Below are 72089 nucleotides of genomic sequence, written 5' to 3'. Positions count from 1 at the left end.
AATGCAAACATGAGAAAACTTCACATCTTTATCCAAAATCAAGCTTTTGTCAGTATTGCATTCCCATTGCAAAACAGTTAACAATTGTAGGAGTTCTGAGATTTTACCATGCTGAGATTTTTAGCAACCTAGCATGTTCATTTCCTACAGATGCTGTCGGGGAGATGAGACCACGGTTCAGAGACAGTGAACTTTATCACTCACAGCAAGAGCAGCCAGTTTTAAATTTGTATCCATTCCCTAATCTCAGATGAATACACACAGGGAAATTTTGATGCCTATAGAAGCAGTGGGCTGTTTACATGAAGAAAGTTTAAGGCATGGTAAAACACTAATTTTATTTTTATCTTTATGTATAATTTATTAGAATCACTTATTTATTAGTATCTTTACCTAGGATAAGTATACCATGACTCAAGTTTACTTGCTACAAAAACAATCATGAGAAATGACATGGGAAAAAATGACCATTGAATTTTCATTTTTCCTTTTGCATTTATTGATGTTTAATTGGCATAAAACATTGTGTAAGTTTTGGTGCACAGGATAGTGATTTGATTTACACGTATCATGAAATAACTATCATGGCAACTTTAGGGAGAATTCATTATTTCTTTTAGATACAATTTTAAAGAAATACAATTTGTCTTTTTGTTGCGATGTGAAAACTTATGGTCTGCACTCTTATCAACATTCATATAGAACATAAAGCAGTATTAATTATAATTTTCATGTTACTATGGGGCATCCCTGGAACACGTTTATTTTACGGCTGGAGATTTGGAGCTTTCAAGTGTATTAATCAAATTCTCATTTACCAACCCCTGCCTCTGTTAACTACAAATCTATTTTTTCTATAAGTATGTTTCTTTGTTTTTGAAGTGTACTTTAATCTATAACACTGTCTTAGTTTCTCTTAAACAACATACTGTTTGCTATTTTTATTACATTTCCAACTGATCACCAGAATATATCTAGTATGGATATGTTGCTATTTAAAGATATTTCATTCTTATTGACTACTCCCCATACAGTAAATTTCTTGTCCCTGACTCATTTTATTTGCAACTGGAAATTTTTCTCTCTTCATTATCCTCAACTTTTTCTTTTCCTCACCCCATTTCCCTCTTTCTTGTGAAAAACCTGTTTCTTTCTATATCTATATTTGCTTCTCTGTGTTGTTATGTCCATTTGTTTTAAATTCTAATTATAAGTAAAATCATTCAAGAATTGTCATTCAATTTCTGAGATATTTCACTTAGCCTATTACCTTCTTGGTCTACCCATTTGCTGCAAATGACAAGAACTTATTCTTTTTAGAGCTGAGTAATAACCCATTGTATTTTATGTGTGTGTGTGCATATATATATATTTATAAAATGCCTATATATAGTGTGTGTATATATATACATAAATATAGATAAATCTGTAGTTAAGCTGTGTAGATATATATAGTATAAACACACATCTTCTTTATTCATCATCTATTGATGTGCAATTAATTTGCTTCTATATCCTGTCTATTGTGAATAATGCTGCAATGAATATATGGTTGAATATATCTTTTCTAATTAGTGTTTTTATTTTCTTGGAATAAGTATCCAGTTATGGAAATGTTGGATAATATTTCATTTTTAATTTTTAGATAAAGCTCCATGTTGTCTTCCACAGTGGCAGCACATATATACATTCACTCCAGCAGTGCATCAGGGTCGTTTTTCTTACATCCTCACCAATAGTTAAGTTTGTTTTCTTTTTGATAATAGTCGTTCTGACAGGAGTGACATAAAATCTCACTGTGTTATGGACTTGCATTTTTCTGATGTTTAGTGACGTTGATGGGGTTCATATGCTTGTTGGTTACATTTACCCCACTGTAAATTCATGTTTTGTAATGGGCTAAGTGACCATAACTGTCTGATTTCATTTTCAGGCTTTCTTTGTTTTTCATTATTCTGTTTGTTCTGTGCCACTACCATATTCTTTTCATTACTGTTTCTTGTATTATAGTCTAAAATCAGGGACAGTGATACATCCTCTTCGTTCTTTGTCAAAGTTGTTAGTGTTTTTAGTTTGTTTTCCTTTCTTTCTTATTTTTTTAGTGATTTCAACTCTTTTGTGTTTACATGTAAATCTTAGAATTATTTTTTGTAAGTGTCTGAAAATGCCCTTGCTAGTTTGATAGGCACTGATTTTAATTGATGTATTTTCTTGGCTTGTTCTGTCATTTAAACAATATTTTTTCCTAATCTATGAACACAGTATATCCTTTCATGTGTTTGCATTATCTTCAATTTCTTTTGTAAATACATTATAGTTTCCTGAGTACAGGTATTTTACCTCCTTGGTTGGATACATTTCTTGATTTTTTTTGTAATGCAACTGTAAATTAGACAGTTCCCCCAATTTCTCTATCTGTTAGCTTCTTGTTAGTGTGTAGAAATGCAAGATTTCTGTATGTTAATTTTACATTCTGAAATTTTACCAAATGCATTGATAAACCCCAGTAGTTTTGTGGTGTCTTCTTTAGGATTTCTGTTTAAAGTATTTCATCTACAAACAGATTCTTTTACTGCTTTTCTGAAATAGCTATATTGTATTTACTTTTATTTTGGAAAGCTATGTGTAGAATTTCCAATACTATACTGAATAACAGTGGTAAGAGTGAGCATTCTTGTCTTCTTCCTGCTCTTATTGGAGATGCTTTCAGTTTTTAATCAGTGAGTGTCATATTAACTGAGTTCTTGTCATGTATGACCTTGACTGTGTTGAGGTATGTTTCCTCATGCCCACTTTGAGGAGAAATATAAGCATAAATAGATGCTGAATTTGTCAATATATTTTATGACTCTTTTGAGGTGACCATACAGTATTTATTTTTCAATTTGTTAGTTGGGTGTATCATATTGATTAATTTGTGGGTAATGTATCACTTTTGCATCCCTGGAATAAAAGAGACTTAAACATACTGTATAATCCTCTTAATCTATTGTTTGCTTTGCTAACATTTTAGTGATGATTTTTGCATCTATGCTTATCAGTAGTATCTAACCTGTACTTTTATTAGGTATTTGTTCCAGTTTTAGTAGTAGTGTGATACAGTAATTTGGGGTAGGAAGCCTTCCTTCCTCTGCAAATTTTTGGAATTCTCTGAGAAGCATAGGTGATAGCTCTTCTCTAAATGTTTGGAAGAAGTCACCTGAGAAGCTGTCTAGTCTTGGAATTTTGTTTCTTTGGAGATTCTGTATAATTACTTATTCAATTTCATTAGTGAAAATCTGTTAAAATTTTCTGTTTCTCATTCCATCCTGGAATTTTGGTCTTTCTAATATATTGTCCATTTCTTCAAGGGATTCCAATTTTATGTCATATAATTTGTTGTATCATCTTATGATGCTTTGTGTTACTTTGATATAAGCTGTAACTTCTCATTTATTTTGGATCTTTTTTATCTGTACTCTCTTTTTTGCTCATGAGTCTTGTTAAATTTTATCAGTTATATTTATCTTTCAAAAGCCATTATGTAGTTTGTTTAGATGTTTCTATTTTTAACCTTTATTTTATTTATTTATGTTTCTACCTTTCTGCTGTCTTTCCTTCTACTAACAAGTTCATTTATTATTTTGCTACATCGTTGTTTGTAAGATTATGTTATAAGAGAGAGATGTTTCTTATTTGTATAAGTGGGATTATTTTGCTATAAGCATCCCTATTAATACTGCTTTTGCTATACTCCATGGACTTTGTTTTTGTTGTCATATTTCTTTATGTATTTTATCTTTGATTTATGCAGCAATCCATTTGTTGTTTTATATTGTATGATTTATCCTCCACATTTTACAATTTTTCTCAGGTTTTTCCTTTTAGTAAACTTCAGTTCTCATAGAAGCTGTATGTTTCTTCACAAAGCAAGGAGAAAAATAATAAAATTTATACAAAATTCTGAATGACCAAAATTTTCTAGTTATCTTTGAAAAATGAACAAAACTGTGTGTATTATCCTCCCTGACTTTAGAACTTACTACAAAGCTACAGTAATCAAAACATCAAAATATATCACTAAAGAGTCACATAGATCAATGGAACAAAATAAATAGTCCTAAAATAAACCCACACACATATGGTCAATTAGTCTACAATGAAGCATGCAAGAGTATACAATGGAAAAAGGCAGTCTCTTCAACAATTAGTTCTGGGAAAAATGGACAGTACATGTAAAATGAAGATGTAAGAGCACTTTCTTACATAGTATACAAAATAAGAGAGAAATTGATTAATTTCCTAAAGGTAAAACCTGAAAGTTTAAAATTTCTGACCAAGAACAGGAGCAGAACTGCCTTTGAGATAAATCATAGCAATATTTATTTTTGATCTATTTCCTAAGTAAAAAAAAAAGAGGAAAACTAACCATAACAGTTTTTAATTTTACTGAGGAAATAATAGGTGTATTATGTGATACAGGGATTCCACTTCTTGTATAAGTGTGAAGTGCAAAATCTTTTGCAGAGCAAAGGAAACATTCAGCAAGACTTATGACAATACACAGAATTGAAGGAAGAATTTCAGACAATGAAAACAACAAGGTGTTAATATCCATCTTGTATATATAGCACATTAGAGTAAATATTTAAAAACAAAGACCCCACTTAAAAACAGTTGAAGGATCTTCATGGAAACTTTTCAAAAACAGACATGTGTATGATTTTCATGCACATAAAAAGAAACATAACGTTGCTATTCATTAGGAAAACATAAATAAAAACCAGAATGAAATATAATCTCACAGCAACCAAAATTGCTATTAAAAAAAGTCTTCAAATGACAAACATTAATAAGAATGTTGATAAAAGGGAACTCAGGTACACTGTTGGTGGAAATATAAATTGATGCATCCACTATTATAAAAGAGTGGACTGTGTGAAGAAAACTAGAAATAGAAGCATTATATTTTACAGCAATTCCATTTTTTGATATAATTCCGAATAAAATGAAAACATAAACATTAAAGGATATATTACCCCAAATGTTCTTAACATTATCATTTATAATAGCCAAGGAGAGAAGCACAACTCAACTGCCCATCAACAGATGATTGGCTGAAGTAGATGTGAGATATAGATAACATAATAAATACTTAGCAATTGTCATATCAAAAAATAAAATTCTGCTATTTGAAACAATGTGACTGGACCCAGAATGTGTTGCACATAGGAAAATAAGTCATACAGAGAAAAACTCTCTACATTACCACTTACATGAGGAAACTAAAGATATAAGAGAAATAATCATAAAAAAACCAGAAACAGAATCACATATATATGTGTAGTGTACCAATTAGTGGTTTCCATTGGGGACAGGGAAGAAGGATCAGGAAGACAGAAATATGCAAGCTACTAGTTATATATTAGTGAAGCAACAGGGCTATATTTACCGCACAGAGAAATATTTTAATAATTTAAAAGATTTTAAAGAGACTATAGGCATATATTATACTAAAATGTGCATGCATGTGGGAAAAACATTGAAGAAAAGAACCCAGGAAAAACAAAATATTTTGTAGTACTCTGATATAAAGGGAAGTGATTTATTCACTTTCTTTACTGTTTTATAATGTCCTTATTAGAATTTAAGCTTTTAAATGAAAAATTACAGACTGAATAAAGTGACATAAGTTTAAACTATTTGTCTCTCTCTTTAAATCTACAGTCAGTGAAATGATCACATCTCAACAAAAATTACTACAACACAAAACAATACTCCAGAACATATATGTACATCTGAAGTTTGGTGGGCTAAAACACATAAATTAGGCTGAAATGAGGGAAGAGCAGAGTTGGTGACTGCCACCAAGGTCCACTTACTATGGTATCTGAGCCCACAGTTTCAGAGTAACATGTAGAAACAGGGTCTCAGTGGTTCACACAGATTCAGCCTCCAACTGCACCAGTATTCATGGTCAAAATTAACTTGGAGGGAGCCACAATGCAGACAGAATTTCCATCCTTTAGACACTCAGACATTCATGATACTCTCCTTAATCCCCATTCACAGTGGTAGAGACAATGTACCTTGCAACATTGGACATGGCAAAGGCAATTGCCTGATTCCAACTACCCACCTGTTTTACACCATTCCTCAATGTGTGCACTGAATCTTAAGGGATATAAGATAAAAGGAAGGGTTCACAGGCCCAGTGACAACAGTGGCATTAACTACCAGAGTTTTCTAAGAAGTGATAATGTAAGCAATCTTTTATCCAGACAATTGCGACTTGAATGTGCCATTTTGAAATATTATCAGAGGTAGCTCAGGTAAGTAAAACCAAAAATTGTGTAATATTACAAACTACCAAAAACAAAAGCAAGGACTCCAAATTCCAATCTGATTTTGCTGTCAGCAGAGCAATAATTCACCAGGATCATGACCAATCACAGTAACATTATAGGGCATGCACACACACAGATACAAACACACAGACACCGACACAGACACAGACACACTCTCACAGGCACATACACACACACACGCTCACGCACACACCGAATGTCAACCCTGCAGGGAACAAACTTAAAGTCATGGAATATTGACATATAACTAATACAGAATCCAAAGAGCTGTCATAAAGAAACTCAATATAAAAAACAAAACTCAGAAAGCAGTTTAGTGAGATCAGGAATAAAATAAATCTTGATAAGGTATACATTACCTAAGAGACTGAATCTATAAAACAAATAAACATTATTGGAAGACCAGATGAACTTAATAAATGAGATGAACAATGCAACAGAAAGCACTGTAAGAAGACTGTCTTTGTGGAAGAGAGATTAGCAAACTCACCAATACAATACCAGGAATGATAGGAGAGGGCAAAGATACAAGATAATAAAAAGTGAGGAAATTCTACAATAGCCATCAGACTTCTTCAGGAAGTGCACATTAGAGTGAAATTCTGGAGGGAGAAGAAAGTTAGAAGGCAGCTGATGGTTTATTTAAAGAAGTAATAGTTGATTACTTCCCGAACCTGGGTAAGGAACTGATATACAAGTCCGTGAGCCAACAAAACACCAACAACTTTAAGACAAAGACACCTCCTTCAAGATACGTCATATGACAATTGGCAAGTCAATGACAGAGTAAAATTTAAAATGCAGCCAAAGAAAGTTATGATAATCTACAAAGAAGCCCCCATTAGGCTATCAGCATATTGCTGAGAAGAAAACAGATGCCAAGGGTAATTAAAATGACATTTTCAAACTACTGAAATAAGAAATATCTCACCCAAGAATACTCTACTTTACACAGTTATCACTTAGATATAAAGTGAAAATAAAGACTTTACCAGAAAACTAACCTGAGTGAGATGTAAAAAACAAAACCGAGGCACCTTAAAAGAGGTGCAGAAAAGAGGTATTCTAAGAAAAATAAAATGGCAAATATATGCAAAACATTGAGCAAAATACTAAGCAGAGACTACCAGGAATTTGAAACTGTTTATTTGGGTATGTTTTTAAATGCTACACTTCTATATGAATTAAAGAGAGAAATATAGGAAATCAGTTGCAATAAATATAGATACATCTATCTGGTAACATGTTCACAAAAGAAACAGAAATAATTTGAGTCAGTAATAATAAAAGGAAAAGAGTAAAAAAAAAACAAAATTAAAGGAAGTTGCTATCAGCAGAGAAAGGTCTAAATTATACAAGCGATGTTTTATTTTTAATTAAAGTAGATTTGATGAACTATAATATGTAGATTCAGATGTACAACATAGTGATTCCAACCACTTTGTTGATTGTATTTCATTATAATTTATTACAATAATTGTAACATACAATGATTATAAGTTATTGTGTGTAATTCCCTGATCTATACAGATCATCTTTGTTGCTTATCTCCTTTACGTATACTAATTTTTGTCTGTCAGTGTCCTACCATTTAATTGTCTATCCCTTCCACTTTGGTAAACACAAATGTTTTCCCGTATTTTTCAGTCTGCTTCAGTCTTGCCTATCTAAACTCTATATCTCTCTACCATGTCTCTATCAATCAATCAATCTATCTATCTATCAATCAATCTATCTATTTATCTATCTATCATCTATCTATGTATCTATATATCTATCTATTTGTCTGTCTGTCTACCTATCTATCTATCATGTATCTATGTATCTTTCCTTCTATGTATCTATTTATCACTCATCTATCAATAGATAGCTATAGATAGATGTACACAGATATTTGTTATTCTTTAGATTCCACTTATAGATTATATTATATATTTTTGTATTTGTCTAAGTTACTTCACTAAGAACAATATTTACTAGGTCCATTTATGATGCTGAAATAGCAATGTGTTATACTTTTTCATGGCTGAGAAATATTCCATTGCATATTTATAGAAACATCATATCTTCGTAAGTCCATTGTCTACTGTGGACTCTTGGAATGCTTCCCTGTCTTGCATATTATAAACAGTGCTGTTGTGAACATTGGTTCTTCTCAATTTAGGGTTTTTTCCCCAGATTTTTCCTAGGAGAGTTATTACTGCTTCATTTGGTAATTCTGTTTTAGGATTTGAACAAATCTGAATACTCTTTTCCATAGAAGTTGTACAAATTTACATTCCTACCAAGAGTATACAAGAGATTTGTTTCCTCAACATCATCTCCAATACTTTCTATTTGTAGAACTTTTGATAATAGCCATGTGGCCAGTGTGAAGTGATACCTCATTGTGGTTTTGAACTGAAATTAACTAAAAATTAGTAATGATCATTTTTATCACTTGCATGTTACTCATCTGCATATTTCCATTGGAAAAATATTAACTCAGATACTCTGCTCATTTTTTGATTGGGTTTTTGTTTTTCATGTTGAGTTGTGTAACCTAAATCCATGTTACATCTATTAACCTACATCTATTAACCCCTGGTCACTTGCATTGTTTGCAAATATGTTTTTCAATTTCACAGGCAGTGTTTTCATTTCATTCAAAGTGTCGTTAGCTGTGCAGAAGTTTTCAAGTTTATTTAGGTCCCACTTGCTTATTTTTGCTTTTATTTCTTTTACCTTAGGAGACTGATATAATAAAATATTCCTATGATATATATCCAATAGGGTATCACTATATCCCTTTCTAGCAGTGTTATAGTATCAGGTCTTACATTAAGGTCCTTAATACACTTGGAGTTTATTTTTGTATATGATGTCAGGGAATGCTCTCATTTCACTGTTTTACATGTAGATATCCAGCTTTCTCAACAACATCCATTGACGAGACTGTCTTTTCTCCATTGTGTACTCTTGCCTTTTTTATCATTGATTCATTGCTCATAGGTGTGTGGAATTATTTCTAGGCTGTCTATCTGATTTTATTGATTATATCTCTGTGCAAATGCCATGCTGTATTTATCACTGTAGCTTTGTTGTATAGTAAGGAATCTGGGAAGTTTATACCTCCAGATTTGTTGTTTATTCTCAAGATCATTTGGAGAATTTTTAATGGTTTCATGTAAAACTTAGAGTTATTTATTTTCTGGTACTGTGGGAAATACTACATCTTTGTAACAGGAATTTCACTAAATATGTGGTTTTCTATGTGTAGTACGGCAATGTTAACAATGTTAACACCTTCAATCCAAGAGCACAAGACATCTTTCTAATTTTTTGAATCATTTTTAATTTCTTTGTCAATGTTTTTTAATTTTCAGTGTGTAGATCTTTCATATATATGGTTACATTTATTCCAAGGTATTTGGGGGGAAGGGATTTTAAATAATATTGTTTTCAACGTCCATTTTAGGGTATCTCATGATTAATGTGTAGAAATGCAAGAGACTACTTTACATTAATCTTGCACCCTGCTCCCTTGTTGAAATTATTTATTGTTCATATTAATCTGTGTGGAGCCCTTAGGACTCTATGTAGATTGTTATGTCATCAGTACTGGTGACAATTTTGCCTTTTTCTCTCCATTTTGCATTTCTTTTACTTCTTTTTCTTTCCTTTTCCTTTCTTCTTTTACTATGGAACAGAAGTTCTGAGAGTAGGAATCCTTGTCATGTTCCCAAATTTACCCAGAAGTCTTTCTGCTTTTCCCCAAAGTATTATAAATTTTTATAAATGTCCTTTAGTATGTTGAGAGATGTCCCCATTGTATTCTCTTTCATGAGAGTTCTGATCATTAATGTATGTTGAATTTTGTGTAATGCTTTTTCTGTGTGTATTGATATGGTCCTGTTAATTTAGTCCTTCCATTATTAAAAATGTGTCTTGCTGATTGACTTGTGTATGTTGAGCCATCCCTGTGACTCTGGAAGGAATCAAATTGATCATTGTGTATAATCCTTTCTATGAATTGCTGGATTAATTTGTTGATGTATTTTGGATTTTTAATGTATATTCGTCAAGGATATTGGCTTTACATTTTCTTTTGTTTTTTTTGGTAGTGTCTTTGACAGGTTATGTTATCATGGTATTGGTGGCCTCATAGAATAACTTTGGGAATGTTCCTTCTTCCTACATTTTTTGAAATAGATGAGAGGAAAGAGTTTTTAGTGAAGACATCCAGGCATTTTGTTCAAGTGGTGTTTTTAACATTATAGATTATATTTAACTTATACTGATTGCTCTTTTCAAGTTTTCAGTTTGCTCTTTATTCAGTGTTGACAGGCTGTACATTTCAAGAAATTTGTCCATTTATTTAAGGTCGTCCAGTTTTTGTCACATAACTGCTCAAAGTGCTTTCAAAATCTTTGTTTGCATTTCTGTGCTATCAGATATTATTTCTTCTGTTTCATTTCTTATTTTGCATGGTTCCACTCTGTATTTCTTGATAAGCCTGGCTAAATGATTATCAATTTGTTAATATTTTTAAGAAACAAAAGCTGTTGATTTTATGAATTTTAATTTATATGTTAATTTTTATTTTATTTATTCTCAACCTAATCATTAAAGATTTCTCATTCTACTCACTTTGGGTTTTGTTTGTTCATATGTCTAGCTATTTTTGGTGGCATGTTTGTCCTTTGTGTGAGGGTTTCCTTTTTCCTAGTAGAAGGCCAGAATTGTTCTAAACTTCCCTCTTAGATTTGCATTTGCTGCATCCCATACATTTTTTGAAGCTGTGTTTTCATTGTAATTTGTCTCCAGGTATGATTTTATTACTTCTTTGATTTAATCATTGACCTTATTTTATGTTATATTTTAAAGGATGTGGTTTAATCTCATGTTTGTGCTTTTCCTGTTCTTCTTTCTACAGTTGATGCATAGTTTCATAATATTGTGTATTGAAAAATACATGCTGTAATATATATTTGCTTAAAATTCCTAAGGCTCATTTCATGACATAATATGTGGTTAATTCCTAAGATAACATCCTGTGCACACTTGAGAAATTATGTGTTCCCCTTTTCTGATGCAGTGTACAATATCTCAGGTTCAAATGATATAATTTGCCAATAAGACCTCTGTTTCCTTACAGATACTCTTTCTGGATGATATGTCTATCAGAATAGTGAGGTGTTAAACTCATCTACTATTATTATTTTATAATGAATTAATTCCTTCATGTCTACTAATATATCTTTTTATACTTAGGATCTACATTGTTGGGTTCATATATAATTCAATGAGTGTAAAGCTCTATTTTTATATTGATCTCTTCTTCTGTATATAATCTCATATTTATATTTCATTGTGGCCCTTATTTTAAAATGTATTTTCTATGAGTTGAGCATTGCAATCTGCACTTTCTTGTCATTTCCATGGAATATCTTTTCCATCTTTTTACTGGTTGCTTTTATTTTCCACCATAAAGTGAGACTTTTTGTGGGGGAATGCAAGATGGTGGAGCCAAAGGATCCTCATAGCTAACCCTTTCCCACAAATGCACCAAGACTCATCCAGAGACCCACTCGGCTAACCAGAGAACCTGCAAGACTCTGATACAGCATTGTCCTCTTCAAAAGATAAAGATGCAAAAAATATGGTAGGAGAAAATGAAGAAAGAAAGAAGAAAAGGCAAAACAGATTGGGACAAGTCCCACAGTGAGGGAGCAGCAAAGAAGGACTGGCGCTCATTCACTGGGTCTCCCCTCTCCAACTGATAGGTCGGTATGATGGAGGGGGAGCCTCCAAGGATTAGACCTCTACAGACTATAAGTTGACTGACAGTACTAAGTTAAACAGGCACAGAGAATCCTTGTGACACCCACCCCAATATGAATCTAGGCAGCTGGTGGCAGGGCCATGCTGCCCAAGCTGGGTGGAAAATGGGGATGGCTGTTCTGGGGCACCCTGGGTGAATGGACAGGACTGTGTGCCATTCCTGTGGGTGCACAGGGCAGGACATCTTGGGCCCTCCATTTAGCAACAGGGCTGACGTTCCCTGGGAGGGGAAGGGTACATTCCCCATCTCTGAAAATCCATAAAAGTTTCTAGGACAAGAGAGCTTGGGCTCAGACACAGCCACCATGCTCTCTGGTGTTTTGTACCCAGGCAGCAGCGAGAGCAAAACCTGCATTCACTCCTAAGGACTTAGACTCAAGTGCCAGATGGGTACTTGTCTACAGCCTGAGGCAGATAAGATCATTCCGTCCTATTTCCTCAGAGAACTTGCTCCACCAGGACAAACAAGGAGATGGGTTTTGGCCCAGATCAGTGACAGGGCATAGTGCAGTATAGAGACCGGCACCCTCAGGGTGCTATTGGCCCCCCACCTTTTGGGATGGAACGCAGCCCCTGACCATGTGGCTGGGAGATGGTGTGATGCCCAATCCTGCCTTGTCATTCTGAAACATCTGACTGAGGCATTAGTCAGGTCAGTGACAAGCCAGTACTTAATAAAGAGAGCTTCACTGGAACAAGTGTTGGGAGAAGGAGTGATCTGCTTGCCGACAGGCCCTGGGAGCAGCACAGATAAGGGCTCCAATGGAGGGCCTCTGGAAAAAGCAAGCTGAGCTTCCAAAACAGGATGAATTCAGAAAGACTTCACTTTAAAATTACACAGTCTCCAGGAGGACACTGACCACCCCCTAGGTTTAATCTGATTTTTCCTTTTCCATTTTCTATTACTCTCTTAATTTTTACTTCTTAAGCAAATATTTATACCCCCATTTAAATCCCATTTCAATTTTTAAAAATATTTTTATTATTATTATTTTTCTAAATTCTGCTTCAACTTGCTCTTCTATTATGTATTATAGAATGTCTTCAAACATTTATTTCCCCTTCTTTAAAATTCTTTGTCTCCCTCACTCTTTTTTCTCTTTTTTAGTTGTATTAATAATTAGGCATTAGGTAGATAAACTCATTTAGTACCACAGTAGGTAACTGATACTCCATAAATCACAGTCCCAGAGAGGTAGGAACAAGATGAAAAAGCAGAGAAACCATTCCCAATAAAAAGAACAGGAGAAATCCCCTGAAAGAACGATCAGAAAAATAGATATCGATAGCCTTCTAGATCAAGATTTCAAAAGAGGATTGATCAAATTACTGAAGGAAATAAAAGATAGTGTTTAGAGATATAAAATGTGATAAAAATGAAATGGAAGCTATAAAGAAGATCCGAGTAGAATAGGTAAAACCGTTGAATGAGATGAGAAATGATCTAAAGGTGTCACAAACCTGGCTACATAACGCAGAGGAATGAATTAGTGACCTAGAAGACAGGACAATAGAAAGCACCCAATCAGAAGAGTTACAAGAGAAACAATGAGAGACAAAAGAAAAAAGCATAAGAGACATATGAGATAACAGAAAGCATTCCAAATTTTGCAGGATAGAATTCCCAGAAGGGGAGGAATGATCAAAGGCGATTGCAAAGGTTTTTGTAGAAATCATGACTGAGAACTTCCCAAACTTAAAGAAGGAATCAGATATCCAAGTACAGGAAGCTCAGAGTGTCCCAAACAGGAAGAATCCAAATAAACCCACACCTAGACATAATTAAGACGACCAGAGTCAAGGATAAAGAAATGATCCTAAAGGCAGCAAGAGATTAGCAAAGAGTGAGTTACAAGGGAATTACAATAGGCTCACAGCTGATTTCACAACACAAATACTAAAGTCCAGAAGGGAGTGGAAAGATATATTCAAAGTCCTGAATGAAAAAATGATATAAACTAGGATACTTTAACCAGCTAGGCTATCCTGTATGGTAGAAGGGTACATAAAGAATTTCACAGACAAAAAAATCTACAAGAGTCTAGCAACACTAGACCCATGCTAAAAGTAATATTGAAAGATCTACTCTAAAAAGTAAAGCAGCAGGATGCTACAAATATGTGAAATTCATAGCTGGAAAGGTGAAAACTCATGAACTACAATTAAAATAAACACAAAATTTTAAACAACACATACAAATCATTGAGAGTGAGAAAGGTAGGCAGGAAAATAGAGAAAAAATATTTTTGGTCTTTCCTTTTAAAATATTTTGTTCTCAGTAGGATGGTATTGAGATCATATTATTATCAGTTTAATAAAATCAGTTATAGTAATGGTCTAATAGACTTATATAAAAGGGTAAAAACAAGGCAAAAATTTATTCCTGGAGTCACTGAAACTAAATAAATTTCATGATAATAAAAAGGAAAATGACCAAACCAAAATAGGAAGATGAAACGAACAAAGTGGAAATACAAAATCAGCAGCAAAGATAAGGTCAAAATGGCAATAAACACAAACATATCATCGATTATTTTAAAAGTTAATGGACTAAATGCTCCTGTCAAATCATTGAGTGATAGGCTGGATAATAAAACAAGAATCTTCAATATGCTGAATACAAGAGACCCACTTCAGAGAGAAGGAAACACATAGATTGAGAGTGACAGGATGGAAATGGTTATTCCATACAAATGGAAAAGCCAGAAAAGCAGGTGTTGCAGTACTGACTTCAGAGAAAACAGTCTTTAAAGCAAAGGCCATAAAGAATGATAAAGAAGGACATTTTATAATGATTGAAGGAGTGATACAAGATGAGGATAGCACACTCATTAATACATATTCACCAAATAGAGGACTACCAAAGTACATAAAATAATTACTAACAGATATAAGGGGGATAGTGATGGGGAACTAATAATTGTTGGAGATTTCAACACTGCATTTAAATCACTGGACTTATCATCGATACAGAAAATAAATTAGGCAATAGAGAATTTAAATAATACAATAGAAATATTACACTTGGTGGATATATTCACAGCATTGCACCACCCACAAAATAATATATATATTCCTTTCAAGTGCACATGGGACATTTTCCAGGATTCATGATATACTTGGTACAAAAGAAACCTCAGCAATTTTAAGAAGACAGAAATTACCTCAAGCATATTTACTGACCACAATGCCATGAAGCTAGAAATCAACAACAGAGAAACAAAGGAGAACAAAAGGAAAACATGGAGATTAAACAAAATGTTATAAAAAAACAAATGGGTCAAAGAAGAAATCAAACCTGAAATGAAAAAGTACTTTGAGACAAAAGAATATTAAAGAAAAACCACACTAACCTTATGGGACACAGCAAAAGCAGTATTGAGAAGGGAGTTAATAGTGATACAGTCCTTCCTTAAATAAGAAGAAAAATCACAAATAAACAATTTAACCCATCAGGAGAATGAACTAGAAAAAGAAGGACAAAAAACCCCAAAAGGCGTCAGAAGGAAGGAAATCATAAATATTGGGGAGGAAATGGGTAAAATAGAGTTTAAAAAGACCATAGGAAAAATTCAACCAATCCAAAGGCTGGTTTTTCAAAAAAGCAAGTAAAATCGACAAACCTCTGGCCAAACTCAAAAAGAAGAATACAGAGACAGCACAAATTAGCAAAATAACGTAGGAGAATTGAGAAATTACAACTAATAAAATAGAAATACAGAATATCATATGAGAATATTATGAAATTTATGTGGAAACAAACTGGATAACCTAGAGTAGATGGACAAGTTTCTGGAAACATACTGTCCACCAAGACTGAATTAAGAAGAAACTGACCCCTTGAACAAACAGAGCATGAGAAATGAAATCAAAATAGCAATATAAAACCTCCCTACAAATAACAGTCTAGGACCGGAAGGCTTCACTGTGGATTTCTACCAAACATGCAGAGAAGAACTCATACCAGTCCTTCTCAAACTCTTCCAGAAGATTGAAAAGGGAGGAATACTCCCAAAGTCATTCTTTGGATCCACAATCACCCTGATACCACAACCAGGAAAAGACACTACCAAATAAGAGAATTAGAAGCCAATATCACTGATGAACACAGATGCCAAAATTCTCACCTAAATATTAGCAAATATAATCCAACAACACAGAAAAAAGATTATACATCATGACCAAGTGGGGATCATGCCAGGAGCAAAGGGGTAGTTCAACATATGCAAATCAATCAATGTAATGCAGCACATCAACAAGAGAAAGGAACAAAACCCCATGATCATCTCAAAAGATGCAGGAAAAGCATTTGATAAAATTCAACACACACTTACAATAGATAGTCTCACCAAAGTGGGAATAGAGGCAACATATCTCAGCATCATGAATGCTATAGATTACAAACCTACAGCCAGCATAGTACTCAATGGTGAGAAAGTTAAAATCTTCCCAATAAAATCTGGGACAAGACAAGGATGCACACTATCACCACTCCTACTCAACATAGACTTGGAAGTCCTAGCCACAGCAATCAAACAAGAGAAAGAAGTAAAAGGAATGCAAATTGGAAAGGAAGAGGTAAAAATCTCATGATATGCAGATAATGTTACTATATATAGAAAACCCTACAAGATCCAGACAAACACCCCCACAGCTGATCAAAGAATTCATCAATGCAGCTGGTTACAAGATTAAGGTTCAAAAATCAGTGGCATTTTTTACACTAAAGATTCAGATAATACTATAGAGCTTAAGTCAACATGACAGCACTGTATTGGTAGGAAAAGATACATATATTCCAATGGAACAGAATAGAGAGCCCAGAAATGAACCCACAAACTTTTGGTCAACTAATCTTCAACAAAGGAGGCAAGGAAATACAATGGAATAGAGACAGGCCCTTCAGGATCTGGTGTTGGGAAAACTGGACAGCATCATGTAAATCAAAGAAGCTAGAGCACTCCCAATGAAGCTAGAACACCATACACAAAAATAAACTCAGAATGGATCAAAGACTTATACATAAGAGAAGATACAATAAACCTCCTAGAGGAAAACATAGGCAAAACAATATCTGACATATGTCTCGTAAATTTTCTCGTAGAAAAAATAAAAGCAAGAATAAACAAATGAGACCTAATGAAACTTAAAGCTTCTGCACAGTAAAGAAACCAGAACTAAAACAAAAAGACAACCTACGGAATGGGAAAAAATTTGAATATCAAACCGACGAAGGCTTGATCTCCAGAGTATATAAGCAGCTCATCCAACTGAATAAGAAAAAATAAGCTACACAATGCAAAAATGGGCAGAAGACCTAAACAAGCAATTCTCCAAGGAAGACATACAAATGATCAAAAGGCACATCAGAAAGTACTCAATATCACTGATTATCAGAGAAATGCAAATCAAAACTGCAATGAGGTATCAACTCACACCAGACAGAAAGGCCATCATCCAAAAATCCACAAATGACAAATGCTGGAGAGGCTGTGGAGAAAAGGGAACCGTCCTTCACTGCTGGGGGCAATGCAGTTTGGTGCAGCCACTGTGGAAAACAGGATGGAGATTCCTCAAAAGTCTTGGAATAGACGTACCATATGACCAAGGAATCCCGCTCCTGACCATAAATCATGAAGGAACCCTACTTTAGGATGACACCTGCACCCCAATTTTCATAGCCAGCACTATTTACAATAGCCAAGACATGGAAACAGCCTAAATGGCCATCGAAAGTTAACTGGATAAAGAAGAGTTCATATATTTTTACAATGGAGTACTGGTCAGCCATATAAACCAACAACATAATGCCATTTTCAGCAACATGGATGCTCCTGGAGAAAATCAGTCTAAGTGAAGTAAGCCAGAAAGAGAAAGAAAATTACCATATGAGATTGCTCATATATTGAATCCAAAACAAAACAAAACAAAACAAGAAAACTCAAATACAAAACAGAAATAGACACACAGACATATAATAAAAAGTTTTGGTGGCCAAGGTGGCGGGGGGTGGGAATAGTTAGACTGGGAGTTCTATGTTGTAGAATAGATAAACAGGATTGAATTATATAGCACAGGGAAATATATAAAAGATCTTACGGCCACCCACAGAGGAAAAAAATGGGACAATAAATTTATATATGTTCATTGCAACTGGAAAATTGTGCTGTACGCTGGAATTGGAGACAACTTTGTAAAATGACTGTAAATCAATAAAAAAACTTAGAAACAGAAAAAAACATGATCCTAAATATTACAGGTGTAAATATAAAATAGAGAGAAAAATAAAACTATGCAAAAAAGCAGTAAAATCAAAGATTTTTTATTTTTTTTAAGATAAGCAAAATCAAAAAACCTCTAGCCAGGTGCATCATGAAGAAAAGAGAGATGCTCCAAAGAAATAAAGGAATAAATAAAAGAAAAGAAATAACAACTATTCCCACAGGTATACAAAAAAGGGATAATTTGTCAACACTTACATGCCAATAAACTGGACAACTTAGAAGAAATAGACAAGTGTCTAGAAAGAGACAGAGATAAGGAGAAACAAGTAGTTTGAACAAACTGTTTACTAGAAGAAAGATAGAATCTGCATTTTAAAAAATGGTTAAATAGAAGTGCAGATTTAAGAAACTCCCATGGAGAACTGTACAAAAATACAAAGCAGAACTTATACTCTTCAAACTATTAAAAAATACTGAAGATGTGGGAAACTACAAAATTCTATGTAACTTTCATCACCCTGATAGCAAAGTCAGCAAACAAAGTAGAGGCAAAGGGAACTTCAAGCCAGTAAATTTGATAGATTTAGAAGCAAAAATTCTACAAAATATTATTAGCAAACTATATTCAGCAATACCTAAAATGAATCATACACCATGGTCAACTTGGATTCATTGAAGGGTCACAAGAGATTTTCAAATACACAAATCAATCTGTTTGATACATCACATTAACAAAAGGAAAAGAGAAAATGACGTGGTCATCCCAATAAATCCATAAAAAGTATTTCACAAAATTCAACATTTGTTCATTAAAACAGTAATAACAGCAACAACAACAAAAACAGCAACAACAGAAACCTCTTACATGAGTAGAATTCAGGAAATATATCTCAACATAACTAAAGTCATTAATTACAATCCCACAGACAACATAATATGCCAGAATGAAAAACTGAAAGCGAAATTGAGGAATAAGACAAGGTTGCCCAATCTCACCAATTCTATTAAACACAGTATGGGAAGTCCTAGCAACAGCAGTCGGACAAGAAAAAAATTTATTCAAGTTGGAATGAATGAAGTAAAACTGTTATTATTTTAGATGACATGATAATATATATAGAGATCCCTAAAGATTCTCCAAACCAAAACAACTAAATCTAATAAAGAGATTTAGCAAAGTTGCATGATTCATGATTAATATACAAAAACTGTCACATTTCTTTACACTAACAATGAAATATTCCAATTTTAAAAAATCCATATGAAATCAGATCATAAAATGAAAACTCTATGGAAAATCCAAGATAATAAAATCTATAGGGCACTGATAAAAAATTTGAAGATGATGCAAAGAAATGGAAAGAAATCTCAAAGTCTTAGATTAGAGGTATTAATAATGTTAACATATACACACTACAGTATGTCTACAGATATAATGTGGTTCAGATCGAACTACAAGATATTTTCCACAGAAGTAAAAACAGTCCTATTATTTTTATGGAACTGCAAAAGAAACAGAACTGCCAAGGAAAGAATGAGGAAAAAGAACAAATTTGGAGGCATAACCCATAACCCTCCCAGATCTCAGACTATATTACAAAAATACAGTAATCAAAACAGCACAATACTGGATAACAAACAAACATCTATATCAATGGAACAGAACACAGAGGCAGAAATATAACATCACACCTATGGTCAACTAAACTATGAGAAAGGAAACAAAAATAAACAATGCCTTAAAGACAGTCTTCAGCAAGTGATGTTGAGAAAGCTAGACAGCTACATGTAAATCAAAGAAATAAGAACACTCCATCACACTGTATAAAGATAAACTCAAAATGTTTTAAATATATGAATCTAATACATAACAGAATAAAACTCCTGGAAACTAACATAGGCAAAACAAGACAAAAATCGTAGAAAAATTTTCTCATGTCACAATCCCAAGCTGAAAACAATAAAGGCAAACTAAACAAATAGGTCCTAATTAAACTTAAAAGCTTCTACACAGCAAAATAAATAGAATGAAAGTTGAAGTTCCAAATGGCAGAAAACATTAGGAAAGAATGCAATCAAAAATTGGCTAATTTCTAAAATACTCAAATCGTTCATTCAACTCCATTTCAAAAATCTACAAACATCTCAGCCAGAAAATGAGCAGAAGACAATTCCCTAAAAAAGACACACAGATGACAAATAGGAACATAAAAATGTGCACACATTGCTAATCATTATACAAAGGCAAGACAAAAATAAAGTAATGTTATACCTCACTCTAGTGAGAAGGGCTGTCATTCAAATATCTACAAATAATAAAGACTGGGGAGGTTGTGGAGAAAAGGGACTCTCCAATGCTGCTGGTGGGAATGAAAATTTGTGCAACCACTTTGGAAACAGTATGGAAGTTCCTTTAAATAATAAAAATAGACCTATCCTATGACCCAGCAATCCCACTCCTGGACATATAAAATATAAACCTGAAAACAAAGAATCCTAGGGTAAAACATAAGAAGTACACTTGACTTAATTTGATTCTTTATATGTCTCCTCTGGCAAGGGAAGCAGAAGCAAAACTAACAAAATATGATTAGATCACTCTAAACAGATTTACACTGAAGAAGAAATGATCAATGAAATGAAAAGTCAACCAACACAATGGGAGAATATATTTTCAAGTGATATTTTCCAATCAAGTGTTAATATCCAAAATATATGGCAAACTCTTACCCCAAACAAAAACGAACAGACCAAAGAATCCAAATAAAAGAAAATGTCCATAAGGAACTGAATAGATAGATCTGAATCAATTATCTGTAGAAAACATACAGTTGGCTAAATGACACATGAAAATATGTTCAGAGTTATAAATTATTAGGAAAGTCATAAACCAAAAATGAGACAAGACCTCACAATTGTCAGAAAGCTCTCAACAAAAAGAAAATATATATATGTTGGTGAGATTGTGGAGAAAAAGGAACACCGTGCACACTGTTGATAGGAATGCAAAATATTGATTCCATTGCATATATACATCAAATTTTCATCATCCATTTTTCTGTCAAGGGATGTCGAGTTTGTAGGCCCCTGTCTGAATACTCTAGGGAATAAGCCCATGGGCTGAACTGATAAATAAGCTGTGAGGAATTCACATATCCAGGCTGGATGAGAAATGGCCTACTCAATGTATCCAGTATGGATGACTGGATAGCCAATGCTGGGTAAGATCCTCAGAGGAGGACAACCTAAGTCAGGCAAAGCCGGCTGGATAAGAGGTGGCCTACTTAATGAAGTTCCATGATGAATTTTAAAACAATCCTTGATCATTTAACATCCTGCACTTACTGCAGGAGCATGGGGACATAAATAGCTTAAGATTATTATCATTGTTATAACTTAGATGATATGTGAGTCATTGTGCAAGTCCTATATAAACCCTTCTTCTAAGAATCAATAAACAGAGAACTGCTTCGCTTCTCTCCACACAGTGTTTGTGTGTAAATGATATCGTGCCAGTGACAGGATTAATTTAATTTGTTGGGAGTATCATAAAAGGATGTTGCATTGTATACAATACACTTTCTGCACCTTTTGAGACGATTGTGAGTTTTATTTCTCATTCTATTAGTGTGGCATGTCACCTTTATTGATTTGAATATTTTGAAGTATTGTTAAACCAAGGGATAATTCCCTTTACTTATGTATGTGTATGATACATTAAATGTGTTGTTGAATTCATTTTGCTTGTTTTTTGTTGAGAATTTTGGCACATATGTTCATCAGGGATAATATTGTATATATTACATCTAATGTCCTTTCTAGCATTTTAGTGCAAATAAAGCTCACATCATAAAACATGTTTGGAATCTTTCACACCCTTCAAATTCTGGGATGATTTGGGGAAGAATTGGTGATATTTGATTTCAAATATATGACAGAATTCACCAGTAAATTAGTCTTGTAAATTTTTTCTGGTTTGGGAAGTTGGGATTATTGATTTACTCAAACACTCTTTTGCTCTATTTTACTTTCTAATTTCTTCTTGATTCAGGATTGGAAGACATGTTTCTGGGAATTTGTCTTTTGTTCTAAGTCATTCAAATCGTTGACTAGTGGTAATTTCTTTTGATGCTTTGCATCTCTACAACATCAGTGGTAATATCTTCTCTTTAATTTCTAATTTTATTTGAGTCTTTATTTCCTTAGCCAACCTAAAATTTGTCCAGTTTATGTTGAAAAGAAACAGACTTAGGTATTTTCTTTTTTATCTTTTCAATTGTTTCTGTTGTTATTTGTCTTACTCCCATTCATTCAATTTTCTTCTTTATTCTTTCTGTTGTTTCCTAGATTCTTGAGTTGTAAAGTTAAGTATTGTGTATCTTTGTATATCATTTATTACTATATATTTTTATTTATTATTTATTTATTTATTTATTTATTTATTTATTTATTTACATATTTTTTCATTTATTTATCATTGAATTACTGCCATTTACAATGTGTCAATCTGTGGTGTATAACACAGTGTTCCGTACATGCATATAATTGAGTGCCTATTAAACATTACCTCACGATATTTAAATTATTGCCCTGTGTCTTACAGGAGAAATTTTGAAAAAAATCTATTTTTATATATAGTGGATAACATTTTTAAATCTACAGCTCCCAAATATATCCTCTCACAGCCCCTTTTCACAGTAATCATAAAATTGTTTAGTAGATCTGCAAGTGTGTTTCAGTTTTGTAGATGAAATCATAGTGTTCTCACCCAAATATTTTCTAAGGTTCCACATATGTCATGTCTTGTATTATTTTTCTTTCTCTTTCTGTCTAACTTCACTTAGGATGACACTTTTTGGGAACATCCATTTTGCTGGAAAAGTCATTGTTTTATCATTTTTCATTGCAGAATATTATTCCATTGTATAAATATGACATAATTTCTGAATACTGTCATCTGTTTTTGGGAATTATGTTGCTTCCATGTCGTGGCTGTTGTTTATAGCACTGTGAAGAACATTGCGGCGCAGGTATCTTTTTGAATTAGGGTTCCCTTTGATATATACCCAGAAGTGGATTTGCTGGATCGTATCTTAAGTCTATTTTCAGTCTTTTGAGGAATCCCCATCCTGGTTTCCACAATGACTGCACCAAACTACATTCCTTCCAAAAGTGTAGGAGGGTTCACTTTCTCCACAGCTACCCCAGCATTTAAAGTTTGTGGACTTTTGAATGATGGCCATTGTGACTATTGTGAGGTGATACTTCATTATAGTTTTGAATAACCCTTCTCTGATTATGATAGTGAGCAATTTTCTTTTTCATATTTGTATGTGGCATTTGTGTGTCTCTATTGGAGAATGGCTTGTTTAGGGCTTCTGCCCATTTTCAGATTGGGTTTCTTGTTTTTATTTTTTTATTACTATTAGGATGTATGAAGTCTTTATATTTTAGAAATTAAGACTTTGTCAGTTGCATCACTTCTAAATATTTTCTTTAATCCTGTTGTTTGTCATTTTGCATTTTTTATGGTTCCCTTTGCTGTGCAAAAGCTTATAAGTTTAATTAGGTCCCATTTATTAATTTTGCTCTTACATCAATTACATAGGTAGGTTCTTCTAGGAGATCATTGCTGAGATTTATCTCAGAGTGTATTGCCTATGTTTTCTTCTAGGAGTTTAACTGTGTCTTGCCTTTCATTTAAGTCTTCAAGCCATTTTGAGTTTATTCTTGTGTATGGAGTGGTGGAGTGTTCTAACTCCATTGCTCTGCATGCTGCTATCCAGTTTTCCCAATGCCAGTTGGTGAAGGGATCGTCATTCTTTGTCATTTTCCTTTCTACTCTGTCAAAGATTAATTGAACATAGGCCTGTAGATTTCTTCCTAGGCCCTCTATTCTGTTCCATTGGTCCATATGCCTATTTCTATATCAATGTCATGTCATTTTGATTATTATAACTCTGCAATACTCTATGGAGACCTGGTGGTTAATTCTTCCAGCCTCTTTCTTTTTCTTTAATATTGCTTTGGAAATTATGGATCTTTTATGACTCTATGTAAATCTTAGCATCATTTGTTTCAGTCCTTAAAAGAAATGTTTTGCATAATTTGATAGGAAATCACATTAAGTCTGTGGACTGCCTTGGGCATTGTGACCATTTTAACCATAATGTTTATTCCATTACAAGACCATTGGGTATCTTTTCAATACTTCAAATGTTTTTTGATTTCTTCAATCAATCTTTTCTAGTTCTCCATGTATAATTCATTCACCTCTCTGGTCATATTTATTCTTAAGCATTTTATTATTTTCAGTGCAGTTATTAAAGCGGTTGTTTCTACACTTTGTTTTCCTGTTGATTCAATGGTAGTGTAAAGAAATCAAATTGGTATTTGACCTTACTCTGGGTACATTGCCCTGTTCCTTTTTTAGCCTTAGTAAATTTTTGTGAAGCTTTTATATTTTTCTATATATAGTGTCATGTGTGCATATTGTGAAAATTTACCTCTTCTTTTCCAGTCTGAACATTTAATTTCTTTTTCTTGCCTGATCGTTGTGGCTAGGAATTCCAAGACTATATTGAATTGAAATTGTGAGAATGGGAAACCTTGTCTTGCCTCAGGATTTTGTGGGAAGGTTTCAGTTTTTCACAATTGAGTATTTTGCTGGCTATATATTTGTCATAATTAGCTTTTATTATGTTGAGATATGGTCCCTCTATTCCCACTGTGATAAGAACTTTTATTGCAAATAGGTGTTAAATTTTATCAAATGCTTTCTCTGCATCTACTGAGATGCTCATGTGGTTTTTTGTCCTCTCTGTTGTTGATATGGTGTATCACAATTGATTGATTGATTTACGTATGATAAACCATCATTTTTTTCCTGGGATGAACCTAAGTTGACTACGGTGTATAATCTTTTTTTACATGCTGTTGGATTCAGTATGTAATAATTTCTTAAGGACATTTACATTTATGTTTATCAATGATATTTGCCTATAGATTTCTCTTGGGGCAGTGTCTTTGTCTGGTTTTGGTATCAGATTGAAGTTGGCCTTACAGTGTGAGTTTGGGAATACTCTCTCTATATCAATCTTTTGGAAGAGTTTGAGGAGGACTGATATGTATTATTCTTTGTATGTTTGTTCCAATTCCGAAGTGAAGCTATCTGGGTCTGAATTTGTTTGCAGAGATTTTTTATTTTATTGATAATTTTTTTCGATTTCTGGTGATCGGACTGTTCAAATGGTTAATTTCTTCTTGATGCAATATAGGTGGGCTGAATATTTCCAAAAACTTCTCCATTATTTCCTGGTTATCCAGTTTGTTTCCATACATTTGCTCATGGTATTCACTTATGATATTATGCAAATTTGTTGTACACGTTTTAGTTTCTCCATTTTCATTTATTATGTTAATTGTGTTCTCTCTCTTTTTTTGTTGGTGGGTCTGTCCAGAGTTTTGTCAATTTTGTTTGCTATTTCAAAAAATAGTTTGATTGATTTTTTCTATTTTCTAATCTGTAATTCAATTTTTCTTCCTTGATCTTTCTTATTTCCCACTTTGTGCTGACCTTTGGCTTTTTTTAATCTTCTTTTCATGATTAGTTTACATAGAACGTAAGATTATTTATTTGTAATTGCTGTTCTACATTGAAGAGGGCCGTGTCACTTTCAACTTCCCTCTTAAGCCAGCTTTAACTGTTTTCCATAGACTTTGTGTAGTGTTTTGTCATAATTGTCAAGATATTTTTTAATTACTTCTTTTCCTTCATCACCTCCCAGCCTTGGAATAGAATCACATTTTTTAATGAACATGTTTTCATATTTTCTCACAATTTTTCAATGATAGAATACTAGTTTCATGGTATTATACTCAGAAAAGTTGCCTAAAATAATTTTTATCTTCTTAAATTTGTTGACGCTTTTTCTTTGCCTGAGTCAATCCTAGAAAATGTACCATCTGCACTGGAAAAGAATGTATATACTGTTTTGGGAAGTAGTACTTCTACATTCATAACCTGGGTTGGGATGGTTTGGTTTGAGGCACAGGATGCACAACAGCTCTGTGGTTGTCTTCATGCATCCGGGCCACAAGGATGAGAGGACAAGGAAGAGTGGTCAAAGTCCACAGCATGAGAAGATGAAGCATTCCTCTCAGCATTATCTCCCAAAAGCAGATGCTAAATTTTGGATGGCACAGAAATGGTACGGCACAAAGGACACCAAGGTCGGTCTGTGGGATCATTCCAGCAGGCACTGATATATGACATCCATAGGTATGTTTCCACTGGTGTTTCTGTAGACAGACAAGCTCTGGGAAGAACTAGTTTCATTGGGACATTCCCATGGAACTAGAGAGCACAAGCACACTCTCAGTTTGCTGTTTTGGTAACACTCCAAAATGAAATAGAGCCGAATGCAGAGCTGAGAAGCTTTAGAAGCTTTAATTCCACAAGAGGAAGTGTCCTGTGCACTTTCAGAATTGAGAGATCAGCATAATAAATGTGTGGTTATGCTAATCGAAATAGTATGGGGTGTTAATCACAAACAAAGGAAACAACAGCAATTGGAAATATGCCAGACAACACACACAGGAACAGGACATGGCATCAATGTCTAGGAGAAATTGTCCTCACAGAAATCCCATGGAATTGCGTAGTGCCAAGAGTCTAAAATTTTCACTTAACAAAACATAGAATTCTGCATTAGATACCTGATATTACCTGACCAGTAGAGATGAAGAAGTACAGTAAAAGAAACAGGAAGTACCATTTTCAGTTCCAAAGAGAATGAAGGCACAAAAGATAAGCTTTCAAACAACTAGACTGCAAAACGCTACCAGAGCAAGTATTGAAAACAGACGTGAGGGAAACACTGAAGAACAACAGGGTCTCAGAATCACAAAAGGCAGAATACCAGAAAAGGGGAAGAGAAAGTCTCAAGACGAGCCAAAAACTATCAGAAAACTCAGTGGATGAGATAATATCAGGGCTAAAATTCAGTCCTAAGCAGACTAGATAATGCAAAGGGATGCGTGAATGTCTGTGAAGACAGGGGAACAGAAATCCCTCTGTCACAAGCACACATAGAAAAGCAAGTGCAAACCAATGAACACATTGCTGTCGAATCCTGGGTAAGAAAAGGCATGAAAGACAAGAAGTCATAAGAGTCCCAGATGGAAAAGCAAGAGATAAAGAGAAAAAAATATCTGAAAAGATATCTGAAAAAAAAATTTGACTGAAACTTGCTTAAAGCCAAGAAAGAATCATCTATTCGGATTCAGGAAGTACACAGTGTCCAAAGGAGGTGGAATCCCAATAGAACTACCAGCAGCGGTATGATTCAAATCAACAGAGTTCACGAGCACCCCAGTGATTAAAATTGCACCTGGAGGAAAACAACATAGTCACCAGAGTACATCCAGAGGGGTTTCAGCTGATATATTGGCAGCAATATTGTAGGACATGGAGGAGTACCAGGACATAGACCATATCCTGAATGGCAAAATGCTGCCATCTCTGGTAGCCTATGACACATGACCCCCATTTCTAATAATGGCAGAGATAGAGAATTCCACAGACCGGCAAATCTTAAAAGAATTCAGCAGTTCGAAACTTTTGCTAAAAGAAAGGTTGAGAATATTCCCCTGAATAGAAAAGCAGCAAGATGAAATGGAAAAGAAGCAAACCATTATTGGAAATGCAAGAAGAGCTTGAGTGGCAAAGAAGAAACAATAAGGCAAGGAGGACATCAAAACCCTAATGATGGGAGAGGGAAGCAGGAAATCCTAGGTGATTGGAAGCACATTCTTAAGTGAATCAGCTTATATGACTCTCTCTTTGAAGCGAACGGAGAGATGAATGGCATGACATTTTGCTAAACAAACGAGAAGCAGGCCAACAAAGAATCAAACAGACAAACAAGTAACAAAAGGGTACGGTTGACTGACATATACCAAGGGAATCATGATTATTCAAAAGAAACTACTCAAGGTGATGTGAAGGATCATTTAGCACGCATCGACCTAGTATCGCGGCTTGCATATATTCAACAGACTTGTTTTTGTAAATCGAAGGCGTGCATTTCTATTCATAAATATTGATTCATAAGAGCATATTGTGACCTAAACCAAATGCCGATTTGGTATCAGATGGATTCCTAGTCAGTGATATATACTTGCAAGTCTTCCAACAGGATGAATGAATGCCATATTATACCCTACATAGAGAAGAAATGGCATAAGCCTATAACAAAGACAAGTAGCTCTGCAAAAGTGTACCAAGAGCAAAAGGGATAGACATTAAAGTGCACATTGTTGTTGGTTTCATCTCTTGGAGTTTCAGCCCCAATGAAACCAATGGATCCATGTCCTGAGATTGTGGGGGTTTCAGCAGAAATCAACCAACGTATATGTATCCCGGATGTACGGGTATTACAGGAACATAAGATTCTTTATTGGGTCTCTGTGTACTGTGAAGTGTAAGAAAGTTAAAAGACGTGTGGAACCATCAACTGAAAATGGACACACTTCCCTCCTTTGGTACTGTGCACACAAATCAGAACAAAAGGATACAGGGGAGAACAAAGGCCCATGGGACGCTAGTGGGTAGAATCACATTTGCCTTAGGAACCTCTTGTCGGATGCAGCCACTCCCCTAACACTGACAAGAGGCAGCAGGCTTTGGGGGTGGCAGTTAGCGGTTGGATTCCAGGTGGAATGTTGGTGTGTACCGTGAGGCTTGTTGTGGCTGGTGGATCCTAGGTAACCGGGCAGAGTTCTGTGGGTGGATCAGTGTGATGGAGGGGCTGCCGCCCTCTGTGGAGCATGGCTTAGTTCTTTCGTCTGGGAAGCTGTGTAAGTTCGAGATTCTGCTGCTCTTCCCCTAAGACCTGAGTTCACGGGTAAGTTTCCAGAACCTGAAAGGCAGACAGTGGAAGATCAGCCTATCATCAGCTTACTGGTAAGGCTCCAAAGTACTTTCAGAATTGCCCAGTCATGTTGAAGTTGACTTTATGGGAGAAACGAAGAGAAGCTGGCCAAAAAGCTGGCTGCACGGACTGAGGAGAGATGCGAACACACTGATTAGAAATATTCTGCTACAATGGAGAATACTGGCCTGGAGACAGCTGTAGACAATACCAGGATCGAAAGACATTCATGAGACATATTGAACCTTGCTGATATTGGCAGAAACATACAGAGTGCCAACGTGGACTTGAGGTAGTTCCTCAATTCTCTGCTCCAAGAACGGGTCCAAGATGCCTGACGTCTAAAAGAGAAGAGATGGCAGAGATGATCAAAACGCTCATGTTCTTGGAAGAGGTCGTGAGAATCCACACTTCCCAAGGGGCATTTCCAAGCCATTCAGACCAAAATGAACCAAGCCCAGGTAAGCCTTATTCCAGGTTTGGGCCTAGCTAGCAAGCACTTTCTCTTCCCTCCCCTCCACTCAGGCATCCATTTTGAAGGATCAGTACCTGACCTACAATGAGCCAGTAAGAGAAATGCAAGCCCCTCCTAGAATCAGAGTTCCTCCTGCTTCACACTCTGTGAACAACAGTGAACTCCTTAAAGGTCAAATAGTCTCGACTGAAATAGATAGGAATTGAATACTTCGCTCACACAAAGAAACGATGTCCTTCCTCTAGATTCAGCAAATGCTGGGTTTATGTCTACTCTGGGGTGAAGGGAATGTGGTAAGTGAGGGGAATCTTTGACTGAACTTGAATATGTATTAGGCCTCATATTTTCAAGACAGTATAGGTAAATATTATAAGTCTGAAAGTGAGCTGAAATGTAAAATTCGCCAAAGACATTAAAGATTCAGCTTATGTGGACCGTCCTTCACTTGATTCAAGCCCCCGGGGCACAATATCATGAGGGAGCAGACTTGGTTGCGTTAAATGACTTTAACCAACATGATCGGAAGATTAAGCATTCTCATCACGGATAGAAAAACACCTGGTTCTCAATAGCCTAACATAGCTGCAACAGGGTTCTCAAAACTATAATGCTTCTAGGTGGTTTTGGATTCAAACCTAAATGTATATATTTGGTTTGTTTCCTCTTGTATTTTCCTAGAGAGGGATGTTACCCCTTGAAAAGCCAACATTGGCCAGTAAGTGGCAAATAGGACTAAAGGGCACCACATGCACAAGTGAATCCAATGTTGGGGGTTATTGCTATTTTCCAATAGGTATTTCATGTTTCCTGTTGGTTTCGGTGGCTTCAACAGGAAAGAGTTGACATGACTGCTTCAACAGTTTGGACTGCTAGTTTAGATTCTATCTGTCTATGTTTTCCTTGGAGCTGACAAAATGTTACCAAAAATGACAAGTCTCACTTCTAGGTCAATTTAGAAAGTTTCAAAAACTAACTTCATTTCCGTATAACTTCCAAAACATGTAAATCAATTCTATTAAGATTTTTAAAGCCTGCAAATGAGATATCAACACAATGTCAAAACTGGAGTCTTTGGACAATCCCTCCCAACACGGCTATATGGAAACAAAGAACAAAACAAAACACATTTCTATGAACTGTATCTGGAAAATGTCGATTCATCGATGCCCAGTTGGCAGAGAAGCTGTTCAACCTGCGCTCACTCGTTCCCATGTACACAGAAATGGAAACATCCACTCACACAGCCCTTGGCACAGGACACTTGCAGAAGAGAGGTCTGTTAGTTCCAAAGACAGGATGAGACCACAGAACACCTGAAAGTTGTAGAAGGCAAAGCAGGGAATGGAAGCAAGTGCAGGGTCTGATCCCTGGTGATGGAGCAGCAAAGGTGAAACTCTGTTTATCTTGGAACCACAAATTCAAGCGGACAGGAGACTTGGGATTGAATGTGATGTGCTGAGTGTTAGAAGAGTGCAGAGCAGATGCTTGGATGACAGAATTCAAAGAAACCAGTGCAAAATATACCCACATTTGAATCTGAGACCAAGATCCGAGCTGCCAAATTGGAGGTAGCAGAGGAAACGGTCAGTGAGGGATAGGGCTACAGATGACGGCACACGCTGAGTCTCAGGGATCTGGAGTGCGTTGTGGGATGTGGTGGGACCTATCAAGAGAGCAAACCGACCTGTGACCCTATGAGAAAGCAACCTCAATATCACGTGCCTTTGATTTTTTGCATATGTCCCATGGCCACTCCCAGTGCATCTGCAGGACCAGGGACCAATTGGGCATTTTGCCAATAGAGCACGTGTGGGGCTGAATCAGAGCTATCGTGCATCTGGTCTGAGGGATACAGGGGGCCTTGGGTTTGAAATCAGAATAAAAAGCCTTAGGATCTGCTACATTCATAACCTGGGCTGGGATTATGGTTTGGTTTGAGGCACAGGGTTTGCAACAGCTCTGTGTATTCCTTCATGCACAGGTGCCACAAGGATGAGAGAACAAAGAAGAGTGGTCCAAGTGCACAGCGTGAGAAGAGGAAGCATTTCCTTCAGCATTATCTCCCAAAAGCCAATGCTACATTTTCGATGGCACCAGAACGGTACGGCACAGAGGACACCAAGGTAAGTCTGCGGGATCATTCCAGCAGGCCCTGATGTGTGACATCCATAGATCTGCTTCCAATGGTGTTTCTGTAAACAGAGAATCTGTGGGAAGAACTGGTTTAATTGGGACATTCCCGTGGCACTACAAAGCACAAACTCACTCTCAGTTGGCTGTTTTGGAAACACTCCAAAATGACACAGAACAGAATGCAGAGCTGAGAACCTTTAGAAGTTTCATTTCCACAAGAGGAAGTGTCCTGTGCACTTTCAGAAATTTAAGATAAGCATAAACAAAATGAGGGTATGCTAATCGAAACAGTATGGGGTGTTCATCACAACAAAGGAAACATCAGCAATTGGAGGTGTACCAGACAACACACACAGGAACAGGACATGGCATCAATGTCTAGGAGAAATAGTCCTCACAGGAATCCCATGGAATTGCGTAGAGGCAAGAGTCTAAAGTTTTCACATAACAAAGCCATAGAAGTCTACATTAGATACCTGATATTACCAGAGCAGTAGAGACGAAGAAGTACAGTAAAAGAAGAAGGAAGAACCATTTTCAGTTCCACAGAGATTGAAGGCCAAAAAGATAAACTTTCAAACAACTAGACTGCAAAATGCAATCCAGAGCAATTATTGAAAACGGAGGTGAGGGAAACCCTGAAGAACAACAGTGTCTCAGAATCACAAAAGGCAGAATACCAGAAAAGGGGAAGAGAAAGTCGAAAGACGAGCCAAATATTATCAGCAAACTCAATGGATGAGATAATATCAGTGGTAAAATTCAGTCCTAAGCAAAATAGATAATGCAGAGGGACGCGTGAATGACTGTGAAGACAGGGGAACAGAAATCTCTCGTTCACAAGCACACATAGGAAAGCAAGTGCAAACCAATGAACACAATGCTGTTGAATCCTGGGGTAAGATAAGGCATGAAAGACTAGAATTCGTAAGAGTCTCAGATGGAAAACAAGAGAGAAAGAAACACAAAATGTCTGAAAAGTGATCTGTAGAATAATCAGACTGAAACTTGTTGAAAGCCAAGATAGAATCATTTATGCGATTTCAGGAAGTACACAGCGTTCAAAGGAGGTGGAATCCCAATAGACCTACCAGCAGCTGTAGGAGTCAAATCAACAAAGTTCATGAGCATCCCAGTGATTTAAAATGCACCTGGAGGAAAACAACATAGTCACAAAAGAACCTCCAGAGGGGTTTCAGCTGATATCTCGGCAGAAATATTGCAGGACAGGGAGGAGTGCCAGGACACAGACCATATCCTGAATGGCCAAATGCTGACATCTAGGGTAGCCTAGGTCACATGACCGCCATTTCTAATAACGGCAGAGCTAGAGAATTCCACAGACCAGCCAATCTTAAAAGAATTCAGCAGTTCGAACCTTATCCTAAAAGAAAGGTTGAGAATTCTCCCCTGAATAGAAAAGCAGCAAGATGAAATGGAAAGAAGAAAACCATTATTGGAAATGCAAGAAGAGCATGAGTGGCAAAAAGAAACAAGAAGAAGGCAAGGAGGACATCAAAACCCTAAAGACGGGAGAGGGAAGCAGGAAATCCTAGGTGATTGGAAGCACTGTCTTAAGTGAATCTGCTTATATGACTCTCTGTTGGAAGCGAACGGAGAGATGCATGGCCTGACGTGATTGCAAAACAAACGAGAAGCAGACCAACAAAGAATCAAACCAACAAACAAGCACCCAAAGGGTACGGTTGGCTGACAGATACCAAGGGAACCATGATTATTCAAAAGAAAATACTCAAGGTGATGTCAAGGATCATTCAGCCCGCATCGACCCAGTATCGCGGCTTGAATGTACTCAGCGTACTTGTATTCGGAAATCAGAGGCGTGCATTCATATTCGTAAATATTGATTCATAAGAGCATATCGTGACCTACCCAAATGCCGATTTGGAGTCAAATGGATTCCTAGTCCGTGATATAGACTTGCAAGTCTTCCAACAGGACGAATGAACGCCATATTATACCCTACGTCGAGAAGAAATGGCATAAGCCTATAACAAGGAAAAGTAGCTCCGCAAAAGTGTACTAAGATCAAAAGAGACAGACAGTAAAGTGCACATTGGGGATTGTATCAGTCCTAGGAATTTCAGCCCCCATGAAACCAATGGATCCATGTCCTGAGAATGCGGGGGTTTCAGCAGAAATCAAACGACGGATATGTAATCCAGGTGTCCGGATATTACAGAAACAATAGTTTCCTGTAGTGGGTCTCTGTGTACTGTGAACTGTTAGACAGTTTAAAGACATGTGAAAACATCAACTGAAAATGGACACACTTCCCTCCGTTGGTACTGTGCATAGAGATCTGAACAAAAGAGAAGAGGGAAGAACAAAGGCCCATGGGACGCTAGTGGGTAGAATCACATTTACCTTAGGAACCTCTCGTCGGATGCAGCCCCTCCCCCAACACTGACAAGATGCAGCAGCCATTGGGGATGGCAGTTAGCGGTTGGATTCCAGGTGGAATGTTGGTGTGTACCGCGAGGCTTGTTGTGGCTGGTGGATCCTAGGTAACCGGGCAGAGTTCTGTGGGTGGATCAGTGTGATGGAGGGGCTGCCGCCCTCTGTGGAGCTTGGCTTAGGTCTTTGGTCCGGGAAGCTGTGTCAGTTCAAGATATTGCTGCTGCCCAAAGACCTGAGTTCACGGGTTAGTTTCCAGAACCTGAAAGGGCAGACAGTGGAAGATCTGCCTGTCATCAGCTTACTGGTGAGGCTCCGAGGTACTGTCAGAATTGCCCAGTCCTGTTGAAGTCGACTTTAGGGGAGACACGAAGAGAAGCTGGCCGAAAAGCTGGCTGCACGGATTGAGGAGAGATGCGAACATATTGATGAGAGATGTTGTGCTACAGTGGAGAATACTGGCCTGGAGACAGCTGTAGAGGATAGCAGGCTCGAAAGACATTCATGAGACATATTGAACCTCGCTGATCCTGGCAGAAACCTACGGAGTGCCAACGTGGACTTGAGGAAGTTCCTCGATTCCCTGCTCCAAGAACGGGTCCAAGATCCCTGACGTCTGCAAAAGAAGAGATGGCAGAGATGATCAAAACGCTCATGTTCTTGGAAGAGGTCGTGAGAATCCACACGTCCCAAGGGTCATTTCCAAGCCCTTGAGACCAAAATGCACCAAGCCCAGGTAAGCCTTTTCCCAGGTTGGGGCCTAGCTATCAAGCAATTGCCCTTCCCTCCCTTCTACTCTGGTATCCATTTGAAGGATCAGAACCTGAGCTGCAATGAAGCCAGTACGAGAATGGCAAGCCCCTCCTAGAACCAGAGTTCCTCCAGCTTCACACTCTGTGAAAAACAGTGATCTCCTTAAAGGTCAAATAGTCTCGGCTGAAATATATAGGGATTGAATACTTACCTCCCACAAAGAAACGATGGCCTTCCACTAGATTCCGCAAATGCTGGGTTTATGTCTTCTCTGGGGTGAAGGGAGTGTGGTAAGTGAGGGGAATCTTTGACTGAACTTGAATCTGTATTAGGCCTCAGTTTTTCAAGAATGTATAGGTAAATAGTACAAGTCAGAATGTGAACAGTACTGTATAAGCCGCCAATGAAATTAAACACACAGTTTATGTGGATCGTCTTTCACTTGAGTCAAGCCCCCGGGGGCACTATATCATGGGGGTGCAGACTTGGTTGCATTCAAGTGCTTTACCCAACATGATCGGATGATTAAGCGTTCTCATCACTGATTGAAGAACACCAGGTTCTCCATAGACTAGCATAGCTGCAGCAGGGTTCCCTGAGCAACAATGCCTCTAGGTGCTTTTGAATTCAAACCTAAATGTATTTATTTGGTTTGTTTTCCCTTGTATTTTCCTAGAGAGGGATGTTACCCCTTGAAATGCCAACATTGGCCAGTAGGTGTCATTGGGAGTAAAGTGCACCACATGCACAAGTGTATCCAAGGTTGGGGATATTTCATATTTCCAATAGTTATTTCATGGTTCCTGTTGGTTTCAGAGGCTTCAACCGTAAAGAGCTGACATGACCCCTTTAATAGTTTGGACTGTTAGTTTGCATTTTATCTGTCTAGGTTTTCCGTAGAGCTGACAAAATGTTAGAAAATTGACAAGTCTGGCTTCTAGGTCGATTGAGTGTGTTTCAAAAAGTAACTTCATTTTCGTATAACTCCTAAAACATGTAAATGAATTTTGCTAAACTTCTTAAAGACTGCAAATGAGATATGAACACAATGTCAAAACAGGTGTCTTAGGACAATCCCTCCCACCACGGATGTATAGAAACAAAGAGCTAAGCAAATATCACATTTCTGTGAAATGTATCTGGATAGTGTAGATTCATCGATGCCCAGTTGGCAGAGAAGAAGTGCAACCTGCACTCACTCGCTCCCATTTACAAAGGAATGGAAGCACCAACTCACCCAGCATTTGGCACAGGATACTGGCCGAAGAGAGGTCTGTTATTTCCAAAGACAGGATGAGGCCTCAGGACAACTGGAAGCAGGAGAAGGCAAAGCAGGGAATGGAAACCATTGCAGGGTCTGACCCCTGGTGATGGAGCAGCAAGGGTGAACTGTGTTTAATTTGGACGCACACTCTCAAGCGGACAGGAGACATGGGATTGAAGGTGATGTGCTGAGATTTACAAGAGTGCACAGCAGATGTTTGGCTGAGAGAACTCAAAGAAACCAGCGCAAAATATCCCCACAGTTGATTCTGAGACCAACATCCCAGCTGCAAAATTTGAGGTAGCAGAGGCAATGGTCAGTGAGGGATAGGGCTACGGATGATGGCACACGCTGAGTCTCAGGGATCTGGAGTGCGTTCTGGGATGTGGTGGGTCGAATCAAGAGAGCAAACCGAACTGTGTACCAATGATAAAGCAACCACACAGGTCGCGCGTTTGAGATTACCGATATGTCCCATGGCCACACCAGTGCATCTGCAGGACCAGGGACCAATTGGGCATTTTGCCAATAGAGCATGTGTGGGGCTGAATCAGAGCTATCGTGCATCTGGTCTGAGGGGTCCAGGGGGCCATGGGTTTGAAATCAGAATGAAAAGCCTTAGGATCTGCTTCATTCATAAACTGGGCTGGGATTATGGTTTGGTTTGAGGCACAGGATGCGCAAAAGCTCTGTGATTGCCTTCGTGCACCCGTGCCACAATGATGAGAGGACAAGGAAGAGTGGTCCAAGACCACAGCATGAGAAGAGGAAGCATTTCCTTCAGCACTATCTCCCAAAATCGGATGTTACATTTTGGATGGCACCGGCACGGTACGACACTGAGGACACCAAGGTAGGTCTGCGGGATCATTCCAGCAGGCCCTGATGTGTGACAACCATAGATATGCTTCCACTGTTGTTTCTGTAGACAGAGAAGCTCTGAGAAAAACTGCTTTCATTGGGACATTCCAGTGGCACTACAAAGCACAAGTGCACTCTCAGTTTGCTGTTTTGGAAACACTCCAAAATGACATAGAGCAGAATGCAGAGCTGAGAACCTTTAGAAGCTTCATTTCCACAAGAGGAAGTGTCCTGCACACTTTCAGAATTGTGAGATAAGCGTAATCAAAATGAAGTTATGCTAATCGAAATAGTATGGGTTGTTCATCAAAACTAATGGAACACCAGCAATTGGAGATATACCAGACAACACACACAGGAACAGAATATGGCATCAATGTCTAGGAGAAATTGTCCTCACAGAAATTCCATGGAATTCCATAGAGCCAAGAGCCTAAAATTTTCACTTAACAAAGCCCTACAAATCTACATTAGATTCCTGATATTACCTGACGAGTAGAGATGAAGAAGTACAGCAAAAGAAACAGGAAGTACCATTTTCAGTTCCAAAGATATTGAACGACCAAAAGATAAGCTTTCAAACAACTAGACTGCAAAACGCTATCCAGACCAATTGTTGAAAATGTAGGTCAGGAAAACACTAAAAACAACAGTGTCTCAGAATCACAAAAGGCAGAATACAAGAAAAGGGGAAGACAAAGTCTAAAGACGAGCCAAAAAATATCAGGAATCTCAATGGATGTGATAAAATCAGGGCTAAAATTCAGTCGTAAGCAGACTAGATAATGCAGAGGGACGCGTGAATGACTGTGAAGACAGGGGAACAGAAATCCCTCGGTCAGAAGCGGACAAAGGAAATCAAGTGCAAACCAATGAAAACATTGCTGTTGAATCCTGGGTTAAGACAGGGCATGAAAAACTAGAATTCATAAGAGTCCCAGATGGAAAAGCAAGAGATAAAGAAACAAAAATGTCTGAAAATATATCTGTAGAAAATTCAGACTGAAACTTGCTGAAAGCCAAGAAAGAATCATCTAAGCGAGTTCAGGAATTACACAGCATCCAAAAGAGGTGGAATCAAAATAGACCTACCAGCAGCTGTATGATTCAAATCAACAAAGTTCACGAATATCCCAGTGATTTAAAATGCACCTGGAGGAAACAACATAGTCACAAGGGATCCTCCAGAGGGGTTTCAGATGATATCTCGGCAGCAATATTGCAGGACAGGGAGGAGTGCCAGGACACAGACCATATCCTGAATGGCCAAATGCTGCCACTAAAGGTAGCCTATGCCAAATGAACAACATTTCTAATAACAGCTGAACTAGAGAATTCCACAAACCGGCAAATCTTAAAAGAATACAGCAGTTCAAAACTTATCCTACAAGAATGTTTGAGAAAACTACCCTGAATAGAAAACCAGCAAGATGAAATGGAAAGAAGAAACCATTATTGGAAATGCAAGAAGAGCATGAGTGGCAAAGAAGAAACAAGAAGAAGGTAAGGAGGACATCAAAATCATAAAAATGGTAGAGGGAAGCAGGAAATCATAGGTGATTGGAAGCACTCTCTTAAGTGAATCAGCTTATTTTACTCTCGGTTTGAAGTGAAAGGAGGGATGCATGGCCTGACGTGTTTGCAAAACAAGCAAGAAGCAGACCAACAGAAATCAAACCAACAAACAAGCACCAAAAGGGTACGGTTGGCTGACATATAACAAGGGAACCATGATTATTCAAAAGAAAATACTCAAGGTGATGTCAAGGATCATTCAGCACGCATCGACCCAGTATCGTGGCTTGCATGTACTCAGCACACTTGTATTCGGAAATCAGAGGCGTGCATTCATATTCGTAAATTTTGATTCATAAGAGCATATCGTGACTTAACCCAAATGCCGATATGGAATCTAATGGATTCCTAGTCCGTGATGTACAATTGCATGTCTTCCAACAGAATGAAGGAATCCCATATTCTACGCTACGTAGAGAAGAAATGTAAGAAGCATATAACAAAGGCAAGTAGCTCTGCCAAAGTGTACTAAGAGCAAAAGAGACCGACAGCAAAGTGCACATTGGTGTTGGTTACATTTCTTGGAATTTCAGTCCCCATGAAACCAATGGATCCATGTCCTGAGAGTGCGGGTGTTTCAGCAGAAATCAGGTGACGCATATGTATTCCGGGTGTACGGATATTATAGGAACATAAGTCTCCTTTAGTGGGTCTCTGTGTACTGTGAACTGTTAGAAAGTTTAAAGAAGTGTGAAACCATCAACAGAAAAGGGACACACTTTCTTCCATTGGTTCTGTGCATACAGATCTGAACAAAAGGAAAGAGAGAAGAAGAAAGGCGCATGGGACTCTAGTGGGTAGAATCACATTTAACTTAGTAACCATTCGTCAGATGCAGCCCCTCCCCCAACACTGACAAGATGCAGCAGCCATTGGGGATGGCAGTTAGCGGTTGGATTCCAGGTGGAATGTTGGTGTGTACCGCGAGGCTTGTTGTGGCTGGTGGATCCTAGGTAACCGGGCAGAGTTCTGTGGGTGGATCAGTGTGATGGAGGGGCTGCCGCCCTCTGTGGAGCTTGGCTTAGGTGTTTGATCAGGGAAGCTGTGTATGTTCGAGATACTGATGCTGCCCAAAGACCTGAGTTCACAGGTCAGTTTCCAGAACCTGAAAGGGCAGACAGTGGAAGATCTGCCTGTCATCAGCTTACTGGTGAGGCTCCGAGGTACTGTCAGACTTCCCCGGTCTTATTGAAGTCGACTTTAGGGGAGACACGAAGAGAAGCTGGCCGAAAAGCTGTCTGCACTGATTAAGGAGACATGCGAACACATGGATGAGAGATGTTCTGCTACAATGGAGAATACTGGCGTGGAGACAGCTGTAGAGGATACCAGGCTCAAAAGTCATTCATGAGACATATTGTACCTCGCTCATACTGGCAAAAACATATGGAGTGCCAACGTGGACTTGAGGAATTTCCTCAATTCTCTTCTCCAAGAACGGGTCCAAGGTCCCTGACGTCTGCAAGAGAAGAGATGGCAGAGATGATCAAAACGCTCCTGTTCTTGGAAGAGGTCGTGAGAATCTACACGTACCAAGGGGCCTTCCCGAGCCATTCAAACCAGAATTCACCAAACCCAGCTAAGCCTTTTCCTAGGTTTGGGCCTCGCTAGCAAGCACTTGACATTCCCTCCCCAACACTCAGGCATCCATTTTGAAAGATCAGTACCTGAGTTGCAATGAAGCCATTACTAGAAGAGCAAGCACTTCCTAGAATCAGAGTTCCTCCAGCTTCACACTCTGTGAACAACAGTGAACTCCTTAAAGTTCAAAAAGTCTCGGCTGAAATAGATAGGAATTGAATACTTAGCTCACACATAGAAACGATGGCCTTCCGCTAGATTCAGCAAATGTTGTGTATGTCTTCCCTGGGGTGAAGGGAGTGTGGTAAGTGAGGGGAATATTTGACTGAACTTGAATCTGTATTAGGCCTCAGTTTTTCAAGAATGTATAGGTAAATAGTACAAGCCAGAATGTGAACTGTACTGTATAAGCCGCCAATGAAATTAAACACACAGCTTATGTGGATCGTCTTTCACTTGAGTCAAGCCCCCGGGGGCACTATATCATGGGGGTGCAGACTTGGTTGCATTCAAGTGCTTTACCCAACATGATCGGATGATTAAGCGTTCTCATCACTGATTGAAGAACACCAGGTTCTCCATAGACTAGCATAATTGCAGCAGGGTTCTCCTAGCTAGAATGCCTCTAGGTCCTTTTGGATTCAAACCTAAATGTATATATTTGGTTTCTTTCCTCTTGTATTTTCCTAGAGATGGATGTGACCCCTTGAAATGCCAACATTGGCCAGTAGGTGTCATTGGGAGTAAAGGGCACCACATGCACAAGGGAATCCAAGCTTGGGGGTTATTTCATGTTTCCATTAGTTATTTCATGGTTCCTGTTGGTTTCGGAGGCTTCAACAGTAAAGAGCTGACATGACCCCTTTAACAGTTTGGACTGCTAGTTTGCAATCTATCTGTCTAGGTTTTCTGTATAGCTGAAAAATGTTACCAAAATTGACAAGTCTGGCTTCTAGGTCGATTGAGTGTGTTTCAAAAAATAACTCCATTTTCGTATAACCTCAAAACATGTAAATGTACTCTGTTAAACTACTTAAAGTCTGCAAATGAGATATCAAAACAATGTCAAAACAGGTGTCTTCGGACAATCCCTCCCACCACGGCTGTATAGAAACAAAGAGCTAAGCAAATATCAAATTTCTGTGAAATGTATCTGGATAGTGTTGATTCATCGATGCCCAGTTGGCAGAGAAGAAGTGCAACCTGCGCTCACATGCTCCCATGTACACAGCAATGGAAACATCCACTCACACAGCCCTTGGCACAGGACACATGCCGAAGAGAGGTCTGTTACTTCCAAAGACAGGATGAGGCTTCAGGACACCTGGAAGCAGGAGAAGGCAAAGCAGGGGATGGAAACCAGTGCAGGGTCTGACCCCTGGTGATGGAGCAACAAGGGTGAAACTCTGTTTAACTTGGACGCACACTCTCAAGCGGACAGGAGACATGGGATAGAAGGTGATGTGCTGAGATTTACAAGAGTGCACAGCAGATGCTTGGCTGACAGAACTCAAAGTAACCAGCGCAAAATATCCCCACAGTTGATTCTGAGACTAAGATCCCAGCTGCCAAATTTGAGGTTGCAGAGGCAATGGTCAGTGAGGGATAGGGCTACGGATGATGGCACACGCTGAGTCTCAGGGATCTGGAGTGCGTTGTGGGATGTGGTGGGTCGAATCAAGAGAGCAAACCGAACTGTGTACCAAGGATAAAGCAACCACACTGGTCACGCGGTTGAGATTACCGATATGTCCCATGGCCACACATAGTGCATCTGCAGGACCAGGGACAAATTGGGCATTTTGCCAATAGAGCACGTTTGGGGCTGTATCAGAGCTATCGTGCATCTGGTCTGAGGGTTCCAGGAGGCCTTGGGTTTGAAATCAGAATGAAAATCCTTAGGATCTTATACATTCATAACCTGGGCTGGGATTATGGTTTGGTTTGAGGCACAGGATGCGCAACAGCTCTGTTGTTGCCTTTGTGCACCCGTGCCACAAGGATGAGAGGACCAGGTAGAGTGATCCAAGTCCACAGAGTGAGAAGAGGAAGCATTACCTTCAGCACTATCTCCCAAAAGCGGATGCTACATTTTGGATGGCACCGGCACGGTATGGCACCGAGGACACCAAGGTAGGTCTGCGGGATCATTCCAGCATTCCCTTATATGTGACATCCATGGATGTGCTTCCACTGTTTTTTCAGTAGACAGAGAAACCCTGGGAAGAACTTCTTGCATTGGGACATTCCCGTGGCACTACAAAGCACATGAACACTCTCAGTTTGCTGTTTTGGAAACACTCCAAAATGACATAGAGCAGAAGGCAGAGCTGAGAACCTTTAGAAGCCTCATTTACACAAGAGGAAGTGTCCTGTGCACTTTCAGAATTGTGAGATAAGCGTAATTAAAATGAAGATATGCTAATCGAATTAGTATGTGTTGTTCATCAAAACAAATGCAACAACAGCAATTGGAGATATACCAAACAACACACACAGGAACTGAATATGGCATCAATATCTAGGAGAATTTGTCCTCACAGAAATCCCATGGAATTGCGTACAGCCAAGAGTCTTAAATTTTCACTTAACAAAGCCCTAGAATTGTACATTAGATACCTGATATTACCTGACCAGAAGAGATGAAGAAGTACAGAAAAAGAAAAAGGAAGTACCATTTTCAGTTGCAAAGATATTGACGGCCCAAAAGATAAGCTTTCAAACAACTAGACTGCAAAACGCTATCCAGACAAAATGTTGAAAATGGAGGTCAGGATAACACTGAAAAACAACAGTGTGTCAGAATCACAAAAGGCAGAATACCAGAAAAGGGGAAGAGAAAGTCTAAAAACGAGCCATAAAATATCAGAAAACTCAATGGATGTGATACTATCAGGGCTAAAATTCAGTCCTTAGCAGACAAGAAAATGCAGAGGGACGCATGAATGACTGTGAAGACAGGGGAACAGAAATCCCTCGGTCAGAAGCGGATACAGGAAATCAAGTGCAAACCAATGAAAACATTGCTGTTGAATCCTGGGTTAAGAGAGGGCATGAAAGACTAGAATTCATAAGAGTCACAAATGGAAACGCAAGAGATAAAGAAACAAAAAATGTCTGAAAATTTATCTGTAGAAAACTCAGACAGAAACATGCTGAAAGCCAAGAAAGAATCACCTATGCGAATTCAGGAATTACACAGCATCCAAAGGAGGTGGAATCCCAATAGACCTACCAGCAGCTGTATGATTCAAACCAACAAAGTTCACGAATATCCCAGTGATTTAAAATGCACCTGGAGGAAACAACATAGTCACAAGGGAACCTCCAGAGGGGATCCAGCTGATATCTCGGCAGCAATTTTGCAGGACAGGGAGGAGTGCCAGGACACAGACCATATCCTAAATGGCCAAATGTTAACACCTAGGGTAGCCTATGCCCCATGACCACCATTTATAATAACGGCAGGGCTAGAGAATTCCACAGACTGGCAAATCTTAAAAGAATTCAGCAGTTCAAAACTTATTCTAAAAGGAAGGCTGAGAATACTCCCCTGAATAGAAAAGCAGCAAGATGAAAAGGAAAGAAGGAAACCATTATTGGAAATGCCAGAAGAGCATGAGTGGCAAAGAGAAACAAGAAGAACTTAAGGAGGACATCAAAACCCTAAAGATGGGAGAGGGAAGCAGGAAATCATAGGGGATTGGAAGCACTATCTTAAATGAATCAGCTTATTTGACTCTCTGTTTGAAGCGAAAGGAGAGATGCATGGCCTGACGTCTTTGCAAAACAAGCGAGAAGAAGACCAACAAAAAATCAAGCCAACAAACAACCTTTAAAAAGAACGGTTGGCTGACATATAACAAGGGAAACATGATTATTCAAAAGAAAATACTTAAGGTGATGTCAAGGTTCATTCAGCATGCATCGACCCTGTATCGCGGCTTGCAAGTACTCAGCACACTTGTATTCTGAAATCAGAGGCGAGCATTCATATTCGTAAATATTGATTCATAAGAGCATATCGTGACCCCACCCAAATGCCGATTTCGAATCCAATGGATTCCTTGTCCGTGATGTAGACTTGTATGTCTTCCAACAGGATGAAGGAATGCCATATTCTACGCTACGTAGAGAAGAAATTTAAGAAGCCTATAACAAAGGCAAGTAGCTCTGCCAAAGTGTACTAAGAGCAATAGAGACAGACAGTAAAATGCACATTGGGGTTGGTTTCATTTCTTGGAATTTCAGCCTCCATGAAACAAATGGATCAGTGTCCTGAGAGTGCGGGTGTTTCAGCAGAAATCAGGCGACGCATATGTATTCCGGGTGTACGGACATTATAAGAACATAAGTCTCCTTTAGTGGGTCTCTGTGTACTGTGAACTGTTAGAAAGTTTAAAGACGTGTGAAACCATCAACTGAAAAGCGACACACTTCTATCCATTGGTACTGTACATACAGATCTGAACAAAAGAAAATAGGTAAGAAGAAAGGCCCATGGGACGCTAGTGGGTAGAATCACATTTACCTTAGGAACCTCTCGTCGGATGCAGCCCCTCCCCAAACACTGACAAGATGCAGCAGACATTGGGGATGGCAATTACCCGTTGGATTCCAGGTGGAATGTTGGTGTGTACCGCGAGGCTTGTTGTGGCTGTTGGATCCTAGGGAACCGGGCAGAGTTCTGTGGGTGGATCAGTGTGTAGGCGGGGCTGCCGCCCTCTGTGGAGCTTGGCTTATGTGTTTGGTCTGGGAAGCCGTGTAAGTTCGAGATACTGCTGCTGCCCAAAGACCTGAGTTCCCAGGTCAGTTTCCAGAACCTGAAAGGGCAGACAGTGGAAGATCTGCCTGTCATCAGCTTACTGGTGAGGCTCCGAGGTACTGTCAGACTTGCCCAGTCCTGGTGAAGTCGACTTTAGGGGAGACACGAAGAGAAGCTGGCCGAAAAGCTTGCTGCACGGATTGAGGAGAGATGCGAACACATGGATGAGAGATATTCTTCTACAATGGGGAATACTTGCGTGGAGACAGCTGTAGAGGATACCAGGATCAAAAGTCATTCATGAGACATATTGAACCTCGCTGATACTGGCAGAAACATACGGAGTGCCAACGTGGACTTGAGGAAGTCCCTCAATTGACTTCTCCAAGAACGGGTCCAAGGTCCCTGACATCTGCAAGAGAAGAGATGGCAGAGATGATCAATACGCTCCTGTTCTTGGAAGAGGTCGTGAGAATCCACACTTCCCAAGGGGCCTTCAGAAGCCATTCAGACAAAAATTCACCAAGGCCAGGTAAGCCTTTTCCCAGGTTAGGGCCTAGTTTGAAAGCACTTGCCATTACTTCCCCTCCACTCAGGCATCCATTTTGAAGAATCAGTACCTGAGCTGCAATGAAGCCATTAGGAGAAGAACAAGCCACTCCTAGAATCAGTGTTCCTCCAGCTTCACACTCTGTGAACAACAGTGAACTCCTTAAAAGTCAAATAGTCTCGGCTGAAATCGATAGGAATTGAATAGTTAGCTCACACTTAGAAACGACGGCCTTCTGCTAGATACAGCAAATATTGTGTTTATGTCTTACCTGGGGTGAAGGGAGTGTGGTAAGTGAGGGGAATCTTTGACTGAACTTGAATCTGTATAAGGCCTCAGTTTTTCAAGACAGTATAGGTAAATAGCACAAGTCAGAAATTGAACTGTACTGTAAAAGTCGCCAATGACATTAAAGACACAGCTTATGTGGATCGTCTTTCACTTGACTCAAGCCCCCAGGGGCACTATATCATGGGGGTGCAGACTTGGTTGCGTTAAATGGCTTTACCCAACATGATCGGATGATAAAGCGTTCTCATCACTGGTAGAAGTACACCTGGTTCTCCATAGACTAGCATAACTGCAGCAGGGTTCTACTAGCTATAATGCCCATAGGTGCTTTTGGATTCAAACCTAAATTATATATTTGGATTCTTTCTTCTTGTATTTTCCTAGAGAGGGATGTTACCCCTTGAAATGCCAACATTGGCCAGTAGGTGTCATTGGGAGTAAAGGGCAGCACATGCACAAGTGTATCCAAGGTTGGGGGTTATTTCATGTTTCCAAAAGTTATTTCATGGTTCATGTTGGGTTCGGAGGCTTCAACCGTAAAGAGCTGACATGAACCCTTTAACAGTTTGGACTGCTAGTTTGCATTCTATCTGTCTAGGTTTTCCGTAGAGCTGACACAATGTTACCAAAATTGACAAGTCTGGCTTCTAGGTCGATTGAGTGTGTTTCAAAAAATAACTTCATTTTCGTATAACTCCCAAAACATGTAAATGAATTCTGTTAAAATTCTTAAAGACTGCAAATGAGATATCAACACAATGTCAAAATAGTTCTCTTCGGACAATCCCTCCCACCACGGCTGTATAGAAACAAAGAGCTAAGCAAATATCACATTTCTGTGGAATGTATCTGGATAGTGATGATTCATAGATGCCCAGTTGGCAGAGAAGAAGTGCAACATGCACTCATTCACTACCATGTACGGAGGAATGGTAACAACAACTCACCCAGCATTTGGCACAGGATACTTGCCGAAGAGAGGTCTGTTATTTCCAAAGACAGGATGAGGCCTCAGGACACATGGAAGCAGGAGAAGGCAAAGCAGGGAATGGAAACCAGTGCAGTGTCTGACCCCTGGTGATGGAGCAACAAGGGTGAAATTCTGTTTAACTTGGACGCACACTCTCAAGAGGACAGGAGACATGGTATTGAAGGTGATGTGCTGAGATTTACAAGAGTGCACAGCAGATGCTTGGCTGACAGAACTCCAAGAAACCAGCACAAAATATCCCCACAATTGACTCTGAGACCAAGATCCGTGATGCCAAATTTGAGTTAGCAGGGGCAATGGTCAGTGAGGGTTAGGGCTACGGATGATGGCAAACGCTGAGTCTCAGCGATCTGGAGTGCGTTGTAGGATGTGGTGGGTCGAATCAAGAGAGCAAACCAAACAGTGTGCGAATGATAAATCAACCACACTGGTCGCGCGGTTGAGATTACCGATATGTCCCATGGCCACACCCAGTGCATCTGCAGGACCAGGGACCAATTGGGCATTTTTCCAATAGAGCACGTGTGGGGCTGAATCAGAGCGATTGTGCATCTGCTCTGAGGGATCCAGGGGGCCTTGGGTTTGAAATCAGAATGAAAAGCCTTTGGATCTGCTACATTCATAACCTGGGCTGGGATTATGGTTTGGTTTGAGGTAGAGAATGCGCAACATCTCTGTGGTTGCCTTCATGAACCCGTGTCACAAGGATGAGAGGACGAGGAAGAGTGGTCCAACTCCACAGCGTGAGAAGAGGAAGCATTTCTTTCAGCACTATCTCCCAATATCGGATGCTAGATTTTGTATGGCACCGGCACGGTACGGCACCGAGGACACCAAGGTCTGTCTGCGGGATCATTCCAGCAGGCCCTGATGTGTGACATCCATGGATGTGCTTCCACTGCTGTTTCAGTAGACAGAGAAGCTCTGGGAAGAACTGCTTTCATTGGGATATTCCAGTGGCACTACAAAGCACAAGCGCACACTCAGTTTGCTGTTTGGAAACACTCCAAAATGACATAGAGCAGAATGCAGAGCTCAGAACCTTTAGAAGCCTCATTTCCTCAAGAGGAAGTGTCCTGCGCACTTTCAGAATTGTGAGATAAGCGTAATCAAAATGAAGTTATGCTAATCGAAAAAGTATGGGTTGTTCATCAAAACTAATGGAACACCAGCAATTGGAGATATACCAGACAACACACACAGGAACAGAATATGGCATCAATGTCTAGGAGAATTTGTCCTCACAGAAATCCCATGGAATTGCATAGAGCCAAGATTCTAAAATTTTCACTTAACCAAGCCCTAGAAGTCTACATTAAATACCTGATATTACCTGACCATTAGAGATGAAAAAGTATAATAAAAGAAACAGGAAGTACCATTTTCAGTTCCAAAATATTGAAGGCCCAAAAGATAAGCTTTCAAACAACTAGACTGCAAAACGCTATGCAAAAAAAGTATTGAAAATGGAGGTCAGGAAACACTGAAGAAAAACAGGGTCTCAGAAGCACAAAAGGCAGAATACCAGAATAGGGGAAGAGAAAGTCTAAAGACGAGCCAAAAAATATCAGAAAACTCAATGGATGTGATAATATCAGGGCTAAAATTCAGTCCTTAGCAGAGTAGATAATGCAGAGGGAGGCGTGAATGACTGTGAAGACAGGGGAACAGAAATCCCACGGTCAGAAGCGGACATAGGAAAGCAAGTGCAAACCAATGAAAACATTGCTGTTGAATCCTGGGTTAAGACAGGGCATGAAAGACTAGAATTCATAAGAGTCCCAGATGGAAAAGCAAGAGATAAAGAAACAAAAAATGTCTGAAAATTTATCTGTAGGAAAATCAGACTGAAACTTGCTGAAAACCATGAAAGGATCATCTATGCGAATTCAGGAAGTACACACCATCCAAAGGAGGTGGAATCCCAATAGACCTACCAGTAGCTGTATGATTCAAATCAACAAAGTTCACGAATATCCGAGTGATTTAAAATGCACCTAGAGGAAAAAATATAGTCACAAGGGAACCTCCGGAGGGGTTTCAGCATATATCTCGGCAGCAATATTGCAGGACAGGGAGGAGTGCCAGGACGCAGACCATATCTGAATGGCCAAATGCTGCCACCTAGGGTAGCCTATGCCCCATGAACACCATTTCTAATAACGGCAGAACTAGAGAATTCCACAGACCAGTAAATCTTAAAAGTATTCAGCAGTTCAAAACTTCCTCTAAAAGGAAGGTTGAGAATACACCCCTGAATAGAAAAGCAGCAAGATGAAATGGAAAGAAGAAAACCATTATTGGAAATGCAAGAAGAGCATGAGTGGCAAAGAAGAAAAAAGAAGAAGGCAAGGAGGACATCAAAAAACTAAAGATGGGCGAGGGAAGCTGGAAATCATAGGTGATTGGAAGCACTCTCTTAAGTGAATCAGCTTATTTGACTCTCTGAAGCGAAAGGAGAGATGCATGGCCTGCGGTCTTTGCAAAACAAGCAAGAAGCAGACCAACAAAGAATGAAACCAACAAACAAGCACCAAAAGGGTACGGTTGGCTGACATATACCAAGGGAACCATGACTATTCAAAAGAAATTACTCAAGGTGATATCAAGGATAATTCAGCACGCGTCGACCCAGTATCGCGGCTTGCATGTACTCAGCACACTTGTATTCGGAAATCAGAGGCGTGCATTCATATTCGTAAATATAGATTCTTAAGAGCATATCGTGACCTCAGCAAAATGCCGATTTGGAATCAAATTGATTCCTAGTCCGTGATGTAGAATTGTGTGTCTTCCAACAGGATGAAGGAATGCCATATTCTACGCTACGTGTAGAAGAAATGTAAGAAGCCTATAACAAAGGCAAGTAGCTCTGCCAAAGTGTACTAAGAGCAAAAGAGTCAGACAGTAAATGCACATTGGGGTTGGTTTCATTTCTTGGAATTTCAGCCCCCATGAAACCAATGGATTCATGTCCTGAGAGTGCGGGTGTTTCAGCAGAAATCAGGCGACGCATATGTATTCCGGGTGTACGGATATTATAGGAACATATGTCTACTTTAGTGGGTCTCTGTGTACTGTGAACTGTTAGAAAGTTTAAAGAAGTGTGAAACCATCAACAGAAAAGGGACACACTTCTCTCCATTGTTACTGTGCATACAGATCTGAACAAAAGGAAAGAGGGAAGAAGAAAGGCCCATGGGACGCTAGTGGGTAGAATCACATTTACCTTAGGAACCTCTCGTCGGATGCAGCCCCTCCCCCAACACTGACAAGATGCAGCAGCCATTGGGGATGGCAGTTAGCGGTTGGATTCCAGGTGGAATGTTGGTGTGTACCGCGAGGCTTGTTGTGGCTGTTGGATCCTAGGTAACCGGGCAGAGTTCTGTGGGTGGATCAGTGTGATGGCGGGGCTGCCGCCCTCTGTGGAGCTTGGCTTAGTTGTTTGGTCCGGGAAGCTGTGTAAGTTCGAGATACTGCTGCTGCCCAAAGACCTGAGTTCACAGGTCAGTTTCCAGAAACTGAAAGGGCAGACAGTGGAAGATCTGCCTGTCATCAGCTTACTGGTGAGGTTCCGAGGTACTTTCAGACTTGCCCAGTCCTACTGAAGTCGACTTTAGGGGAGACACGAAGAGAAGCTGGCTGAAAAGCTTGCTGCACGGATTGATGAGACATGCGAACACATGGATGAGAGACGTTCTGCTACAATGGAGAATACTGGCGTGGAGACAGCTGTAGAGGATACCAGGCTCAAAAGACATTCATGAGACATATTGAACCTCGCTGATACTGGCAGAAACATACGGAGTGCCAACGTGGACTTGAGGAATTTCCTCAATTCTCTTCTCCAAGAACGGGTCCAAGGTCCCTGACGTCTGCAAGAGAAGAGATGGCAGAGATGATCAAAACGCTCCTGTTCTTGGAAGAGGTCGTGAGAATCCACACGTCCCAAGGGGTCTTCCCTAGCCATTCAGACCAAAATTCACCAAGCCCAGGTATGCCATTTCCCAGGTTTGAGCCTAGATAGCAAGAACTTGCCCTTCCCTCCCCTCCACTCAGGCATCCATTTTGAAGGATCAGTACCTGAGCTGCAATGAAGCCATTAGGAGAAGAGCAAACCCCTCCTAGAATTAGAGTTCCTCCAGCTTCACACTCTGTGAACAACAGTGAAATCCTTAAAGGTCAAATAGTCTCGGCTGAAATCGATAAGAATTGAATAACTAACTCACACTTAGAAAAGATGGCCTTCCGCTAGATTCAGCAAATGTTGTGTTTATGTCTTCCCTGGGGTGAAGGGAGTGTGGTAAGTGAGGGGAATCTTTGACTGAACTTGAATCTGTATTAGGCCTCAGTTTTTCAACACAGTATAGGTAAATAGTACAAGTCAGAAAGTGAACTGTACTGTAAAAGTCGCCAATGACATTAAAGACACAGCTTATGTGGATCGTCTTTCACTTGAGTCAAGCCCCCGGGGGCACTATAAAATGGGGGTGCAGAGTTGATTGCGTTAAATGGCTTTACCCAACATGATCGGATGATAAAGCGTTCTCATCACTGGTAGAAGTACACCTGGTTCTCCATAGACTAGCATAACTGCAGCAGATTTCTCCAAGCTATAATGCACATAGGTGCTTTTGGATTCAAACCTAAATGTATATATTTGGTTTGTTTCTTCTTGTATTTTCCTAGAGAGGGATGTTATCCCTTGAAATGCCAACATTGGCCAGTAGGTGCCATTGGGAGTAAAGGGCAGCACATGCACAAGTGTATCCAAGGTTGGGGGTTATTTCATGTTTCCAATAGTTATTTCATGGTTCACGTTGGGTTCGGAGGCTTCAACCGTAAAGAGCTGACATGACCCCTTTAACAGTTTGGACTGCTAGTTTGCATTCTATCTGTCTAGCTTTTCCGTAGAGCTGAAACAATGTTACCAAAATTGACAAGTCTGGCTTCTAGGTCGATTTAGTGTGTTTCAAAAAATAACTCCATTTTCGTATAAATCCCAAAACATGTAAATGAATTCTGTTAAAATTCTTAAAGACTGCAAATGAGATATCAACACAATGTCAAAAGAGTTGTCTTCGGACAATCCCTCCCACCACGGCTGTATAGAAACAAAGAGCTAAGCAAATATCACATTTCTGTGAAATGTATCTGGATAGTGTTGATTCATCGATGCCCAGTTGGCAGAGAAGAAGTGCAACCTGCACTCACTCGCCCTCATTTACAGAGCAATGGAAAACCCTACTCACCCAGCCCTTGGCACAGGATAGTGGCCGAAGAGAGGTCTGTTATTTCCAAAGACAGGATGAGGCCTCAGGACACCTGGAAGCAGGAGAAGGCAAAGCAGGGAATGGAAATCAGTGCAGGGTCGGACCCCTGGTGATGGAGCAGCAAGGGTAAACTGTGTTAAACTTGGACGCACACTCTCAAGCGGACAAGAGACATGGGATAGAAGGTGATGTGCTGAGATTTATAAGAGTGCCCAGCAGAAGTTTGGCTGACAGAACTCAAAGAAACCAGCACAAAATATCCCCACAGTTGATTCTGAGACCAAGATCCGTGATGCCAAATTTGAGTTAGCAGGGGCAACGGTCAGTGAGAGATAGGGCTACGGATGATGGCAAACGCTGAGTCTCAGCGATCTGGAGTGCGTTGTGGGATTTGGTGGGTCGAATCAAGAGAGCAAACCAAACAGTGTACGAATGATAAATCAACCACACTGGTCACACGGTTGAGATTACCGATATGTCCGATGGCCACACCCAGTGCATCTGCAGGACCAGGGACCAATTGGGCATTTTGCCAATAGAGCACGTGTGGGGCTGAATCAGAGTGATCATGCATCTGCTCTGAGGGATCCAGGGGGCCTTGGTTTTGAAATCAGAATGAAAAGCCTTTGGATCAGCCTCATTCATAACCTGGGCTGGGATTATGGTGTGGTTTGAGGCACAGGATACGCAACAGCTCTGTGGTTGCCTTCGTGCACCCGTGCCACAAGGATGAGAGGACAAGGAAGAGTGGTCCAACTTCACAGCGTGAGAAGAGGAAGCATTTCTTTCAGCACTATCTCCCAAATGCGGATGCTACATTTTGGATGGCACCGGCACGGTACGGCATCGAGGACACCAATGTCGGTCTGCGGGATCATTCCAGCAGGCCCTGATGTATGACATCCATGGATGTTCTTCCACTGCATTTTCAGTAGACAGAGAAGCTCTGGGAAAACTGATTTCATTGGGATATTCCAGTGGCACTACAAAGCACAAGCGCACTCTCAGTTTGCTGTTTTGGAAACACTCCAAAATGACATAGAGCAGAATGCAGAGCTCAGAACCTTTAGAAGCTTCATTTCAACAAGAGGAAGTGTCCTGCGCACTTTCAGAATTGTGAGATAAGCGTAATCAAAATGAAGTTTTGCTAATCGAAATAGTATGGTTTGTTCATCACAACAAATGCAACACCAGCAATTGGAGATATACCAGACAACACACACAGGAATAGAATATGGCATCAATGTCTAGGAGAAATTGTCCTCACAGAAATCACTTTAAATTGCGTAGAGCCAAGAGTCTAAAATTTTCACTTAACCAAGCCCTAGAAGTCTACATTTAATACCTGATATTATCTGATCATTAGAGATGAAGAAGTACAGTAAAAGAAACAGGAAGTACCATTTTCAGTTCCAAAGATATTGAAGGCCCAAAACATAAGCATTCAAACATCTACAATGCAAAACGCTAAAAAGAACAAGATTTGAAAATGGAGGTAAGGAAACACTGAAGTACAACAGGGTCTCAGAAGCACAAAAGGCCGAATACCGGAAAAGGGGAAGAGAAAGTCTCAACACGAGCCAAATAATATCAGAAAACTCAATGGATGTGATAATATCAGGGCTAAAATTTAGTCCTTAGCAGAGTAGATAATGCAGAGGGACGCGTGAATGACTGTGAAGACAGGGGAACAGAAAAACCTCGGTCAGAAGCAGACATAGGAAAGCAAGTGCAAACCAATGTAAACATTGCTGTTGAACCCTGGGTTAAGACAGGGCATGAAAGACTAGAATTCATAAGAGTCCCAGATGGAAAAGCAAGAGATATAGAAACAAAAAATGTCTGAAAATATATCTGTAGAAAAATCAGACTGAAACTTGCTGAAAGCCAAGAAAGAATCATCTATGCGAATTCAGGAATTACACACCATCCAAAGGAGGTGGAATCCCAATAAACCTACCAGTAGCTGTATGATGCAAATCATCAAAGCTCACGAATATCCCAGTGATTTAAAATGCACCTGGAGGAAACAACATAGTCACAAGGGAACCTCCAGAGGGGTTTCAGCAGATATGTCAGCAGCAATATTGCAGGACAGGGAGGAGTGCCAGGACACAGACCATAACCTGAATGGCCAAATGCTGCCACCTAGGGTAGCCTATGCCACATGACCGCCATTTCTAATAATGGCAGAGCTAGAGAATTCCACAAACCGGCAAATCTCAAAAGAATTCAGCAGTTCAAAACTTATCCTACAAGAATGGTTGAGAAATCTACCCTGAATAGAAAAGCAGCAAGATGAATTGGAAAAAGAAACCATTATTGGAAATGCAAGAAGATCATGAGTGGCAAAGAAGAAACAAGAAGGACGGTAGGAGGACATCAAAACCCCAAAGATGGGAGAGGGAAGCAGGAAATCATAGGTGATTGGAAGCACTCTCTTAAGTGAATCAACTTATTTGACTCTCTGTTTGAAGCTAAAGGAGAGATGCATTGTCGGAGCCAGCCGACAATCGATCAGGTCCAGAAACCTGTGCTGCAGGACTGAGAAAAGGAAAGACGTAACAAAAAGACAGCAAGGCAAGAAAAGTTGGGGTTGAGAGGGTCTCACTCTAGCCCGCAAGACGCTAGGTCAAGAGTGGACCTCGAGTTTATTTCAGGTGGTTCTTTTATATGATTTTAACCCATTAGCTCATACATTCCTGCACGTAGGCAATAAAGCCTAACCTCGTGACTCGTATATATTCAACTCAGGTGATACATTCAACTCAGGTGATTGTTCTCTAAAAGGATCACTGATTTGTGTGCCAATTGTATCTCTCCCTCCGAAGGTCTTTTGTGACTAAATAGCTCAAAGAGGTTTCCTCAGGCATTAGCGCACCTGGTGAATTCTTTAGTAAAAGAGGTGGCGGGACAGAGATTGTTCTAACTCAATTGACCTTTGAGCCGGGCGCCCCGCACTGTGGGAGTTTAGGCACAACCTTTGTGCTCGGCAGCCTCAATCTCAGAGCCTGGCGCCCTGCACTTTGGGGTTTTACGCCCAAGTTTTGTGCTCGGCAGCCCACAGTCACGAGTGGCTCCCCGCAATGCATGGACTGACATGTTTGCAAAACAAGCTAGAAGCCGACCAACAAAGAATCAAACCAACAAACAAGCACCAAAATGGTACGGTTGGCTGATATTTACCAAGGGAAATATGATTATTCAAAAGAATTACTCAAGGTGATGTCAAGGATCATTCAGCATGCATCGACACAGTATCGGGGCTTGCATGTACTCAGCACACTTGTATTCGGAAATCAAAGGCGTGCAAACATATTCGTAAATTTTGATACATAAGAGCATATCGTGACCTAACACTAATGCCGATTTGGAATCAAATGGATTCCTAGTCCGTGATGTAGACTTGTATGTCTTCCAACAGGATGAAGGAATGCCATATTCTACGCTACGTAGAGAAGAAATGTAAGAAGCCTATAACAAAGGCAAGTATCTCTGCCAAAGTGTACTAAGAGCAAAAGAGACCGACAGTAAAGTGCACATTGGGGTTGGTTTCATTTCTTGGAATTTCAGCCCCCATGAAACCAATGGATCCATGTCCTTAGAGTGTGGGTGTTTCAGCAGAAATCAGGCGACGCATATATATTCCGGGTGTATGGATATTATATGAACATAAGTCTCCTTTAGTGGGTCTCTGTGTACTGTGAACTGTTAGAAAGTTTAAAGACGTGTGAAACCATCAACTGAGAAGGGACACAATTCCCTCCATTGGTACTGTGCATAGAGATCTGAACAAAAGGAAAGAGGGAAGAAGAAAGGCCCATGGGACTCTAGAGGGTAGAATCACATTTACCTTAGGAACCTCTCGTCGGATGCAGCCCCTCCCCCAACACTGACAAGATGCAGCAGCCATTGGGGATGGCAGTTAGCGGTTGGATTCCAGGTGGAATGTTGGTGTGTACCTCGATGCTTGTTGTGGCTGTTGGATCCTAGGTAACCGGGCAGTGTTCCGTGCGTGGATCAGTGTGATGGAGGGGCTGCCGCCCTCTGTGGAGCTTGGCTTAGGTGTTTGGTCCGGGAAGCTGTGTAAGTTCGAGATACTGCTGCTGCCAAAAGACCTGAGTTCACAGGTCAGTTTCCAGAACCTGAAAGGGCAGACAGTGGAAGAAATGCCTGTCATCAGCTTACTGGTGAGGCTCCGAGGTACTTTCAGACTTGCCCAGTCCTGTTGAAGTCGACTTTAGGGGAGACACGAAGAGAAGCTGGCCGAAAAGCTGGCTGCACGAATTGAGGAGAGATGCGAACACATGGATGAGAGATGTTCTGCTACAATGGAGAATACTGGCGTGGAGACAGCTGTAGAGGATACCAGGCTCAAAAGACATTCATGAGACATAATGAACCTCGCTGATACTGGCAGAAACATACGGAGTGCCAACGTGGACTTGAGGAAGTTCCTCAATTCTCTTCTCCAAGAATGGGTCCAAGGTCCCTGACGTCTGCAAGAGAAGAGATGGCAGAGATGATCAAAACGCTCCTGTTCTTGGAAGAGGTCATGGGAATCCACACTTCTCAAGGGGCCTTCCCAAGCCATTCAGACCAGAATTCACCAAGCCCAGGTAAGTCTTTTCCCAGGTTTGGGCCTAGCTAGCAAGCACTTGCCCTTCCCTCCCCTCCACACAGGCATCCATTTTGAAGGATCAGTAGCTAAGCTGCAATGAAGCCATTACGAGAAAAACAAGCCCCTCCTAGAATCAGAGTTCCTTCAGCTTCACACTCTTTGAACAACAGTGAACTCCTTAAAGGTCTAATAATCTTGGCTGAAATAGATAGGAATTGAATAATTAGCTCACACCTAGAAACGATGGCCTTCCGCTAGATTCAGCAAATGTTGTGTTTATGTCTTCCCTGGGGTGAAGGGAGTGTGGTAAGTGAGGGGAATCTTTGACTGAACTTGAATCTATATTAGGCCTCCTTTTTTCAAGACAGTCTAGGTAAATAGTACAAGTCAGAAAGAGAACTGTACTATAAAAGTCACCAATGATATTAAGACACAGCTTATGTGGATCGTCTTTCACTTGAGTCAAGCCCCCGGGGGCACTATATCATGGGGGTGCAGACTTGGTTGCGTTAAATGGCTTTACACAACATGATCGAATGATTGAGTGTTCTCATCACTGATAGAAGAACACCTGGTTCTCAATAGACTAGCATAACTGCAGCAGGGTTCTCCTAGCTCGAATGAGTCTAGGTCCTTTTGGATTCAAACCTAAATGTATATATTTGGTTTCTTTCCTCTTGTATTTTCCTAGAGAGCGATGTTACCCCTTGAAATGCCAACATTGGCCAGTAGGTGTCATTGGGATACAGGGCACCACATGCACAAGTGTATCCAAGGTTGGGGGTTATTTCAAGTTTCCAATAGTTATTTCATGGTTCCTGTTGGTTTCGGAGGCTTCAACAGTAAAGAGTTGACATGACCCCTTTAACAGTTTGAACTGCTAATTTGCATTCTATCTGTCTAGGTTTTCCGTCGAGCTGACACAATGTTACCAAAATTGACAAGTCTGGCTTCTAGGTCGATTGAATGTGTTTCAAAAAATAACTTCATTTTCATATAACTCCCAAAACATGTAAATGAATTCTTTTAAACTTCTTAAAGACTGCAAATGAGATATCAACACAATGTCAAAACAGCTGTATTCGGACCATCCCTCCCACCACGGCTGTATAGAAACAAAGAGCTAAGCAAATATCTCATTTCTGTGAAATGTATCTGGATAGTGTTGATTCATCGATGCCCAGTTGGCAGAGAAGAAGTGCAACCTGCACTCACTCGTTCCCATGAACAGAGCAATGGAAACATCCACTCACCCAGCCCTTGGCACAGGACACATGAGGAAGAGAGGTCTGTTACTTCCAAAGACAGGATGAGGCCTCAGGACACCTGGAAGCAGGAGAAGGCAAAGCAGGGAATGGAATCCAGTGCAGGGTCTGACACATGGTGATGGAGCAACAAGGGTGAAACTGTGTTTAACTTGGACGCACACTATCAAGCGGACAGGAGACATGGGATAGAAGGTGATGTGCTGAGATTTACAAGAGTGCACATCAGATGATTGGCTGACAGGACTCAAAATCCAGCGCAAAATATCCCCACAGTTGATTCTGAGACCAAGATCCCAGCTGCCAAATTTGAGGTAGCAGAGGCAACGGTCAGTGAGGGATAGGGCTACGGATGATGGCACACGCTGAGTCTCAGGGATCTGGAGTGCATTGTGGGATGTGGTGGGTCGAATCAAGAGAGCAAACCGAACTGTGTACAAATGATAAAGCAACCACACTGGTCGCGCGGTTGAGATTACTGATATGGCCCATGGCCACACACAGTACATTTGAAGGACCAGGGACCAATTGGGCATTTTGCCAATAGAGCACGTGTGGGGCTGAATCAGAGCAATCGTGCATCAGGTCTGAGTGGTCCAGGGGGCCTTGGTTTTGAAATCAGAATGAAAAGCCTTTGGATCTGCTACTTTCATAACCTGGGCTGGGATTATGGTTTGGTTTGAGGCACAGGATGCGCAACACCTCTGTGATTGCTTTCGTGAACCCGTGCCACAATAATGAGAGGACAAGGAAGAGTGGTCCAAGACCACAGCATGAGAAGAGGAAGCATTTCCTTCAGCACTACCTCCCAAAATCAGATGCTACATTTTGGATGGTACCGGCACGGTACGGCACCGAGGACAACAAGGTAGGTCTGCGGGATCATTCCAGCAGGCCCTGATATGTGACATCCATAGATATGCTTCCACTGGTGTTACTGTAGACAGAGAAGCTCTGAGAAGATCTGCTTACATTATGATATTCCCGAGGCACTACAAATCACAAGCGCACTCTCAGTTTGCTGTTTTGGAAACACTCCAAAATGACATAGAGCAGAATGCAGAGCTCAGAACCTTTAGAAGCTTCATTTCCACAAGAGGAAGTGTCCTGCGCACTATCAGAATTGTGAGATAAACATAATCAAAATGAAGTTATGCTAATCGAAATAGGATGGGTTGTTCATCAGAACTAATGCAACACCATCAATTGGAGATATACCAGACAACACACACAGGAACACGATATGGCATGAATGTCTAGGAGAAATTGTCCTCACATAAATCCCATGGAATTGCGTAGAGCCAAGAGTCTAAAATTTTCACTTAACCAAGCCCTAGAATTCTACATTAGATACCTGATATTACCTGACCAGTAGAGATGAAGAAGAACAGTAAAAGAAACAGGAAGTACCATTTTCAGTTCCAAAGATATTGAAGGCCCAAAAGATAAGCTTTTAAACAACTAGACTGCAAAACGCTATCCAGGTCAAGTGTTGAAATTGGAGGTCAGGGAATAACTGAAAAACAACAGTGTCTCAGTATCACAAAAGGCAGAATACCGGAAAAGGGGAAGAGAAACTCTAAAGACGAGCCAAAAAATATCAGGAAACTCAATGGATGTGATAATATCAGGGCTAAAATTTAGTCGAAAGCAGACTAGATAATGCAGAGGGACGCGTGAATGACTGTGAAGACAGGGGAACAGAAAAACCTCGGTCAGAAGCAGACATAGGAAAGCAAGTGCAAACCAATGTAAACATTCCTGTAGAACCATGGGTTAAGACAGGGCATGAAAGACTAGAATTCATAAGAGTCCCAGATGGAAAAGCAAGAGATAAAGAAACAGAAAATGTCTGAAAATTTATCTGTAGAAAAATCAGACTAAAAAAGGCTGAAAGCCAAGAAAGTATCATCTATGCGAATTCAGGAATTTCACAGCATCCAAAGGAGGTGGAATCCCAATAGACCTACCAGCAGCTGTATGATTGAAATCAACAAAGTTCAGAATATCCCAGTGATATAAATTGCACCTGGAGGATACAACATAGTCACAATGGAACCTCCAGAGAGGTTTCAGCTGATATCTCGGCAGCAATATTGCAGGACATGGAGGAGTGTCAGGACACAGACCATAACCTGAATGGCCAAATGCTGCCACCTAGGGTAGCCTATGCCACATGACCGCCATTTCTAATAACTGCAGATCTAGTGAATTTCACAGACTGGCTATTCTTAAAAGAATTCAGCAGTTCAAAACTTATCCTACAAGAATGGTTGAGAAATCAACCCTGAATAGAAAAGCATCAAGATGAAATGGAAAGAAGAAACCATTATTGGAAATGCAAGAAGAGCATGAGTGGCAAAGAAGAAACAAGAAGAAGGCAAGGAGGACATCAAAACCCTAATGATGGGAGAGGGAAGCAGGAAATCATAGGTGATAGGAAGCACTCTCTTAAGTGAATCACCTTATTTGACTCTCAGTTTCAAGCTTAAGGGGAGATGCATGGCCTGTCGTGTTTGCAATACAAGCGAGAAGCAGACGAACAAAGAATCAAACCAACAAACAAGCACCAAAAGGGTACGGTTGGCTGATATTTACCAAGGGAAACATGATTATTAAAAAGAAAATACTCAAGGTGATGTCAAGGATCATTCAGCATGCTTCGACCCATTATCGCGGCTTGCATGTACTCAGCACACTTGTATTCGGAAATCAGAGGCGTGCATTCATATTCGTAAATTTTGATTCATAAGAACATATCGTGACCTAACCCTAATGCCGATTTGGAATCAAATGGATTCCTAGTCCTTGATGTAGAATTGTATGTCTTCCAACAGGATGAAGGAATGCCATATTCTAGGCTACGTAGAGAAGAATTGTAAGAAGCCTAAAACAAAGGAAAGTAGCTCTGCCAAAGTGTACTAAGAGCAAAAGAGACTGACAGCAAAGTGCACAATCGGGTTGGTTTCATTTCTTGGAATTTCAGCCCCCATGAAACCAATGGATCCATGTGCTGAGAGTGCGGGTGTTTCAGCAGAAATCAGGGGACGCATATGTATTCCGGGTGTACGGATATTATAGGAACATAAGTCTCCTTTAGTGGGTCTCTGTGTACTGTGAACTGTTAGAAAGTTTAAAGACGTGTGAAACCATCAACTGAAAAGGGACACACTTCCCTCCATTGGTACGGTGCATAGAGCTCTGAACAAAAGGAAAGAGGGAAGAAGAAAGGCCCATGGGACGCTAGTGGGTAGAATCACATTTACCTTAGGAACCTCTCGTCGGATGCAGCCCCTCCCCCAACACTGACAAGATGCAGCAGACATTGGGGATGGCAGTTAGCGGTTGGATTCCAGGTGGAATGTTGGTGTGTACCGCTTGGCTTGTTGTGGCTGTTGGATCCTAGGGAACCGGGCAGAGTTCTGTGGGTGGATCAGTGTGAAGGAGGGGCTGCCGCCCTCTGTGGAGCTTGGCTTAGGTGTTTGGTTCGGGAAGCTGTGTAAGTTCGAGATACTGCTGCTGCCCAAAGTCCTGAGTTCACAGGTCAGTTTCCAGAAACTGAAAGGGCAGAGAGTGGAAGATCTGCAAGTCATCAGCTTACTGGTCAGGCTCCGAGGTACTTTCAGACTTGCCCAGTCCTGTTGAAGTCGACTTTAGGGGAGACAAGAAGAGAAGCTGGCCGAAAAGCTGGCTGCACGGATTGAGGAGAGATGCGAACACATGGATGAGAGATATTCTGCTACAATGGAGAATACTGGCGTGGAGACAGCTGTAGAGGATACCAGGCTCAAAAGACATTCATGAGACATATTGAACCTCGCTGATACTGGCAGAAACATACGGAATGCCAACGTGGACTTGAGGAAGTTCCTCAATTCTCTTCTCCAAGAACGGGTCCAACGTTTCTGACGTCTGAAAGAGAAGAGATGGCAGAGATGATCAAAACGCTCCTGTTCTTGGAAGTGGTCGTGAGAATCCACACGTCCCAAGGGGCATTCCCAAGCCATTCAGACCAGAATTCACCAAGCCCAGGTAAAACATTTCCCAGGTTTGGGCCTAGCTAGAAAGCACTTGCCTTTCCATCCCCTTCACTCAGGCATCCATTTTGAAGGATCAGTACCTGAGCTGCAATGAAGCCATTACGAGAAGAGCAAGCGCCTCCTAGAACCAGAATTCCTCCAGCTTCACACTCTGTGAACAACAGTGAACTCCTTAAAGGTCAAATAGTCTCGGCTGAAATAGATAGGTATTGAATACTTAGCTCAAACCTAGAAAAGATGGCCTTCCGCTAGATTCAGCAAATGTTGTTTTTATGTCTTCCCTGGGGTGAAGGGAGTGTGGTAAGTGAGGGGAATCTTTGACTGAACTTGAATCTGTATTAGGCCTCAGTTTTTCAAGACAGTATAGGTAAATAGTACAAGACAGAATGTGAACTGTACTGTAAAAGTCGCCAATGATATTAAAGACACAGCTTATGTGGATTGTCTTTCACTTGAGTCAAGCCCCCGTGGGCACTATATCATGCGGGTGCAACTTGGTTGCGTTAAATGGCTTTACCAATCATGATCGGATGATTAAGCGTTCTCATCACTGATAGAAGAACACCTGGTTCTCAATAGACTACAATAGCTGAGGCAGGGTTCTCATAGCTCTAATGCCTCTAGGTGCTTTTGGATTCCAACCTAAATGTATATATTTGTTTTGTTTTCTCTAGTAATTTCCTAGAGAGGGATGTTACCCCTTGAAATGCCAACATTGGCCAGTAGGTGTCATTGGGAGTAAAGGGCATCACATGCACAAGTATATACAAGGTTTGGGGTTATTTCATATTTCCAATAGTTATTTCATGGTTCCTGTTGTGTTCGGAGGCTTCAACCGTTAAGAGCTGACATGAACCCTTGAACAGTTTGGACTGCTAGTTTGCATTCTATCTGTCTAGGTTTTCCGTAGAGCTGACACAATGTTACCAAAATTGACAAGTCTGGCTTCTAGGTCGATTGAGTGTGTTTTAAAAAATAACTTCATTTTCGTATAACTCCCAAAACATGTAAATGAATTCTGTTAAAATTCATAAAGACTGCAAATGAGATATCAACACAATGTCAAAACAGGTGTCTTCGGACAATCCCTCCCACCACGGCTGTATAGAAACAAAGAGCTAAGCAAATATCACATTTCTGTGAAATGTGTCTGGATAGTGTTGATTCATCGATGCCCAGTTGGCAGAGAAGAAATGCAACCTGAACTCACTCGCTCCCATGTACAGAGCAATGGAAACAACCACTCACCCAGCCCTTGGCACAGGACACTTGCCGAAGAGAAGTCTGTTACTTCCAGAGACAGGATGAGGCCTATGAACACCTGGAAGCAGGAGAATGCAATGCAGGAAATGGAAACCAGTGCAGGGTCTGACCCCTGGTGATGGAGCAACAAGGGTGAAACTCTGTTTAACTTGGACGCACACTCTCAAGCGGACAGGAGACATGGGATAGAAGGTGATGTGCTGAGATTTACAAGAGTGCACAGCAGATGCTTGGCTGACAGAACTCAAAGTAACCAGCGCAAAATATCCCCACAGTTGATTCTGAGTCTAAGATCCCAGCTGTCAAATTTGAGGTAGCAGAGGCAACGGTCAGTGAGGGATAGGGCTACGGATGATGGCACACGCTGAGTCCCAGGGATCTGGAGTGCGTTGTGGGATGTGGTGGGTCGAATCAAGAGAGCAAACCGAACTGTGTACCAAGGATAAACCAATCACACTGGCAGCGCGGTTGAGATTGCCGATATGTCCCATGGCCTCACCCAGTGTATCTGCAAGACCAGGGACCAATTGGGCATTTTGCCAATAGAGCACGTGTGGGGCTGAATCAGAGATATCGTGCATCTGGTCTGAGAGGTCCAGGGGGACTTGGGTTTGAAATCAGAATGAAAAGTTTTAGGATCTGCTGCATTCAAAACCTGGGATGGGATTATGGTTTGGTTTGAGACACAGGATGCGCAACAGCTCTGTTGTTGCCTTTGTGCACCCGTGCCACAAGGATGAGAGGACAAGGAAGAGTGGTCCAAGACTACAGCGTGAGAAGAGGAAGCATTTTTTCAGCACTATCTCCCAAAACCGTATGATATATTTTGGATGGCACAGGCACTGTAAGACACCGAGGATAACAAGGTAGATCTGCAGGATCATTCCACCTGGTCCTGATGTTTGACATCCATAGATATGCTTCCACTGTTGTTTATGTAGACAGAGAAATTCTGGGAATTTCTGATTCCTTTGGGACATTCCCGTGGCACAACAAAGCACAAGCGCACTCTCAGTTTGCTCTTTTGGAAACACTCCAAAATGACATAGAGCAGAATGCAGAGCTGAGAAATTTTAGAAGCTTCATTTCCACATGAGGATGTGTCCTGCGCACTTTCAGAGTTGTGAGATAAGCGTAATCAAAATGAAGTTATGCTAATCGAAATAGTATGGGTTGTTCATCAAAACTAATGAAACACCAGCAATTGGAGATATACCAGACAACACACACAGGAACACGATATGGCATCAATGTCTAGGAGAAATTGTCCTCACAGAAATCCCATGGAATTGCGTAGAGACAAGAGTCTAAAATTTTCAATTAACAAAGCCATAGAAGTCTACATTAGATACCTGATATTACCTGACCAGTAGAGATGAAGAAGTACAGTAAAAGAAACAGGAAGTACCATTTTCACTTCCAAAGATATTGAAGGCCCAAAAGATAAGCTTCCAAACAACTAGACTGCAAAACGCTATACAGACCAAGTGTTGAAAATGGAGGTTAGGAAATCCCTGAAGAACAACAGTGTCTCAGAATCCCAAAAGGCAGAATACCAGAAAAGGGAATAGAAAGTCTAAAGACGAGCCAAAAAATGTCAGAAAACTCAATGGATGTGATAATATCAGGGCAAAATTCAGTCCTAAGCAGACTTGATAATGCAGAGGGACGCGTGAATGTCTCTGAACACAGGGGAACAGAAATCCCTCGGTCAGAAGCGGACATAGGAATGCAAGTGCAAACCAATGAAAACATTGCTGTTGAATACTGGGTTAAGACAGGGCATGAAAGACTAGAATTCATAAGATTCCCAGATGGAAATGAAAGAGATAAAGAAACAAAAAATGTCTGAAAATTTATCTGTAGAAAAATCAGACTGAAAAATGCTGAAAGCCAAGAAAGTATCATCAATGCGAATTCAGGAATTACACAGCATCCAAATTAGGTGGAATCCCAATAGACCTACCAGCAGCTGTATGATTCAAATCAACATATTTCACGAATATCCCAGTGATTTAAAATGCACCTGGAGGAAACAACATAATCACAAGGGAACCTCCAGAGGGGATTCAGCTGATATCTCGGAAGCAATATTGCAGGAGAGGGAGGAGTTCCAGGACACAGACCATATCCTGAATAGCCAAATGCTGCCACCTAGGGTAGCCTATGACCCATGACCACCGTTTCTAATAACGGCAGTGCTAGAGAAATCCACAAACCGGCAAATCTTAAAAGAATTCAGCAGTTCAAAACTTCTTCTAAAAGGAAGGTTGAGAATACTCCCCTGAATATAAAAGCAGCAAGATGAAATGGAAAGAATAAAACCATCATTGGAAATGCAAAAAGAGCATGAGTGGCAAAGAAGAAACAAGAAGAAGGCAAGGAGGACATCAAAACCCTAAAATGGGAGAGGGAAGCAGGAAATGATAGGTGATTGGAAGCACTCTCTTAAGTGAATCAGATTATTTGACACTCTGTTTAATCGAAAGGAGAGATGCATGGTCTGACGTGTTTGCAAAACAAACGAGAAGCAGACCAACAAAGAATCAAAACAACAAACAAGCACCAAAAGGGTACGGTTGGCTGATATTTACCAAGGGAAACATGACTATTCAAAAGAAAATACTCAAGGTGATGTCAAGGATCATTCAGCATGCATCGACCCAGTATCGCTGCTTGCATGTACTCAGCACATTTGTATTCGGAAATCAGAGGTGTACATATATATTCGAAAATTTTGATTCATAAGAGCATATCGTGACCTAACCCCAATGCCGATTTGGAATCAAATGGATTCCTAAACCGTGATGTAGACTTGTATGTCTTCCAACAGAATAAAGGAATGCCATATTGTATGCAAAGTAGAGAAGAAATGTAAGAAGCCTATAACAAAGGCAAGTAGCTCTGCCAAGTTGTACTAACTGCAAAAGAGACAGACTTTAAAGTGCACATTGGGGTTGGATTCATTTCTTGGAATTTCAGCCCCCATGAAACAAATGGATCCATGTCCTGAGAGTGCGGGTGTTTCAGCAGAAATCAGGCGACGCATATGTATTCCGGGTGTACGGATATTATAGGAACATAAGTCTCCTTTAGTGGGTCTCTGTGTACTGTGAACTGTTAGAAAGTTTAAAGACGTGTGAAACCATAAACTGAAAAGGGACACACTTCCCTCCATTGGTACTGTGCATACAGATATGAACAAAAGGAAAGAGGGAAGAAGAAAGGCCCATGGGACGCTAGTGGGTAGAATCACATTTACCTTAGGAACCTCTCGTCGGATGCAGCCTCTCCCCCAACACTGACAAGATGCAGCAGCCATTGGGGATGGCAGTTAGCGGTTGGATTCCAGGTGGAATGTTGGTGTGTACCTCGAGGCTTGTTGTGGCTGTTGGATCCAAGGTAACCGGGTAGAGTTCTCTGGGTGGATAAGTGTGATGGAGGGGCTGCCGCCCTCTGTGGAGCTTGGCTTGGTGTTTGTTCCAGGAAGCAGTGTAAGTTCGAGATACTGCTGCTGCCCAAATACCTGAGTTCACAGGTCAGTTTCCAGAAACTGAAAGGGCAGACAGTGGAAGATCTGCCTGTCATCAGCTTACTGGTCAGGCTCCGAGGTACTTTCAGACTTGCCCAGTCCTGGTGAAGTCGACTTTAGGGGAGACACGAAGAGAAGCTGGCCAAAATGCTGGCTGCACGGATTGAGGAGATATGCGAACACATGGATGAGAGATGTTCTGCTACAATGGAGAATACAGGCGTGGAGACAGCTGTAGAGGATACCAGGCTCAAAAGTCATTCATGAGACATATTGAAACTCTCTGATACTGGCAGAAACATAGGGAGTGCCAACGTGGACTTGAGGAAGTTCTTCAATTCTCTTCTGCAAGAACGGGTCCAAGGTCCCTGACGTCTGCAAGAGAAGAAATGGCAGAGATGATCAAAACGCTCCTGTTCATGGAAGAGGTCGTGAGAATCCACACGTCCCAAGGGGCATTCCCAAGCCATTCAGACCAGAATTCACCAAGCCCAGGTAAGCCTTTTCCCAGGTTTGGGCCTAGCTAGCAAGCACTTGCCCTTCCCTCCCCAACTCTCAGTCATCCATTTTGAAGGATCAGTACCTGAGCTGCAATGAAGCCATTACGAGAAGAGCAAGCCCCTCCTAGAATCAGAGTTCCTCCAGCTTCACTCTCTGTGAACAACAGTGAACACCTTAAAGGTCAAATAGTCTCGGCTGAAATAGATAAAATTGAATACTTAGCTCACACCTAGAAACGATGTCCTTCCGCTAGATTCAGCAAATGCTGTGTTTATGTCTTCCCTGGGGTGAAGGGAGTGTGGTAAGTGAGGGGAATCTTTGACTGAACATGAATCTGTATTAGGCTTCAGTTTTTCAAGACAGTGAAGGTAAATAGTACAAGTCAGAAAGTGAACTGAACTGTAAAAGTCGCCAATGACATTAAAGACACAGCTTATGTGGATCGTCTTTCACTTGAGTCAAGCCCCCGGGGGCACTATATCATGGGGGTGCAGACTTGGTTGCGTTAAATGGCTTTAAACTACAGGATCGGATGATTAAGCGTTCTCAACACTGATAGAAAAACACCTGGTTCTCAATAGACTAGCATAACTGCAGCAGGATTCTCCTAGCTAGAATGCCTCTAGGTGCTTTTGGATTCAAACCTAAATGTATATATTTGGGTTGTTTCCTCTTGTATTTTCCTAGAGAGGGATGTTACCCCTTGAAATGCCAACATTGTCCAGTAGGTGTCATTGGGATACAGGGCACCACATGCACAAGTGTATCCAAGGTTGGGGGTTATTCCATGTTTCCAAAAGTTATTTCATGGTTCCTGTTGGTTTCGGAGGCTTCAACCTTAAAGAGCTGACATGACCCCTTGAACATTTGGACTGCTAGTTTGCATTCTATCTGTCTAGCTTTTCCGTAGAGCTGACACAATGTTACCAAAATTGACAAGTCTGGCTTCTAGGTCGATTTAGTGTGTTTCAAAAAATAACTCCATTTTCGTATAACTCCCAAAACATATAAATGAGTTCTGTTAAACTTCTTAAAGACTGCAAATGGGATATCAACACAATGTCAAAATAGTTGTCTTCGGACAATCCCTCCCACCACGGCTGTATAGAAACAAAGAGCTAAGCAAATATCACATTTCTGTGAAATGTATCTGGATAGTGTTGATTCATCGATGCCCAGTTGGCAGAGAAGAAGTGCAACCTGCACTCACTCGCTCCCATGTACAGAGCAATGGAAACATCCACTCACCCAGCCCTTAGCATAGGACACTGGCCGAAGAGAGGTCTGTTACTCCCAAATACAGGATGAGGCCTCAGGACACATGGAAGCAGGAGAATGCAAAGCAGGGAATGGAAACCAGTGCAGGTTCGGACCCCTGGTGATGGAGCAACGAGGGTGAAACTCTGTTTAACTTGGACGCACACTCTCAAGCGGACAGGAGACATGGGTTTGAAGGTGATGTGCTGAGATTTACAAAGGTGCACAGCAGATGCTTGGCTGAGAGAACTCAAAGAAACCAGCGCAAAATATCCCCACAGTTAATTCTGAGACCAAGATCCAAGCTGCCAAATTTGAGGTAGCAGAGGCAATGGTCAGTGAGGCATAGAGCTACCGATTTTGGCACACGCTGAGTCTCAGGGATCTGGAGTGCGTTGTGGGATGTGGTGGGTCGAATCAAGAGAGCAAACCGAACTGTGTACCAATAATAAATCAACCACACTGGTCGCGCGGTTGCGATTACCGATATGTCCCATGGCCACACCCAGTACATCTGCAGGACCAAGGACCAATTGGGAATTTTGCCAATAGAGCACGTGTGGGGCTGAATCAGAGATATCGTGCATCTGGTCTGAGGGATCCAGGGGGCCTTGAATTTGAAATCAGAATGAAAAGCCTTAGGATATGCTACATTCTTAACCTGGGCTGGGATTATGGTTTGGTTTGAGTCACAGGATGCGCAACAACTCTGTGGTTGCCTTCGTGCACCCGTGACACAAGGATGAGAGGACAAGGAAGAGTGGTCCAAGTCCACAGCGTGAGAAGAGGAAGCATTCCCTTCAGCACTATCTCCCAAAAGCGGATGCTACATTTTGGATGGCACCGGCACGGTACGGCACCTAGGACAACAAGGAAGGTCTGCGGGATCATTCCAGCAGGCCCTGATATGTGACATCCATAGATATGCTTCCACTGGTGTTTCTGTAGACAGAGAAGCTCTGGAAAGAACTGATTTCATTGGGACATTCCCGTGGCAATAAAAAGCAGCAGAGCACTCTCAGTTTGCTGTTTTGGAAACACTCCAAAATGACATAGAGAAGAATGCAGAGCTGAGAACTTTTAGAAGCTTCATTTCCACAAGAGGAAGTGTCCTGTGCACTTTCAGAAGTGTGAGATAAGTATAATCAAAATGAAGTTATGCTAATCGAAGTAGTATGGGTTGTTCATCACAACTAATGCAACACCAGCAATTGGAGATATACCAAACAACACACACAGGTACAGGTTATGGCATCAATGCCTAGGAGAAATTGTCCTCACAGAAATCCCATGGAATTGCGTAGAGACAAGAGTCTAAAATTTTCAATTAACAAAGCCCTAGAAGTCTACATTAGATACCTGATATTACCTGACCAGTAGAGATGAAGAAGAACAGTAAAAGAAACAGGAAGTACCATTTTCAGTTCCAAAGATATTGAAGGCGCAAAAGATAAGCTTTCAAACAACTAGTCTGCAAAACGCTATCCAGAACAAGTGTTGAAAATGAAGGTCAGGAAAACACTGAAGAACACCAGTGTCTCAGAATCACAAAAGGCAGAATACCAGAAAAGGGGAAGAGAAAGTCTCAACACGAGCCAAAAATATCAGGAAACTCAATGGTTGTGATAATATCAGGGCTAAAATTCAGTCCTTAGCAGACTAGATAATGCAGAGGGACGCGTGAATGACTGTGAAGACAGGGGAAGAGAAAAACCTCGGTCAGAAGCAGACATAGGAAAGCAAGTGCAAACAAATGAAAACATTGCAGTTGAACCCTGGGTTAAGACAGGGCATGAAAGAATAGAAATCATGAGTCCCAGATGGAAAAGCAAGAGATAAAGAAACAAAAAATGTCTGAAAATTTATCTGTAGAAAAATCAGACTGAAACTTGCTGAAAGCCAAGAAAGAATCATCTATGCGAATTCAGGAATTACACAGCATCCGAAGGAGGTGGAATCCCAATAGACCTACCAGCAGCTGTATGATTCAAATCAACAAAGTTCACGAATATCCGAGTGATTTAAAATGCACCTGGAGGAAACAACATAGTCACAAGGAAACCTCCAGAGGGGTTTCAGCTGATATCTCGGCAGCAATATTGCAGGACAGGGAGGAGTGCCAGGACACAGACCATATCCTGAATGGCCAAATGCTGCCACCTAGGGTAGCCTATGCCACATGAACACCATTTCAAATAACGGCAGAGCTAGAGAATTCTACAGACCGGCAAATCTTAAAAGAATTCAGCAGTTCAAAAGTTTTTCTAAAAGAAAGGTTGAGAAAACTCCCCTGAATAGAAAAGCAGCAAGATGGAATGGAAAGAAGAAACCATTATTGGAAATGCAAGCAGAGCATGTGTGGCAGAGAAGAAAGAAGAAGAACTTAAGGAGGACATCAAAACCCTAAAGATGGGAGAGGGAAGCAGGAAATCATAGGTGATTGGAAGCACTCTCTTAAGTGAATCAGCTTATTTGACTCTGTTTGAAGCGAAAGGAGAGATGCATGGCCTGACGTGTTTGCAAAACAAGCGAGAAGAAGACCAACAAAGAATCAAACCAACAAACAAGCACCAAAATGGTATGGTTGGCTGACATATACAAAGGGAACCATGAGTATTCAAAAGAAAATACTCAAGGTGAGGTCAAGGGTCATTCAGAACGCATCGACCCAGTATCGTGGCTTGCATGTACTCAGCACACTTGTATTCGGAAATCAGAAGCGTGCATTCATATTCGTAAATTTTGATTCATAAGAGCATATCGTGACCTAACACTAATGCCGATTTGGAATCAAATGGTTTCCTAGTCCGTGATGTAGACTTGTATGTCTACATCTTCCAACAGGATGAAGGAATGCCATATTCTAGGCTACGTAGAGAAGAAATGTAAGAAGCCTATAACAAAGGCAAGTAGCTCTGCCAAAGTGTACTAAGTGCAAAAGAGACCGACAGCAAAGTGCACATTGGGGTTGGTTTCATTTCTTGGAATTTCAGCCCCCATGAATCCAATGGATCCATGTCCTGAGAGTGTGGGTGTTTCAGCAGAAATCAGGCGACGCATATGTATTCCGGGTGTACGGATATTATAGGAACATAAGTCTCCTTTAGTGGGTCCCTGTGTACTGTGAACTGTTAGAAAGTTTAAAGACGTGTGAAACCATCAACTGAAAAGGGACACACTTCCCTCCATTGGTACGGTGCATAGAGCTCTGAACAAAAGGAAAGAGGGAAGAAGAAAGGCCCATGGGACGCTAGTGGGTAGAATCACATTTACCTTAGGAACCTCTCGTCGGATGCAGCCCCTCCCCCAACACTGACAAGATGCAGCAGCCATTGGGGATGGCAGTTAGCGG

General features: G+C 40.2%; 4 long non-coding RNA genes across 4 annotated transcripts; all 4 read right to left on the bottom strand.

The window, feature by feature from the left end:
- Positions 1 to 29147: 29147 nt before the first annotated feature.
- LOC140694121 (uncharacterized) lies at positions 29148 to 33921 on the bottom strand. Its single transcript, XR_012069875.1, has 3 exons — positions 33830 to 33921; positions 29599 to 29669; positions 29148 to 29316 (listed from the first exon to the last, which is right to left on the bottom strand). It is a non-coding gene; the product is annotated as an uncharacterized lncRNA (long non-coding RNA).
- Positions 33922 to 45339: 11418 nt separating this feature from the next.
- LOC140694113 (uncharacterized) lies at positions 45340 to 47068 on the bottom strand. The gene is made up of 3 exons (XR_012069866.1): positions 46942 to 47068; positions 45774 to 45886; positions 45340 to 45565 (listed from the first exon to the last, which is right to left on the bottom strand). It is a non-coding gene; the product is annotated as an uncharacterized lncRNA (long non-coding RNA).
- A 3524-nt stretch (positions 47069 to 50592) lies between these two features.
- On the bottom strand, positions 50593 to 56370 carry LOC140694111 (uncharacterized). The gene is made up of 3 exons (XR_012069863.1): positions 56112 to 56370; positions 52238 to 52310; positions 50593 to 50860 (listed from the first exon to the last, which is right to left on the bottom strand). It is a non-coding gene; the product is annotated as an uncharacterized lncRNA (long non-coding RNA).
- Positions 56371 to 56492: 122 nt separating this feature from the next.
- LOC140694110 (uncharacterized) lies at positions 56493 to 61648 on the bottom strand. Its single transcript, XR_012069862.1, has 3 exons — positions 61411 to 61648; positions 58133 to 58205; positions 56493 to 56757 (listed from the first exon to the last, which is right to left on the bottom strand). It is a non-coding gene; the product is annotated as an uncharacterized lncRNA (long non-coding RNA).
- Positions 61649 to 72089: the final 10441 nt, after the last annotated feature.

This window comes from Vicugna pacos, unplaced genomic scaffold, assembly GCF_048564905.1.
Source record: "Vicugna pacos unplaced genomic scaffold, VicPac4 scaffold_20, whole genome shotgun sequence".
NCBI lineage: Eukaryota > Metazoa > Chordata > Mammalia > Artiodactyla > Camelidae > Vicugna > Vicugna pacos.
The sequence above is the reverse complement of the archived record's forward strand: the minus strand, read 5'-3'. Positions and strand labels throughout refer to the sequence as shown.